At 47.6% G+C, this 60193-nt stretch overlaps 14 protein-coding genes across 14 annotated transcripts; 7 read left to right on the forward strand and 7 right to left on the reverse strand.

The window, feature by feature from the left end:
- Window positions 1–8495: 8495 nt before the first annotated feature.
- FUS6_5 (Efflux pump) lies at window positions 8496–10538 on the reverse strand (the record flags this gene model as incomplete). Its single annotated transcript, XM_031149638.1, has 3 exons — window positions 8496–9151; window positions 9210–10118; window positions 10199–10538. 3 exons carry the CDS (start codon window positions 10536–10538, stop codon window positions 8496–8498), a joined length of 1905 nt encoding a protein of 634 aa, XP_031005974.1.
- Window positions 10539–11372: 834 nt separating this feature from the next.
- LHYA1_G004682 (uncharacterized protein) lies at window positions 11373–13660 on the forward strand (the record flags this gene model as incomplete). Its single annotated transcript, XM_031149639.1, has 5 exons — window positions 11373–11432; window positions 11576–12017; window positions 12130–12406; window positions 12529–13064; window positions 13488–13660. 5 exons carry the CDS (start codon window positions 11373–11375, stop codon window positions 13658–13660), a joined length of 1488 nt encoding a protein of 495 aa, XP_031005971.1.
- A 632-nt stretch (window positions 13661–14292) lies between these two features.
- Window positions 14293–18232, reverse strand: lgrD (Linear gramicidin synthase subunit D; the record flags this gene model as incomplete). Its single annotated transcript, XM_031149640.1, has 2 exons — window positions 14293–15260; window positions 15334–18232. 2 exons carry the CDS (start codon window positions 18230–18232, stop codon window positions 14293–14295), a joined length of 3867 nt encoding a protein of 1288 aa, XP_031005972.1.
- A 616-nt stretch (window positions 18233–18848) lies between these two features.
- On the reverse strand, window positions 18849–20729 carry CAT1 (Peroxisomal catalase; the record flags this gene model as incomplete). The annotated part of the gene is made up of 2 exons (XM_031149641.1): window positions 18849–20156; window positions 20328–20729. 2 exons carry the CDS (start codon window positions 20727–20729, stop codon window positions 18849–18851), a joined length of 1710 nt encoding a protein of 569 aa, XP_031005977.1.
- Window positions 20730–22173: 1444 nt separating this feature from the next.
- Window positions 22174–25485, forward strand: SUC1_1 (putative sucrose utilization protein; the record flags this gene model as incomplete). The annotated part of the gene is made up of 5 exons (XM_031149642.1): window positions 22174–22240; window positions 22304–22405; window positions 22460–23072; window positions 23119–24008; window positions 24458–25485. The coding sequence occupies 5 exons, from the start codon at window positions 22174–22176 to the stop codon at window positions 25483–25485; spliced, it is 2700 nt and encodes an 899-aa protein (XP_031005978.1).
- A 2452-nt stretch (window positions 25486–27937) lies between these two features.
- Window positions 27938–30789, forward strand: vph-1 (V-type proton ATPase subunit a; the record flags this gene model as incomplete). The annotated part of the gene is made up of 4 exons (XM_031149643.1): window positions 27938–28186; window positions 28240–28318; window positions 28366–30390; window positions 30440–30789. Coding segments are annotated over 4 exons (2703 nt in total), but the record flags the coding sequence as incomplete, so codon positions are not given.
- A 1012-nt stretch (window positions 30790–31801) lies between these two features.
- Window positions 31802–33547, forward strand: aspC (Aspartate aminotransferase; the record flags this gene model as incomplete). Its single annotated transcript, XM_031149644.1, has 4 exons — window positions 31802–31913; window positions 32092–32567; window positions 32635–32997; window positions 33053–33547. The coding sequence occupies 4 exons, from the start codon at window positions 31802–31804 to the stop codon at window positions 33545–33547; spliced, it is 1446 nt and encodes a 481-aa protein (XP_031005976.1).
- Window positions 33548–34225: 678 nt separating this feature from the next.
- On the reverse strand, window positions 34226–35379 carry CHA1 (Catabolic L-serine/threonine dehydratase; the record flags this gene model as incomplete). The annotated part of the gene is made up of 2 exons (XM_031149645.1): window positions 34226–35219; window positions 35294–35379. 2 exons carry the CDS (start codon window positions 35377–35379, stop codon window positions 34226–34228), a joined length of 1080 nt encoding a protein of 359 aa, XP_031005979.1.
- A 1004-nt stretch (window positions 35380–36383) lies between these two features.
- On the reverse strand, window positions 36384–38356 carry 93G11.130 (putative methionine--tRNA ligase, mitochondrial; the record flags this gene model as incomplete). The annotated part of the gene is made up of 3 exons (XM_031149646.1): window positions 36384–36782; window positions 36830–38082; window positions 38140–38356. Coding segments are annotated over 3 exons (1869 nt in total), but the record flags the coding sequence as incomplete, so codon positions are not given.
- A 212-nt stretch (window positions 38357–38568) lies between these two features.
- On the forward strand, window positions 38569–39705 carry NXT1 (NTF2-related export protein; the record flags this gene model as incomplete). The annotated part of the gene is made up of 6 exons (XM_031149647.1): window positions 38569–38614; window positions 38665–38801; window positions 38881–38921; window positions 39064–39216; window positions 39322–39439; window positions 39511–39705. The coding sequence occupies 6 exons, from the start codon at window positions 38569–38571 to the stop codon at window positions 39703–39705; spliced, it is 690 nt and encodes a 229-aa protein (XP_031005967.1).
- Window positions 39706–42732: 3027 nt separating this feature from the next.
- On the reverse strand, window positions 42733–43209 carry LHYA1_G004691 (uncharacterized protein; the record flags this gene model as incomplete). The annotated part of the gene is made up of 2 exons (XM_031149648.1): window positions 42733–42908; window positions 42972–43209. 2 exons carry the CDS (start codon window positions 43207–43209, stop codon window positions 42733–42735), a joined length of 414 nt encoding a protein of 137 aa, XP_031005954.1.
- Window positions 43210–44375: 1166 nt separating this feature from the next.
- LHYA1_G004692 (Uncharacterized protein) lies at window positions 44376–46139 on the reverse strand (the record flags this gene model as incomplete). The annotated part of the gene is made up of 3 exons (XM_031149649.1): window positions 44376–45044; window positions 45119–45253; window positions 45309–46139. The coding sequence occupies 3 exons, from the start codon at window positions 46137–46139 to the stop codon at window positions 44376–44378; spliced, it is 1635 nt and encodes a 544-aa protein (XP_031005969.1).
- Window positions 46140–49333: 3194 nt separating this feature from the next.
- On the forward strand, window positions 49334–51357 carry mirB (Siderophore iron transporter mirB; the record flags this gene model as incomplete). The annotated part of the gene is made up of 5 exons (XM_031149650.1): window positions 49334–49599; window positions 49662–49879; window positions 49932–49984; window positions 50033–50375; window positions 50429–51357. Coding segments are annotated over 5 exons (1809 nt in total), but the record flags the coding sequence as incomplete, so codon positions are not given.
- A 534-nt stretch (window positions 51358–51891) lies between these two features.
- On the forward strand, window positions 51892–54661 carry sec59 (Dolichol kinase; the record flags this gene model as incomplete). Its single annotated transcript, XM_031149651.1, has 3 exons — window positions 51892–52495; window positions 52542–52674; window positions 52999–54661. The coding sequence occupies 3 exons, from the start codon at window positions 51892–51894 to the stop codon at window positions 54659–54661; spliced, it is 2400 nt and encodes a 799-aa protein (XP_031005970.1).
- Between the last annotated feature and the right edge of the window lie 5532 nt (window positions 54662–60193).

Consider the following 60193-nt stretch of genomic DNA (forward strand, 5'->3'; position numbering starts at 1 on the left):
AGATCATAAAAAAGGAGTACACTACTGTACTGTCTCAAAACTTTTCGAACGCGGAACTAGGGAGACGAGAAGGATGCTAGGGCTTGTCTCGTCTGACGGATGCTTTCCGAGGGTAGGGAGGGCCCGCGCCTCAGCCTCACGTCTAAGTGCACTTGCCTGGGTTCTGCGGCGGGACGAAAATTGACAACAACCTCCAAGTTCTACTGCACTTCCAGCGTACTACTCCTCTCTAGGGTCTCAACTTCTTCCCCCCACTATCGAGCCATGTGGTCGGAGTTGCGCCTCAAATATCTATGCCTAATTCGCTCGAATACGCCATAGGTACGCAGGAGCCCACGACCGGAAAAGAAACTTGGGGGTAGAATTGCGCGATTTACTAGACTGGTACATACTTTGGTAGTTTATATCTGCAAAAGCAAATTCAAAGCCCAGTGAGACGACTACAGTCTTTCACTGTTATATGTCACATTACTACCACGTTGCAGATGAACTAACTGCTCTTGTAGTCACACTCTCTGAGAACACCAAATCGAGATCGCAGCGTCTTTCGGAAGCTTCTGCAAGGTGACAGGCACAATCTGCAAATTCTTATTTTACGATGCACGATGTAGAAATACTCCGCACGAGTAGTTCTAAGCGAGCTGCAATGCTACATTCTGTTGTGCGTCGCGCTCAAGAGTGGACGAGCATGAGTTTCTGCAGCCAACTGCCACCTGCATCCCCAATTCCAGTCTCCACAAGAACGAATCAGGCCATGATTTTGCAATACAGGATCTCCAAGTGCGAGTCCAGGATGCTAATCACGCTAGGTGTTGGTCGATGCTCGTATTTTGTATTTGAAACTTTACTCCGTATATCATCGTTCTCGTGTTGTCTGTTGTCTGTTGTCTGGGGACAAACTCTCTCTATCCTTGTTACGCTAGGCAATTTGAGGTTTGAAACATGATTGAAACCGCGAGATGCTTTTGGTACTGCACCCGGTTCGGACGAGTAACCTGATGTGGCAACGCCACATATTGTTTGGCGTCATCACCGGTCCACGGACCTACCGGCCAGGAGCAAATGGCATCATGTTTTTCCGCACTTCAAAATGGCGCCCTTCAAAATCGTACCTGAGTATGGCGAGCTTTTGAGTTTCTTATGTTTGAGCTCTAGAGAAGTGTCCCGGGGCCGCGAAGCACTACTCTTGCGAACACCGTAGATTGAGCGAAGCTGTATTTAGGGATTTACATCACTTTCGCCTTATTTGTCGAGAGAAAGCTGCGTTGCCTATCACAGGTTTTGCTTGCAGTAGTAGCAGTCCTTTGCAGTTTGCTTCACTTTGATATTTCCCCTATTCGGTCGAGTCAGCCGATCACTCGGAATTTCACGTCGACCTCCTCAACGCGACTCGTATCTTCACACCTTCTCCATTTGATGTTTCCTGCCGACTCGATATGCATCTTCCAAAAAAATGTTGCGACTGATGATCGCCCACCAGCTTACGTTTCTCTCACACACAGACCAAGGGTTCATGATTCGAATTGGTTGCAGCCAGCCTATCCCCAAACAAAGGTCAAACTCCTTGTCGTATTAAACGGTCCCCCTTTCCTTGAATACACAAATTGATTATCCCGTCATATGCAAGTCACCAGTACGGTCGGACTTAGTTGAGCTGCATAGGCTGAATGAGAACCACAGAAGAGTTCAGAAGAAGATGTGAACCGTGCCAACAGCTAGCGAGTGAGATTCAACCTTGCTCAAGGTCTTGAACATAGTGAGGCTCTTTGAATGGCTTTCCGACGCAATTATAGTCTACACCGTAACCTGCTGAGCGAAGACTGGGTCCACAGTGGTCCTATAGAGTAGTGCAAGCTAGAAGTGTACACTTGCTAGAGATGGGCGTCAGACTTGAAGATGGAGCAATCTCATAGTAGTCCGGTAGGATTTCAAGCGAGTAAATAGCAAGAATTTGGACTCCTGGTGGTCTAAGCTATTACCGAAGTGAAGACGACCTGCTGCCGAGATACTCATGTTAGGCTCCCTCCGCAGCCATATCGTATTCGGACAAGATCTCATCTCTGGTTCCGGCATCAGCAGCACTATTACTTCAAGAGGCAAGGCCAAGTGTCCGTTCAAGTCTGCAATCTGATAATAAGCAGTTCATGATAATGAACTTTCAGATCGACACCAAGTCATTATGACATGCCGTTTAGATTTCTGTTCGTTGCGCAAACATCCGAGCGTGCGTAAGGCTCGGCCGGCTAAGAACACCACTACCGGCGCGGGGCATTTGAGCGAATCCAACCCCTCTATTTTCTATTTGTGCCGATAGTTTGATTGAATCCTACGCTTCAATGACACCCTCAAATTGCTTTTAAGTGTTGGGCTTTCTAGACTGTTGAAAATGGAAAAGACCGACTCTACAAACGGCATAGCATCCAACTTGAGTCCAAATGTGGCACTTCCACTAATGCAAACCCCACATACCATGAATCGAAAGGCCAGGAGCAGTCCACTTCTGCAACAGTCCATGCAGTGCACAAAGCTAGAGCAAGGATTGTATGCACAGTCGCTGCATAAATCCTGGCTCTACGGAGTAGAATCCGATGTACAGTACTCGTGCAGTAGATTAGCTATTTGCCTACTTACTGTATTGGCCTGCTCCCCGGGGACTACTTATTGGCTGCTGCAATTCAACCTGCAAGTATGTACCTTGGTGATGCAAACAGATCCAAGATGCCAAGGCTTCCATCGTTCATGTCCACGGTAGCCTTGAAGAGAGGGGTTGATATGTTGGAGATAAGGAGATGGCGTCGATGAAGCAAACTCGCCTAAGGACTAGGAGGGTGTGACCAGCTTTAGGGGGCTCTTTGCTCTGTGACGCAAGCATTCCACGAGGCCTGGTCTAGGTCTTTGGAAATTTCAAAATACCTTGCGAACTACATACAATTAGATACCCGAGGTACCTCTCATCGAAACCCGGAAGTCTTGTGTTAGTCGAACCCTGACGTTAATTGTAGTGTATGATTAACTCAGGGTCCCGAGTCATGGAGCATTGCTCCAGAGTCCAGACTAAGATGTAAAAATTCGGTGAGGGGCAGATGCGAGGCCCAAAACCCCGCTACTCGTTCCGCCAAACCCTAAACCCTGAACATCACTAAGAGTGCCGGAAGTTTCTCTTTAGGGCTGCCGCTGCCGGTTCTTGCAGGGTTGTTGTCACTAAACCTGGTGAACCTGCATTTTACATTGATAAGGACTCTGATATAGCTAAAGCAAGGTATCTATTGGCTTAATATCTCCTTAATTGCGATTCTCTATGTCTTAGCTAAAGATCAAAATCGCCAAGATACACTTTATATACTAGAATAGGCCTGTTTCTGATAACCTTGGTCCATACAAGCCTTGTAAAGGCGTATATAATATGGGAATATGCAAGTTGGATGACAATACACTATACCCGAAACTGCTGAATCTGGTAACGCAACGCTAGTCTGTATTTCACACCGCCATATGTGCTTTCTTATCGCTCCCCGCATTTCGCTCCTTTTGAATTTCCATGCGTTTATAACTCTATCAAAACGGCCTTTTATCCGTTTCCACGCAGCACCGTACCAGATTTCCACACAACCTTTACGGAGGTATCTCATGAACTCACCTATAGTAGATCGGCCGGCTATATGTGACACAACCAACGCCTGAAGGTACATGTTTGTGACGTGCCCCTTACCTCGGACGCGGCACGGCTGATATCAGAATACTCACTTGCCTTTTCTGTAATTGTTTTCTATATTCTGTCCACGTTCTGTCCACGTTGTCGCAATGCAAGCATCGCAGGGTTGGGACACTGTGCTTTGGCAGGGCTGAAGTTGGTAATTTTCGCAACATTACGTTCCGTTGCCTTTTTGGGGATTGGGCTTCACTTATCCCCAAATTTTGGAGCCCCCATATCTTGTTTAAAATCAACTATTTCGATGACAATGTCCATGAGGCCAGCAATATGGGTTCGCAGCTCAAGTGGTCGAAAATATAGGATGTATTCTTTCAAGTCATTAGCTGTTTTGATTACAAGGTCTACCTGCTTTCAAGTGGAAGTGCAAAGTCGATCACGGACGCTCTAAAGGATACATATGGTGAAGTCTTATTATACCTTAGTCATTTGCTTGTCTAACAAGCTGCTCATTTTAAGTTAGCCATACGTCCTGTCTCTTCTATCTCTACTAGTATAAACCGAATGAGGAAGTGAAGCATTGGTCTTTCATCATGAATGCGCTCCTGCATCGTTTTACGTTTGTCTTCTATTCATGGTGCGCCATCCTATGCATGGTTTCCTATGAGGGCAATACCAAGAATTGTAGCGATACTTTTCTTGCTCAATTAAAACACGAAAATAGCAATGGATCTACCCAAGTTCAAGTGCTTGTTATAAAACTAAGATATATTCCATAGCTACATAGTCCAATCGATTCCGTTGAATCCTAAGTTCAAACATTGAAAAGGTGTAAGTATAACTCGCAATTGCCATGATATTGAACCTCGGACTATAATTACGTTGTGTCTATATCCGCGGCTTTTTCCAAGCTCTTTGGTCTCTTGGAAGCGAGATCAAATCCGTATCCAAAGTAATCACAAACCCTGCCACACCACGTGTCCCACGTGTAAGCCAAGCCCTCCGGCTTTTTAACGCGAAGACGAACCGCACCGAGCCGATCCCCGCGCTCGCTTCGCTATTGATCATCGTTTGAACATTCAAGTCCAGTGTAGGTACGGTATTCAACATTTCTCAACGGTTCACTTCACCTATATTACTATCTATTAGAGTTAAACCCTATATACGAGTGTCATGATAGGCAGTGCCAATATATCTCGTAAGTAGTATATGTTTTAAAGTAGTAACTTTAACGATAAATTATAAGTCCAGTTTCGAGGGAGAAATTATAACTAGCCTAGCTTAGAAACATACGAGTACCTAAAAGTACTAATTAACGAATGCGGTGTTTAGCTAGATGCATATGCTGATAACATACGCGCACGTAGGGCATAGTCGATTATGTTCGTTCTACTGGTTCGCAGATCTTGACGATAATCCCATTAGTCTTAGTCTTACAACGGAACGGCATCAAAAGGGCTTTCTGATATCAAACGGGATCGGATGGGATAAGACAGCTCTGGTATGGACTCAGCTTCCTAAGCCTTTCTTGCTGCATATTCTAATTTCTCTGCTTCCTATTTCAGCTGACACGTCGTACAACCCCGCAGCCACCGTCTGAAAAAATACAGGTTACACCAGCGGGGATAACATCCAACTACGACAATCAATACGAGAATGATATATGATATAACGAGGGGGCCTGCACAAAGTCATTGCTCTCTGGCTCTTGCTGCAATACGAGAGTTGCCCCTCTATAATCGATAGTATCTTATAGATTCTTCGATATCGAGCCGAAGAAATCGTGGGGAGGGCTACCAGCCTGAGACAACAGCTAAACACAACGAGGTTCCCACGAGCTGTCAGTTTAAGCGTGTATTCAGCTACTGCGAAGATAAACATGTGGCCAAGTTGTGTGACCAACCACTAGTAACACCACATCAGATACTTGTTTCTCTACTAAGATAGCAATCTACCTTCTTATTATAGGGATGCAAGGCTTATTCAGTACGGTCATTCTCGGCATTATTAGCACTTTCATATACCTCTTATCAACGGCTCCCTCTGCAGGAGCTGATATGCTTACATTCATAAGCATCATAAGTCAATATAAGCTAAGACATACCCCATGTTCTCCCTTATTATCAGGGAAAGAACAACATATACAGTAAACATCCAAACCCATGACGCTTGTCTGAAACATGCAGCTGGAGTTAAACGGTGCTGCAGTGGCGGAGTCAAACTTTGGCAGCGCGGCCTTATTCTCCCACACGCGCCGTAACCGTATTCGTTAACATCTAAAGTCTGATACTACATAGATGACGAGAGTCGAATTCAAGCCGGCACTCGCGGTCTTGGAGTCGATCTATAGCCGCATGAAATGTCTAGCAATTTGTTGTCCCATGTGGCCTGTCTCACCAGAACCCCGCGTGGTTGCATTGCTAAAAGCGTGGGACAGAGACATTTCATCATCAAAACGTCAATCGCTAAATAGAAGAGATGTTAACCTTTCCCCCAGTTTTAGTCGTCTAAGTGTAGAAGGAGGATCGAAAGCATTCCCGCATCCTCCTGGAGTTGAAAAAATTGAAGTTCAGCTGAGCTGAGCTAAAACCTTAGGGACTCCATTCGCTAAGCCACTTGCCTAAACCTGAATCTTAATCAAAGCGTAGATAGCGTCATGAATTGTATTATCCGGCAACCTCAGAGTAACTCCTACCAATTCCATTTCGGTAAACATTGGAAAGTCTGGAATACGGTATACGGAGTATCGCTCGATACGGCCACTTGGAGCAAAAGGAATCCGTTCAGCACAGGCCAAGTCGGTCAAATATCAGATTCGAGAAAGCAGCAAATGGCCGGATAACCGGTATACAATAATGCCTGTTCCTCTATAAGATCAGCCGTTATGATACAACACCACGAACGTTGTAATTAATAAAAGCAAGATAAAGTAAGGTATGATGCGGACGGAGTACGGAGGTACTTTCCCTCCGTACGAAATTTGCTTAAACCTTGCACCGGGAGCCTGCCGCCGCTACGCTTACCAGCGCCAGCACCCTGGGTCATCCCATTGCAGGGTTCTGGCAAGCGTAAGTCAGCGACCCGAGGCATGGGATTGGGGCATATTACGAAGTAACCGTACTTGAAAAGGAACGAACGAATATCATGACTATTATACCTCCATTTTAGGTTTGCATTACCGCAGGCTCGGCGAGCCGGCAGCGATCTTATACGCGCAAGAGAATGTATAATACGCCCCAGATAAGTGTTTCATCGGGGAACCAGAGTTAGCCGACGACAGCTAGTTACTTCGTACAGGTCTACAACTTGTAGGCTACTACTTTTCCGCCGCTACGTACGGGGCGGCCCCTTTTGAAAAGGGTACTCCGTAGTTTGTAGTTTGCTGAGTAGGAATAGAATTAATCATAGGTATGAACAAAATGAGTTGCGGGTTCGTCGGAACTTCATTCTGTTGCATCGCCGTTGTTTGTCTGCCTATATTGATACGAGTAGTCATATTATTGCTGCTATCACTCGGCGCTTCCAGCGCTTTCAGCGCGAGCTGAGAAGCCTTTCAAAACGGCGAATTAACGACGAGGATTCGTTCTGCATTTTCATGATACAGGACTTTGTACTTCGTTCAGTAGTTTGGTGACATTGTGGGGGTTTTAAAAAAAGGCGATATAGCTTGGACCTGGGGATTGCTTCTTTAGCTTCTTTGAATTATTGCAAAATGCCACATGGCCCCACGAGGCATGGGGATTGATCCATGTGGGTGCGGGAAGAGAGGTGGCACGCACGGCAACCACCCGAGAATAAATTGCTTTTGCATCCTGTTGTTTGGTGCTCCTGGCCTACTCCGTCTCCGTATTTAAATTTACGAAGTGTGAAACTTACCTTATGAAGATCGTCATAAGAACAAGCTTACGACGGAGCACGTTGCGATGACAGGTAGTCATCCACCGTGAAACTGACCTGTCATGTGTTGTGTTTTAAAGACATGTTTTGACTGTGGCCGTTATTGCGTAGCTACGGTGATAAGATAAGTTACATCGAGAAGAATTGAAATACCTAGGTATCTTATTTATGCAAGTTGAAAGCGAAAGAAAGGGAGGGGGCAAATGTCATGCCTCGTCAGGAACGAACCTTCTGCTTGTTACTAGGTAGTCATTCTATCGATCCATGTAAATCAGTTACTTGTATTTCTCCTAAAATCCGTATTCGTGTGAATATAGATAGACCCGAGGTCATGTGTCTATGAACCCTCGTGTCGAGAAAAAATCTGTTATCGTTGCCTGATTTTTGGATCCGTCTACTTGAGCAGTTCTAGCTGTATCTTGCTTACATGATGTGTGTTGGAATTTGATTGATTCCACATATAAAGGAGTCTCGGGATGAATGGCTTGCTTGCTTGTTGATTATTGATTATTGGAAAAGCGAGGATATGAGGGGGGATAACAGGCATTCGGATGTTGACAGCAACGAAAGAAAGTATAGCTAGGTAATTGGCTTTTTGACTTTAATTTCTGCTCAAGAGTTTTCTTTTTGATTGATAGGAATGGGGCGTGTAAGGAGTAGCGACGACGTGTCGATGAGGGCTTGAGGATGGAGAAACAGCGCCGCTGTATATTGTGGTAGGGCTTGTGGAACTGTTGTGATGATGTGTTGGCCAAGTCTGAGCAAAATGCAGAATATAGGGAAGTGAGGGAATTCTATAGATCTTGTCTAGGTAAGTTTGGAAAGAGCTTAGAGGGTAATTTCAAGTGATGTTTCTAGCTCCGCATCTATACAACCTCAACATGGAAGAGGAACCAGATCCGAAACAAACACTGAAGACCAACTATCGACCGCATCCCATCCTAAGACTCTACATCTCAAGACTCCGTGTTCCATGCTCTACGCTTTCGCTCTGACCCTCTTCAATAGTCTCCAGGGCCACATCACGCCTCCACAACACACTCCCAATATAACTCCCCTTACAAACTTTATCTTCCTTTCCACTCTTCCCAATCTGCACATTCCCAAGCGCCAAACAAGCCAGCACACCCAGCCAGCAAAAAGCGCTCAGCGCGTAAAAAGCAAGCACGATTCCCCTCTTAGCCTTCTCCCTCAAGAAAGCCTGCTGCTGCGGATTCATGCCCGCAATGGCGTCGAAACTCGAGGCCGAGTCTGCACTACCGCTGAACGAGATTCCGGAAGCCCGGAGCGTATTGTTGAAAATGTTGAGCATGAGCGTAGTAGCGATGATGCCGCCTAGGCTGGTTGAGAGGCATGTCATGGAGATGATGCTTGCGATTTGTGCTGGAAAGTAGGCGATACTGTGGAGGGTTCCGGGCATGAACCGTAGGCCGGTGCCAATGCCGGTCAGGGCGAGCATACCGTAGATGGTGCTTTGGTTGTTACTGTTGAGGGCTAAGGCTAGGAGGGTGATGCCAAGGGGTTCGATGAATGTGCCAAGAATGAGGGGGAAGAATGTTTGGAGGGGAAATTTGTTGCACGCGAACATTGCGATGTAGGCGCCACCTGTTTGGAATTAGTAATTAGTACGAGGAGAGGTAGAAGAGAGACATGCCTGCTAGACCGGGCATGTAGTAGATCAAGTTCAAACCTGACTTTCCAGATGCGAATTGCTTGACCAGCGCGAAGTACAAGCCGACGAAATAAAATACGGCGTACATAGCCATGCCAGTGACAAAATTGATGTACATTAACACTCCCGCATTCCGTGAACAAACGAGGTTGAACGGAATCATGGCTTTTTGAGTTGGAAAACTTAGAGAAAGTGTACTGCCAGGAAGCATTAGATATTCCCATGCGATGAAAGCAACTGTCAGGATACATCCAACAATAAGAGGAGTGAGGACCTTGACGTCTGACCAAGGATAGTAAGATCCTGCCCAGGTCAAGCCGAGCACTAAAAGACCGATTCCAAAGAGGAAAAGGAATTGCCCAACGAAGTCGATGGTGGCCACTTTTGCCCTGAAGGTCTGAGAGACTTCGACATCCGTGGGACTGTTTGTTCTTGTGACCTTCTGTGGTCCTAGCAGCTCTGGTCGCAGAACGAAATGCGCGAGAGCGAGACCGAGAATACCTAGGGGAACGTTGATGATGAAGCACCATCTCCAGCTAGCCTGGGTCAAGTACCCACCAATGACAGGACCCACACCGTAGCCAATACCTGCAACGATGGTGAACGTTGTGTTATTCCTCGCATTTTCCTTCAGAGAAACTTTGTCGGCGAGGACGATTTTCGTAATAATCAGCAGGCCAGAACAACCGAGTCCTTGAAATGCTCTACCCACGAGAAGCATCGCGAATGAAGTGACCGGAGCTGCCGAACAGAGGATACTCCCAAGTAACATGACAAGAAGGGCTGTCTGAATCGCAGTATAGCGACCAAAGACATCGGCATATTGGGCCCAGAGGGGAATAAAAGTGGCCGAAGTAAGTTTAAACGCTGAGATGATCCAGTTTAGTTGCGAAAGCTGGTCTGTTTGAAGTCAGCTAAGGAGTAAGCAACTTTGCTGAAAAGTACTACATGCACCGCTTGATGGAGGCAGGCTTACTTACGGAAATCAGACGCAATATAAGGCAAAGCACCTGCGATTATGGTTGAGTCTAGTGCTTGCACCAAGAATGGGCAAGATAAACCAACGATGACTTTCCAGCGATACTTTCTCAATGCCTGCTTCTGATATCGGCAAACCTCACAAGCATCGTCTCCATCGGAAACAAAACTTTTATCGATGGTTCGGGGGATATCCTTCTCGCGTCTCGTATGGGGTTCCACGAGAGGGATATCAGAAGCGTTGCTTATGTCTCTTTGGTGAATGCAAGAGGGTGTCTGACTCGGAGATGTCTGTTGACTCGAGTACTTTTTCAGGAACTTTTTGTATAACATGGTGGCCATTCCTTGAAGAGTATGCCTTAAAATGAGGGCAGTTGAAGGAATTTCAACTCCTTTCCGAATATGGTACTGAGAAAATGAGTCGAATGGTACATAGCGAGCGTTAACTACTTATATCTTTGAAATCGCAAACAAAAACGAGAGGAGATGTAGCATACGAATCATTATACAGTAGTCTGAGCTTCACTTGAGGCTAAGCAGCACGCGATAAGGTACGGATATATATGCGGCTATAAAGACTTTGCCCCGAAACAGATATACTTGCTGTTGGATACCCGCAGTACTTGGCCGAGAGCTCATTTTGCAGCGGCGGGCGCTCGTGCTGCAGCCTCAAAGGTAAAATATCCGCTCAGCTCAGCCTTGGTCAGCCTATGGCTGCCTATGGCTGCCTAGTCTGGAGTCCATCCGCCCGGTCATCGCCTCAATTACTATGCCTTGATGATGCTGGATTGAAGACTGTGTTGTGGTGTTGTCGCGAGTGATTCGCCAACTTCCTGCTACCCCAAATGCGGTTAGCTTCTGCATGCTTGGTCCAAGCTGTGATTGGCGGTGCAATGTGTACGTCAGCATGTACTTCGTCAATGGGAAGCATCTCATCTCAAGTCCATTCCAAACCAACGTCTTCAACTTCACGTATTTCCCTTTTGGGCAGTCTTATTCATGTACATTGCATAGTTCTTTCTGTCTTATGCCCTCATTTTTCCTGCTAGCTACTTGCCCCCCTAAACGGTCGATATGCACTAGTTTGCATCATATTCCTCGTGATCTAGAACAGTCTCCCGTTTTCCTTCTCATTTTGGCCATTCCGAGTACTGTGCTATACTGTGCGTGTAAGCGATGGTCTTCTGTGGGAAGCCATCTGGCGGATGTCATGCCTGTAGAGCAAGAAAGACAAGAGTAAGTATGAGTACCTACTGTAGGTAATGAGTGGTTTCGTGACAGTGTCCCCCTAATTCAGTCACGGGAAGCAAAGTGCACTCACTCACTACATGCTTTTAACAACAACCCCTTCGGCCTGGGATATTGTTGACATCCCATAGTGTGATAAAGTACCCGAAGGCTGCGGCCAATGCAAGAATGCCAAGCGTATCTGTCCTGGCTACCGAAAACTAGGCGACCTGATCTTCCGCGACGAATCAAGCAATGTGGTGCATAAGTTTAAGGCTAGAGAGGCTCGAGAGGCTAAGACGATGGCCTCTGTACCTGCTATCGACATTATTAGGTCCCAAGAAAATGCAGCTCAGGGTTCTCGGGAAACGTCACTTGAAATTGTTCAACAACAAGACTCCTTGATGTCTATCAGATATGCCGTAGCTCCCACTATCGAGGATCAAGCTACCGGCTTCTTTATTTTTAACTATGTATTAGACATCCATGGGCCCAGCAAAGGCCATTTTTACAACCTGGTCGATATTGCTCGAGACCAAAAGATAGAAGATAGTCTCATGACGAGCATGAAAGCTGTTGGACTCGCTGCCTACGGTAGATAATCATTCTACTTTGTTTCGCCCCCTTTGTAGCGCTGTGTTGAGAGTCACGGACAGCATTTCGTCCTTATGATTGTTGATCTTTGCTAATGCTGATTTTTCCATAGCACACACAACACGTACCCCCTCACTTCTCCAAAATGCCCGCTACCAATACATGAAAGCTATCCAGCTTACGAACGCTGCCCTTACCTCACCCAAAGATGTAATCAAAGATAGCACGTTGATGGCCATTCATGTTCTTGGCCTCTTCGAAACAGTCACAGGATGTAGACAGCGCTCAATCAAAGACTGGTCTGAGCATCTGCACGGTGCAGCAGCTGTCATTAAATTGCGTGGTCCTGACCAAATTAAAACCCGCCCTGGTCGTCACATGCTCATACAGTAAGTACAACATTCTTTGCTATAACATCCGTCGTATTTTCATGTTTCCTCCTATCCTTTATGCGGTCTGAACTTTCTCTTTAGACTACATGAACCAGCAGAATCTGACTCTCTCTACCTAGTCTTGCATCCCAATTGATGATATCATGCATGCAAGACAATAGAAGGCTGCCTGCATATATCCGCGAATACATGGATGCAGCTTTTATGAAAGTCGGCACCCCAGAGCCTTCATTCGTAATACTACACTGCACGATGCAGTACACCGATTTGAACTCTGACATTCAGAACAAAGTCATCACCGACCCTGAAACCATCATCTCCAAATGTCTAGAAATAGATGGATTCCTCCTTGCAATAGTTACAAACATCCCTGATGGATGGGATTTCGAGACAGTCCTTACAGACGTAGAGTCGGACTTTGTCTATAATGGGTCTTATGATGTCTATTACGATTACTGGATAGCCCAGATGTGGAACGCTCTTCGCACGTTGAGGGCAATGCTCAATGAGCAAGTACGGAATACGCTTCTCGCAGGCTTCTCATCCAAGCCTCCATGTTTCACAGAACCGCAATACACAGCCCAGTTTCAGATATCGACAGAACTTTTGTACCAAGTTCAAGACGATATTCTCCGGACTGTTGTCCAGCATATGGGTGGGCCACTTGGCAGAGATCATAATCCACAACACCGAGATACAACCATAGACACCTCACCACCTACACCAATGTCTGCAGGAACATTCCTAATGGTAAGTCAAATTTTGCCCCTATCACACGAGTTCTTGACATGTCTCAAGAGCTTGCTTCTCTACTCTTGGGGGAAAATCAAGCAAAGGCTATTCTAATTCGTTGGACAGTGGCCGCTTTGGTTTGCCGGCATAATGCACACATCCAACGAGCAAAAACGCGCGTTCGTTGCTAAGAATCTGCATGCCATCGCCGATAATCTGGGAATCCAACAAGCACACGTCCTAGCGAGGAGCGTCGAGCAACAAACAGACCTGGGAGTTTTGCGAGATAGGAACGAGACATGAACAGGTGTTCCGATACATGATTAATACAGTACTGCGATAATAGCAGTCATCAAAGTCTACTCGCCGATGAGCGCCCCCACATGCACGGTTCAGAGCGTCGTCGGAAAAAGGGAACGAGGCAGCTTTATTTTTCAACCACGGGCTATCTCTGAACAGTTCATCACACCTGACGCAATCCAGGCTGCAGAGGGTTTTCAAATCCGGCGCCCCCACTGAATCTACCTCCCCGCCATCACGCAATAAGCCACCACCTCCACATCCCGCTCCAGCTTCGACACGAAACTCCACCGTGGGGGACACAATTTATATTTCTCATTCCATTTACGAGGAGGCTCTGAATCGGAATATACGGATGGATTCATCCGTAAAGCCAATCCTTTCTCGAAGGTGGAGTTTTGGAGTGAGCAGGGAATTTTCAATATACCCAAGTACTTTCTATGTTTTCAGCAAGGCGTTGATATACATAGATCCAGAATAGCAAAGAATAAGATAGAACCATATACTCAGACACGCGACCCGCGATCCGCGATCCTTTGTCTACAAAGACAGGGCAGGGCGTGTGCAGTTAGTTGTAGGTGAGGTGAGCAACCAATGCCTTGATAGTTAGTTTTTGCACAATAAATAATACACTTACACTGCTGATTTTTGAAGTCCGCGCTGCAAATTGCATCTTAAATCGCTAGACAACCAGAAGCGCTGAATAGCAATGTATTCTATCGCTGTTACTACGTTTGGAAGTGGTTCATTCAGCGAAGCCCTCCATCTATCGACCCCGCAAACACCGACTCCTCTACATCTAATCCAAAGCCACTAAATCCTCACCCTCACCGTAACACCGCCGTCACCATCTAAATCGGCTCGTCCCTCGGCTCAATCAACACCTCATTAACAGCCACATGCTCCGGCTGCATCAACGCATAAACAACGGCCCTCGCCACATCATCCGCATCCAGAACCCTCGCCCCACTCGGCTCCCCAAACTTCTTCAGCGCCTCGGCATCCGTACTCATGCCCAACAATTCCGTCGCCGTATTCCCCGGCTGCATGCTCGTGACCCTTAGCCCGGACCCGGCCGTCTCGAGCCGCAGTGCCTGCAGCGTCGCTTCCACGAAAAACTTGCTGGCCGAATAGACGCCCAGCCCGGGGAACACCTTGCGGCCTGCGTCCGAAGAGATGGCGACGATGTGGCCTTTTCCGCGTGCGAGCATGGGCGGGACCGTGGCGGAGAGCATGTGGAGTAGGCCTTTGCAGTTTACGTCGACGGTGCGGTCCCACTCCTCTGTCTGCACATTCGCCATCATGGTGAAGTACATGACGCCCGCACATGACACGACGATGTCGATGGGCCCAAGCTGCTGCGTGGTGGCGTGGAAAAGGGAGTCGACGTCGGACTTTGAGGTTACGTCTGTTTTGTGGATGAGCACTTTGCTGCCGTGCGTGTGGGTGTGGAGTGCGAGTTTCGCCTTGAGCGTTTCGAGCGCGTCGGTGCGTCGTGCTGCGAGGGCGATGTGTGCTCCTTCTCTTGCTAGTTGCGTTGCTACTGCGGCGCCGATGCCGGATGACGCGCCTGTTACTACTGCGACGAGTCCGCTCAAGGGACCCTTTTTGATGGGCTGTGCCGACGACGTGGTGGATTGGTTTCGTCGTGGAGGTTGTGTGAGCCAGCCTCGACCGCACCAGTGGCGAGCATAGGTCTCGAGAAGGTTGCGGTCGATTTTGGGGCGTTCGATGCCGGAGAGTGCCGGTTTGGTCGCCGTGTCGTTGAGTACGGTGATGCGCTTTAGGAAATCGACTTCGGGCATGCCGCCGCGAAGGACTGCGGGGGATAAGGAGTTAACATGTACGAATTCAGGCATATCTTGCGGAGAGGTTCATTGTGGAAGACTTACTATCAGCAGTGAAAGCCCCAGCGCCCCTCTTAGCCGAGCCCCTTTTCTCAGACCAAAGCGCCACCCACTCATCCCATCCAAGTCGTTCCGTTGGATATCCAAGCTCTTTCAAATCGTCGAAAAGTCCATTAGTGTTTACAGGGTTGGAATCGCCAACATGAAACACTCGTTGTTTGGTGTGGATATTGTTAGAAAGGGTAGTGATGGCCCTGCTGACGAAATCGACTGGTGTCATCTCAGCTCGCCATCCTTCAATATCCGGTGCATATCCAATATGTAACGACTCCACGATGATAGCCATGAATAAATCCCAAGCGTTGGCTGCGCCTGTAGTACTGTGACCACTGATGGTGCCGAGTCGTATTATCCTCACTGGCATGCCGCGAGCACTTGCTTCGTAGGCGAGCTTTTCCGCCACCCACTTCGTTTGACCGTAGCCATCTACCAGTTTCCCTGGCACGTCTTCGACGTCAATCATTGCGTCTTCAGACCAGGCTTCGTCAGATGGCGGCAATACACCGTTGGTAGAAACATATTGAACCGTCGCCCCACTGTGGCTTGCCAGACGCAGAATCTCTCTCGTGCCGCCCACATTAGCATCTCGCAGCGCCGCATAAGGATATACAAGATTCACAGTAGCTCCAGCGTGGATAATAACTTGGACACGGCTCACAAGATGTTCATAAGCATCTGGCGAAAGGCCGAGCCGTTTCCGACTAAGAGTCCCAGGAATGACTTCTATGCGATCTAGAATCCTATCATTCCAGAGGCCATGGTCAAGAAGATTTTTACGTATCCTCGCTACTGCAGCAGCTCGATCTTCTTCCGTTGGGTCGTCAAAACGCACGAGACAGATAATGCGGGCCGCCGTGGTCTCCAGAAGGTCGCTGAGCAAAAATGCACCCAGGAAGCCGGTTGTACCTGTCACCAAGACGGTATCAGCATCATTAAGTGCACGCCACGAGGCACCAGTTTTAGAAGGCTGTATATCTTCGGGGAGAATAGAATCGGCGCGTAAGATAGAGGGCAATTCTGCTTGTACGGCGGCAGTACGTCCATCACGAGCAGAGCGTAACACTTCTAAATGTCCCTCAAGAGTCGGATTTACAGCAAGCTGGCCTAGGGGGACGGGAAAGCCGTAGTTCCTTGACATCCTCGTAGCAAGATCTGCAAGTGTCAAGGAGTGACCACCTAGGTCGAAGAAGCTATGTTGCTGCGTTACGGTACTGACCGGCGTGTTGAGAGACGCGGCCCAAAGTTCGGCAATGCCCTTTGTAGTAATTTCTGTGTCGGACTCTTTCTTGGTCACGCGACTCGCGGCAATTCGTTGCTTGGCGTTTACAGGTGAAGGAAGGCGTTTGAGATCAACCTTTCCTGAGACTTCGTGGGTAGGTAGCTCTTCAAGCTCGACCCAAAGAGCAGGAATCATGTACTGTGCCAGGCCTGCAGAAAGTGTTTGCCGTGCGACTGGACTATATCCGTGCCCGTCAATAACCAGATCCGTTCGATCTCCGGGATCCTCTTTGTCGCGGACCACATATGCAACAACCTGTCGCTCCAGACCATCACCATAGACAGTTACAGCGCATTGGCTGACAGCTAATTGCTTGACGATTGCATTCTCAATCTTACCAGGAACGATGGAATAGCCGCGAACTTTGATCATAGCTCCAACGCGTCCCGTGATCTCCAGGAGGCCTCCTGGGAGCATTCTTGCCAGATCTCCCGTTCTATACATTTTGGCTCCGGGAGTTTTGTCAAAGGGGTCCGGTGAGAAGGCTTTGGCAGTGCTTTCCGGAAGATTGAGATATCCGCGAGCGAGAAGAGAGCCACCGACAAACAGCTCTCCACTAATACCGGGTTCAAGTTTCTCGCCGCTCTCGTTGAGAATATACATGTGCTCAGGATCAACCGACGGCCCGACGGGACAGTAAATAGAATCTTTGTCCAAGATTTCCCGGATATCTCCACAGGCAACTTCATGTGTCTCGCTCGCGCTGTAGACGTTCAGTAAGCGGGTATTAGGAAGGGCTTTCATAGCTCTCTGAGCTAAATCTGTGGTGACAACTTCACCATTAAGCCACAAGGTGCGAAGATCTGGGAGGTATTTGCCGATGCGCTGATTCCGGGACAGTGCTGCGGCTAGGAGCGTAGGAGTCATGAGAGTCTCGGTTATGCGTTTGGAGGAAAGCAGGTCTACAAGCGCAACAGGATCGTAGCTTGCCTCATCCGGGACAGCGTAAACGGTCGCGCCCCTCAGAAGCGGGCGTAATATTTCCCAGATGAAGAAAACATTGCAAGCAACACGGTCCCCAGGGCCAATATCACTGACTCGGAATCTCAAGTCATATGATAGTACCGGTGCTCTCTGCGGGTTTGCAATCCCTTTGGGTTTGCCCGTAGTTCCAGAAGAGTATGACACAAAGGCAAGTTTTTCCAGATCATTCTCGTCCGGCAACGAATAGGCCTCCTCTGCGTGACCATTAGACCCATTGACGCCTGTCCGAGGTTCGTCGAGAACGATCAATGGGACGTCCGCCTTGATTTTTCCAGCTTGGGCAGTACTTGTTATTACAACCGCTGGCCTGGCATCATCGAGGACATCGGCTAGGAGTCCTGGAGGATACGCCAGTTCAAGGACCAGAAAAGCCCCCCCTGCACGCAGGGCTGCGAGACAAGCAATCACATAGTCAGCGCTGCGTCCCAAGAGCACGCCGACGAGAACATCTCGACTGACTTTGTGGGCACGCAAGCGACGGGCGAGGGCATCGACCTCTTTGTCCAGCTCGGCGTAAGTCAGTGTCGTTGTCTCATCTTCTAAAGCAATGGCATCTGGGGTAGCCCGAATTTGTTGAGACACGAGCGCGGTCAAGTCCTTGTTGATATCAAGAATGGGCATTTTTCGAGCCTGATCAAACATTAATTTGGATGATTGAGTATTCTTGCGAGATGCTTCTTCGTTGCCATTCACAGAATTCCCTCTTTCTAATGTTTGGCCGTTGTGCTGATTGTTGACTTGGACTGAAGGTTCCTCCGCTACGACACTATTTTCTATAGCTTCACCGCCAGTTGCCGGGTGATTATCGGACTTGGATAAGATATGGAGATGCGAGAGCAGAGAATGCAATGCGATATTATTTATATAAAAAATGGACAAAGTGCGAAGTTCTAAACGCAGCTTCTGAACCCAGTAAGGTAATTATGAATAGGTCATTCGTGGGGGTGGTACAACCCAAACATTGCGTGCGCTGCAGGCTGCAGCTAGTCTGAAAAGCTGTTTTGGTGGCGGTGGAGTCTAGCCCTATCTGCAGCGTACTCCTGATTTTAAGTGGGTCTCGAATAAGAAATCATACAATTACAGTATGGAGACGGGACAGGTAAGTTGGACGGGAGAAAAGTGGGGGAGTTACCCCAACATATATATCACGGTATTATGCAAGATGGGGATTGGAATTTGACTTTGATTTTGGCTATGGGATTCTATAACAACCTTTTACGATTACAACGCCGATAACCTAATGAGCAGCAATATCATTCGTGCCATTGGCACGATTTATCTGGTGATCTCCCTTTGTGGGGGCACCATTGTTACCACTGGCTCTAATCGAAGCACGGCTCATCCCGTTCGCAGCCCTATTGCCACTATCCTTCGCCATGCCGTTGTGCGTGCCATTGAAGGTCAAGCCAGAAATACCATCATATCCCTTCACACCAGTGGCCTTCTCTAGACGTGACGCAAGATCTTCAGACACTTCGCGGAAGATGGCGATCTGGCGCTTGATGATCTCCTCCTTCTTGCAGTTGGCCATGTGGCCGGAGATGTTGTGGATGAAGCGTTCCTTGGCTTTGTCATCGAAGACCTTCTCCCACAGCGCACGGGGGGCATTGAAATCCTCCGGGCGGATCTCGGATAGGAAGGTAATGGCGTCGCTGGTGAACTGGCCGTGGACCTTGTCGAGATTAGTCTTCCGCTCGTGGAAATGGATGGGCTCGATCGAGGAAATGTAGTTTGGTCTTGCTCCTTGGTTGTTGAAGGCCATGGCGCCGTCGCGCTGGAAGTTCGCCATGCGGTAGTTGGGACGGGGTGCGTTGATAGGCAATTGCTGGTAGTTTACGCCGATGCGATGACGGTGGGTATCAGCGTAAGAAAAAAGCCTGGACTGAAGTACTGGATCGGCGGAGGGCTCGATACCTGGTACATAATGTGACGGATTGAATGCAGCCTGTTCGATTTCTGCAAAGTAGTTGACTGCATTCTCGTTAAGAGTGTACTCTCCGATCTCTCGGAGAGGGAATTGCTTGTGTGGCCAGACGTGAGTAAGATCAAATATGTTGATTCTCTGCTTTTCCCATAACTCTTCAGCTTCTTTTGCAGTCATGGTCTGCACTTCAAGAGTCCATGATGGGAAGTCGCCACTTTCAATCGCGCCGTACAAGTCTTTTTGCGAGTAGTCCGGACCCTTCTCAGCAGCCTGTTCTTGAGTCAAGAACTTGGTTCCCTGCTTGCTTTTCATGTGAAATTGAGCGTAAACCCACTCGCTGGTCTTGTTGACAAGCTTCGTCGTGTGGCCATAGTAGCCGTGCATATGGCGATAGCCATCTGGAATACCTCTGTCGCCCATGAGAATCATGACCTGGTGAACCGACTCGGGATTCTGAGAAAGATAATCCCAAAACATTGTCGAGTCGTCGGCGTGGGTCAGATGTGTCGAAGGGTCCCGCTTCTGTGTATGGATGAAGTAGGGAAACTTGGCTGGATCTCTTAAAAAGAAGACTGGAGTGTTATTGGCGACCAAGTCCCAGTTCCCTTCATCGGTTCTGAACTATCGACGAATTAGCAGGAGTAAAGGTGGAGTTGATTAGTAGCTAATAACTCGAGAGTTATTTCAATAGTCAAATCCCACATGCTATGGAACACTTTGGCTGATGAGACAGATCTCAGCTCTGAAAGTGCTCACACAGAAAAGTAGGTTTTTATATTGGATTTTGCTGACCTTTACTGAGAAACCTCTTGGATCCCGAGCACAGTCGTGGGAACCGGCCTCGCCACCAACTGTCGAGAACCGGACAGTAACTGGGCATTCCTTCCCTTTCGTGAACATATCCGCAATAGAAAGGTCCTCGAGACCCTTCGTGGCTTTGAAAACACCATGGGCACCGCTGCCCTTGGCATGCACAACTCGCTCGGGGATGCGCTCACGGTCGAAGTGGGAAATCAGATCAATCAAATGGAAATCTTGCAGAAGCAATGGGCCATTTTCACCTCCACGCTGCGACTCGTATGGATGAGGCATGGGAGCACCATTACTTGTTGTGTAGACAGTGTCTTGGGATTTTGCTGATCGATCATCTTGGTAGCTGCGATATTGATCGCCGCTTGTTTTGGCAGATGTCATATTGGAATAAGATGTGTGAGTAGATCAGTATACAAAGTCAATACAGGGAAAATAATTGAGGAAAAAACAGCTTTCTTTACTTATCATGGGCCGGCCCCGCGTCTCACCTTTATTTTAATAGAATCTAAACATCATGATCTCATTGATGAGCTAACAAACAATTGCCCAATGGTGATTTGTCAACTGCAAATATGAATGCGACTGACAGCAGCGGGACGTCGAGAATATCGAGATGTCGACAAATGCATTTCTCGGTGGTTGCCACCGAGTCATTTTGATTGGAGGGAATGCGTTTGAGCCTCTTGGATTCGCAGACAAGCGCAATGGCGTCGTCATACCCGTAGATGCTACCAAATAGCTTGTGGCGACAAAGAAGTCGATGACGAGCGGTGTTTGAAATGGATTACAAAGTGTTGCGGAATCAAACAACTTTATCAAACTCGGAATTTCGAGGGATCAGTAGGTACTTTTCCCCTCTTCTCCCGCCCAGAAATGGTGGCGGGCTAGCCCAGCTTCTGGATCTTTATATCTTCACTTGAAGAACAAAGGCTTTTACTAATAATGATTTGACACAATCACATGTCAGGTCAGGTTATCAGACTTTCTTGTCGAGCATTTCCGGATTTGATCTTGGGGCATGGTAGCATCACGCCGCTGATGTCGTGGCGGAGACATATTCCGCACAGCTTGACTCCAACCAAGAGGCATGAAGCAAGGTATTTTCAACAATCTGGCGCGGTTGAGGTAGACAAAACAGAGTTTGCGGACAAATGAGTGTGAGAAGGGCCTAAGACCCCTGAAAATTGGCATAAACCTCCGCTCCATATGGGCACAATACAGGGGCTCTAGCGCTATAACGCTACTTACTATACCCATCCGCTCTGAATCCACCCCCGCATTCTACGGCAGACGCGTTTCGCCCCTCGCTTCGCCTCTCCCCTCCCCTCCTCCTCAACATTAACAAACATGCTGCTGCCATCGCCTCGCTATATCTTTCGCTCAACTCACCCTCTGCATGTGTCCAGTCCTGCTACTTCTCCATGATACCCAGATAACATTGCGCTGCGGAGGTGGGATGACTCCAGAACCCAGAAAACCTATTCCTGGCCGACGAGCAGTTTGTGATCACTGTCGAAGACGCAGTAAGTCTGTCTACCTTACCTAATACCCACCCACCGTTCCTGCCCTAGTCCCTTCAGCTAGGCCATTACTAAGGCCATACCCAATTGCCCTCAAATCGTCGTCTCCTTCTCTCTTGTTACTGTCAGGTGTTCGGCTGTTTAGAATAGTGAGCTGACCTCAATTTTAGGAATCCGATGCGATGGCGAGTTTCCTTGCCAGCAATGTCAGTATGTTGCCTTGAGCTGCAAAAGGGACCATATCCCCAAAAGGAGGGGTCCGAAAAGGGGAAGTGGCAGAGTGATAAATGAGCTTCGCACTCAAGATGGCGACGGGAAACGGCAGGGGCAGTCCACTAGTTCGAGTGGAAGCCACAGCAGTGGTCCTCCATAGTGAGTTTTCGTTCTTTCAAATTCCTTTCTTCTTGTATACACTTCACTTGCTGCCAAAAATAGCCCACCTGCCGTACTTCTACGGCGTCAGTCTCGGTGATGGCGATGTGGGTCGATATATCTCGAGAACAAAATTGGCATCACCACTTCCCAGTGCTAGTGACCGTATCGGTGGAATACTTCTAATAGCATAATACAGTATTGAACAGTGTATTCCAGACAGTGCCAATGGAAGCCTTTCGCCGACCCCTGGCAAACCGCAGTGGCATCCCATCATGTCAGACGTGGCACATCTGTCGGATGAACCTATTAGCTATCTCAGCGATCAGTATCGGCCCAACTCACCAAATTACCTTCACCTAATCCCAGTGTGTCTTGAGCTATTTACAAAACACATATATCCGATAATGCCGCTAATCCATATGCCCACGCTGAGAGCTTCTATCAATCGTCCACTGGAAATGTTTGAGAAGAACCTCGTCTACTCTCTGTGTGCTCTCACATCGACACATATGTCTGGTAAAAGCATTTCAGCCCCTGGACCTCCGTCCTGGGAAGCTACTGGGCGCTTCTTCTTGGACGAATGCATCTCAGTACGGCAGTCTTACGACTTTGTTGAGGATAAGACATTAGGTGCTGTCATTTCTTCATACTTCCTCTCGACGGCGTCCTTCGAACTCAATCAATCCCGAAAATCTTGGTACTATTTGAGAGAAGCTTTAACTATGGGCCAAGACCTTGGTCTGCACGACGAAAAATTGTATGTTGGATTACCTGATGCTGAAGCGCTTTGCCGGAGAAGAACATTTTGGATTCTATACGTTACCGAAAGGTTTGCTTGCTCTTGCAATATCCAGACACAATCTAATTGGTCATAGGTCTTTTGCTATTTTACGACACAAACCTCTCACTCTGACGAAAACTCCTGGATTTCCAAGCACACTACATGAGTACGAAGCACCTGAAATTCACTCCGGTTTCATGCATTTAGTACATTCGTACCATCTTCTCGACTCTTCCTTCGTCGACTCGTGGAATGAATCCTCAGACGCTCCTGCCTCAACATTGACATATACAGCTCTCCAACAAAAGCTCAATTTACCACACCCCTCCGATGTGTCTCTCACCGACATCCAGAAAGCCGACATTCTCGTTACCCAGCAATGGCTTCGACTCGTTGTTTGGCAGTCATCCATGCGGCAAGGGTTGCTTTCATGGCATGCCGAACACGAAAGCATGACCTTTTGCTATCCTCTCAAGATCGCATATTCCCTCCTAAGTATCATTTCCTCGCTGCCCACGACGAGCATAGAAGTACATGGCATGGGAATATTTGAGAAGATATTCGAAATTGGGAATACGATGTTAGATATCACACAAACCTGCGGATCGACAATACCAAGCGGGAGCTACGGGGTGGTCCAAGATCCCCTTGAGATGTTTGTCAAGACCCTGAGCCAGACTCCAAACTCTCAACGGCAATATGCCAATATCCTGCTAGCGAAAGCAGCCGAGAAACCGCAAATCCAGAGGTTTTCACAGATGTCGCACCCGGTGTTGACAGACCAACCCATGATCTCTATAACTACGCCATATGCTGTGAACCCTCAAACTGAATTGAGTCGCGATGGTCTACTGGTGCCGCCGGTCTCACCACGACCGTGGAGAGGTAGCATTGTAGGTGAGATTGGCGATGATGGTGTTTATAAAGCTGTTGAAACTGTTGAAGACGATGGAAATCAATGGGGGAACTTTGTTTGGGTTCCTGGTACAAGTGACGGGGCTGATTCATTAGACACGATGTATACGTACAAATTAGAGTCATGAGTATTTTCTATTCTTTTGAACTTTGCAGGATCGATTACCTGATGAGTGTTTTCTCTTGGAAGTTCAATTTAGTTTTGTTTAGTTTTGTTTAACGCCGAGGGGGAGAGACCGAAGGTCTCCTCCAAGCCTCCCAGGGGGCATTGGGGCGTGACTGGCTAGGTATTTACAAGTGTATACACCAAACCCGGGAGCCAAAATTCAGCCATATAGGCGCCGGGCAAGTGCCCTTCCAGCCAATTTTCTCCCTCCACCAATTTGAAGGAGATATTTGTACAGTAATTTTCTCGCAAAGAAATAGTCAGGTGATAGGTAGGTCTTGGAAGTTTAAAGAGCGACGAATGGTCGGTTTTTGTTGCTCCATGATCAGTCATTTCACAAAATTGTATCTAGATATCTTGATACATGAAATGCATCGTGCGGTCTTTGTGCTGTACGAATGCGTCCGACAGCAAGAATATCGAAAGGAGTGTAAAACTCTATGGGGCCATGACGTCTACTGGCAAGCCGCCGCCCAGGCGATTGAGAAGAGCGTGGTACTGGGTTGGCACCCGAAGCTTTATAGATGCGCAAGCTTGGTTGGCGATTTGTGCAGCCGGGGTAGCAATCTACCAAACGTGGCTGTACTTCGTTCATTGGATCTTGATGTCGCCGAGATTAAAAGTGAGCAGACAAGGGTAAGGCGAACCGAAGCCTTTGAACGAATTGAGTACCAAGGAACTTATAACATCATAAATCCAGAAACGTACGAGGATATCAAGAAGTGGTTTGACTTCTTCAACGATGTGTATTTTGCCGGTCTGCTCACCGGCCTATGCCGAATCGCGTTCGTCAAGGAAAAGGACGAAGACACGAAGCTACCTTGGTTTCGTCGCCGTGTCGGGCTATGTACACACGTCTATCCGCGGGAAAAGTGGGACCTTGAGTTCAGAGACCAAACGCCCTTCTGTCAAATCGATCTAACAATATGCCATACCATCCATCCTCTTGAGCGGATCCGGTTATACCTGCAGACACTCCTCCACGAGATGCTGCACGCGATGTTCCGTCTCTATCAATGCAGGTGCGACAGCGGCTGCAAGAGGAATCATGAAGCACAGAGAGCCCTCGGGAGTAGAGGGCACCATGAGTCCTGGCACAGGGCTGCAATGTGCATTGAGAAAAGTAGCTATCTGGTACTCGGATGGCGAGGTATGGATCTCAACCGGCATGGGGCAATGGCTGCCGAGATATACAATGGGCGCTTGTTTCCAAGTGATGAGGTTCTTTCATCTCTGCAATTGGATAAGACAAAGGTTCAACGGCAATACGAGCAACAAGGGAAAAAAGCGGCACAGGCTTCTAGTGCGGACAAATCCGACGACAAAAGCGTCAAATGGCTGAAGTCAAACAGATCCATCCTCAAATACGGAATCAAGTAGTTCTGACAGTTGAGCAAGATGGTGTTTTTATTGATTTTAGAGACAAGCAACAAGAACCCGCGAGTTTGCTAAGCAGATTTTGAACGGTTATGCCATTTAGAATTTAGATCAAATCAAATGCATTGTTATCTCTTCAAACGAATAGACCAGATATCACTTCAGCTTCAAGGCTTTTGATAAGGGTACCAGTGTCTGGACTTGCTCTCGAGGGGCACTTTCCTCATGAATTGCTCGTAGAATAAGAAGCATTCTGGCACACCTTCCTGGGTTTCCTTGCCCTACTTGAGAAAGTGATATGCTGAATCATGTCTTCTTCGTCTGACCCGCAGGTATTTCCGGAATGGGAGTCTTGCTCGTGATTGTATAGGACGATTTTGTGAATCAGCCGGATCCCTACTTCTGTCTATGTGGCTTGGTTGGTTATTGGATGAAGCATTCACACGCGAGTTTGGTATGATTAACTAGTACCTGGTGAATAGCATCAGGTTTGTAACTTTGCTTCTATAAAGGCTCTTCCTTTGCTGGCTTTGAGTTCCGTAGCCAGACTTCAAGTTTGGTAGCCATGGTCAATTTCGAGGACCTCCATATCACAAAGCCTATTGCACGTAAAGAATTTGAGCTTGGTCGTCTGGGGTTATCAGATCACAACGAAGATGAGATCTCAAAAGCTATCGTTGAAAATGTGCGTCGGCTCTCCAGTCAGCATGAAATGACGGCAAGACAGAAACGTGCACTGTCGCGGTTCAAGTATGATGGGTCCTGTAAGTATATTAAAGAGACAGCCCCTCTGGTTTGGAATACATTACCTGAACTTCCCAGGAACTCTAGCACCAAAGCTCAGAAGCTGACATGATCTTTCAGTCAATATCGGCCAACCCTGGAACTATGAAGACACGAAGAAGTTCTTCGAGATCTTCAACGATATGTTCTTCGGTGGCCTCCTAAGCCTCTGCAGACTCCAACTCGGCAAAGCCGAGAGCTATGAATACAGTTGCGATCAAATTATCCTAAAAGAAGAAATAGGCCCGAGGTCCAAGCGCGCATATCTCACGGCCACCATTCATATCATCACTGATCAGAACGCGAAGAAGGATGTTTTTACCACCATCCAAAACTCTTTAGACACACTACTCCACAAACAATTGCACGCGGTTATCCATCTTCAAACGTGCCTATGTGAAAAAGGCTGTTGGGATAAGATAGACTATGAAAAAAAGAGCCATGGGGTTGAGTGGCTTGCTGCTGCGCTGGCTATTGAGCGTGCAGCGACTCCTTTACTCGGCTGGCCTGTGAAGCTGTATAGGAATCAACGCTTGGCGAGTGATATACATTTTTTGGGCTACAGGATGCCGAATGACGCTCTTCTGAGGGCATTGGATCTAGATGCCAAATACATTCTGAGCACCGTGGACTGGTACAGAGTGCACTCTGATGAAGAGGCCAACGAGCATAGGGTGCACCTTCCGTTGAAGAAGAATAGATGTCTGAGGGACACGTGGACGGTGGATGGTTGGGGCGAGAAGGGGTTTCAGAACAATGAGTGGTTGCTGTGGTGAGCCTTTTTCTGATGTGGTTTCGGTGGAGGACTTTTTTATTGTGTGAAAGTCCGCACTCGACAGGCTTTCAGCGCGACAAATCATGGCATATACTGATGCACAGAGGAGTCGCGGGTTTGAGTACGAGGGGTTGAGATAAACGTTGAATTACGATCTGAGATACTCATATGAAACTACTTGGATTCATAGACTTGCAAAAGAGTGGCGTGAATTTTAATTTTTCAGTGATATAATAACTTATTGAAATAGTATGACTGAAGCTCTCCAACAGAAACTGCGGTGGTTGGTTGGGACATCCGCAAGATTCAGCTTTTCTGCCACACTCACTTTAACTTGAAGTGAAGGCTGTGAGCGGGCGGCGAAGTGCAACAAATGTGAAATTTCTCTTTTAGGCACTGAAGAGTGGCAGAAACAAGTATTTAGTGAACTCGAAGCGCGGTGAAAGTGGCAGAATAAGGTGGTAAACAGTGGCAGAAAAGTGGGCGGTATAGAATAGCAGTATCATTCCACTTTTGAAGACATCCCATTAAGCATTCAAAGAGGCTTTAAATACTTCAAACCCACTTAGTATTGAGATGCTAGAACAGAACTAACCTGTGAGAGAAGACATGAGACTAAAATATAAATATGGTTGTTAGAACACAATTACAAAAGCCTCACTCCCGCAGAGAGATCTTGATACATTTGCGGCGCGCACTGGGAAAATCAAAGCCAAATATAGGCAAAAGTTGCTATTAGGAAACACAATATATTCTGTTGTAGGTAACCTTTCCAACTCATGGGCAACATTAGAGCTTCAAGAGTGAGACGTGAAGATATACGGAGGAAATGTAAAAACGGAAAGGGACCACCAATTTCTATTTTGGGATAGCCTTTCACGTGATCTACTGCTAGATGACGACCCGATTGAAGCTTCCTTCCTTAAACATCTCGACCTTCAAGCTCCTACCCCTCCACCAATACCTCGACAGGCTTCGAAAATCCATCGTGGAAGAGCCAACACACTCTTTGTAGCCATGGCGCCAGCACAGGACACCATGTTCCGGTCTGCGGACATGAGCATGGTCCAACTTTACGTCGCCAGAGAAATAGGCCGCGAGATTGTAAATGCATTAGGAGAGCTTGGACAGATTCAGTTTCGAGATGTATGTCCCTCCTCGAGGGAACCAAGGGGAATTGTTACTGATGCTCTTGATAGCTTAATTCGGACACAACTGCTTTTCAGCGAACGTTTACTCAGGAGATACGAAGACTTGATAATGTTGAGAGGCAACTGCGTATGTGCTGTGAAGATATTTGAGGCTTATGTACTGATACAATATAGGATACTTTCATGGACAGATGGAAAAGGCCGGTATTCCTCTACGCAAGATCGATTTCGACGTCGACACCTTAGCAGCACCCTCTACCTCCGAGATTGACGAACTCTCCGATCGAAGCCAGAGCCTCGAAGAGCGCATAGCACGCTTGAACGACAGCTATGAGACGTTGAAGAAGAGAGAGGTTGAATTGACTGAATGGAGATGGGTTTTGAGGGAAGCGGGAGGATTCTTCGACAGAGCTTATGGAAACGTGGAGGATATCCGCGCCTCAAGCGATAACGATGATGCACCATTGCTCCAGGATGTCGAACAACATGCCCAAGGCCAGAATGGAGATGCAGAGCGTTCACTGACCGGCATGAATATCGAATTTGTGGCAGGGGTCATTCCTAGGGACCGTACCGCAGCTTTCGAGCGTATCTTGTGGCGTACTCTGCGAGGAAATCTCTACATGAACCAGTCCGAGATCCCCGAAGCACTCGTCGACCCCACAAATAACGAGTCTATCAACAAGAACGTCTTTGTTATTTTCGCGCATGGAAAGGAGCTTATTGCAAAGATTCGCAAGATCTCCGAGTCTCTTGGTGCAGACTTGTACGGCGTGGATGAGAACCTTAATCTCCGTCGTGAACAGATCCTGGAGGTCAACAATCGTCTCGGTGATCTCGGCAGCGTCCTTCAAAACACCAAGACTACTCTCGATGCAGAGCTCACCCAGATCGCACAAAGCTTGGCTGCTTGGATGGTCATTGTTAAGAAGGAGAAGGCTGTTTACCAGACCCTGAACCTCTTTTCATATGATCAAGCTCGGAAGACCTTGATCGCCGAGGCCTGGTGTCCATCAAATTCCCTTCCTTTGATCAAGTCGACTCTCCACGATGTGAACAACAGGGCTGGACTATCTGTGCCCTCGATCATCAACGAAATTCGCACGAACAAGACCCCGCCAACATACCAGAAGACGAACAGATTTACCGAAGGTTTCCAGACCATTATTAATGCCTATGGAACTGCGAAATACCAGGAAGTCAACCCTGGGCTGCCTACTATCGTTACCTTCCCATTTTTATTCGCTGTTATGTTTGGTGATTTAGGACATGGCTTCCTAATGGTCTGTGCTGCCGCCGCCATGATTTACTGGGAGAAACCACTTAAGAAGGTCCGCGACGAACTGTTCACAATGGCCTTTTATGGACGATACATCATGCTTATGATGGGTATTTTCTCCATGTACACTGGCTTCATCTACAACGACGTGTTTTCAAAATCTCTGTCCATCTTCCCCAGTGCGTGGGAGTGGGATATTCCCGATGGTTGGAAAGAAGGCGACGTGCTATTGGGAAAGCTGAAGGGCGATTACCGATATCCGATTGGATTGGACTGGATGTGGCACGACACTGAGAACGATCTCTTGTTCTCCAACAGTTTCAAGATGAAGCTTAGTATCTTGATGGGATGGGTTCACATGACCTACTCATTGTGCTTATCTTACATCAACGCGCGCCACTTCAAGACGCCAATTGATATTTGGGGTGTTTTCATCCCTGGAATGATTTTCTTCCAGTCTATCTTCGGCTACCTTGTCTTCGCCATCGTCTACAAATGGTGTGTTGACTGGTATGCTATTGGTGAATCACCACCTGGGCTTTTGAACATGCTGATTTACATGTTCCTGTCGCCTGGTACTGTTGAAGAACCTCTATACCGTGGCCAGGGTCCTATCCAGGTATTCCTTGTTCTGCTTGCTGTTATTCAGGTGCCCATATTGCTTTTCTTGAAGCCATTTTATCTCAGATGGGAACACAACCGAGCTCGTGCGCAAGGGTACAGGGGCATTGGTGAAACCTCGCGAGTCAGCGCTCTTGATGCCGATGATGACGATAGCAATACTCTGGATGGTAGAGCAAGTCTCAACAGTGATAGCGAAGGCGTTGCTATGATCACACAAGATATTGGTGGTGATGACGAGGAACATGAGGAATTCGAGTTCTCTGAGGTTATGATTCACCAAGTCATCCACACTATTGGTTTGTATTCTCCCTATCATCCCTGACAATTCACGCTGACCTGGTTTAGAATTCTGTCTGAATTGTGTATCCCACACAGCTTCTTATCTTCGTCTCTGGGCCTTGTCACTAGCACATCAACAACTCTCAGTCGTTCTGTGGTCCATGACCATGGCCATCGGTCTCGGCACTACCGGTCCTCTGGGAGTATTTATGCTCGTTGTTGTATTCTTCGCCTGGTTCTTCCTGACCATTGCAGTATTGGTGGTGATGGAGGGAACCAGTGCCATGTTGCACAGTCTACGCCTGCACTGGGTGGAGGCAATGAGCAAGCATTTCATGGGTGATGGAATACCTTTCGAGCCATTTTCATTCAAGACGATGTTGGAGGAGGACGAGTCAGCTGCTGATATTAGCTAGACTTATGTTACGGTCCCTGAATTGACTTCCTTTGTACCCCCACTCCAATAGCATAGAGCAATCAAGCAACCTGTAGATTAGTATGACCAACGTATTGTGGTAAAAGATCGGAGCAGCCGTGCTGTAACGCGTAACAAGGAAGCTGAGGCCGTTTAATATAGGACTTTATGTTCGATGTGTTTCAATCTCCTGATACATGGCTATAATCACCCTGTCTGAGGCGGGCGGGTACTGCGGCAACATGATAGCGGGAATTAAAAATACCTACCCAGTCAATAGCTCTCTTTATCGAAAGGCATAGGTAAGGTGAGGGACTGTAGATTATAAAAGTGACACTATTATAAGATATAACAACATCTATTCAACGTCAAAACGTCTAGAACAGAGGACCAATCTATATATATCATCTGGATTCATCGATCTCGTACAGTACGTAACTCTCCTGGTGCCGATCTTGATGCATTCATTCATGCAGGAGCGACATGCGCAATCAAATGCCGCGAATGGATTGTTGAATCAAATCAGTATCGTCAGTTGGTATGATTCGCCGGGCGTGGGCGTCTAGAACTTCGGGATTTCCGTGCATATTGCCCGGGATGTACATGCATGAGCCCTGCAGGAAGCCAGCAACCAAGCTTTCTGCCCTTCCCCTCTCTGTCGCAACCTGTCACGGGCGGATGTTCCCGCGCGTTGCCTCTTCGGGACGCTGCGTTGGTTATCGACAGCGATAAAACTTGTATCGTATTCCTCACCGCTGTGGGGGTCTCGAAGGGGGGGTTCAGCACTACAAAACTCTTCTCGGCTGTCCCGTCGGTTCGTTCGTTCGTTCGTTCCTTCGTAAGTAAGTAGATTTACGTGGGATCCTTCCTTCCGTATTCCTTCTATTTCCCTCATTTCAACAGTCTACCTGTCATCATCTACATTTCCCTCCGCCTTCATAAATGCGCTGAGGACCTACTTCTTCCTGCAAGCAAAAACCACACAGTAGACGAGATACAATACATCAGCAACCATGGCTTTCAATAACCGCAAGTTCTCCATGAACCGCTCCTCGGGCGTTCCTAGAGAGTCGACGACGACCAAGATTACCAGGAGATTCAGTACCAATGAAATGAGCAACAATGGTATGTGGATTACCCCTCCATTCCCGCCTGCTTCAATGTCATTTCTTTATTCTAGCTCTAGCCCTAGATGCGTTTCAAGCGCACCTTGAGAAGTAAAGAAAGGAATCTTCTATACTGGAGATAGCCTCTTTTCCGACAATAATCAGTACAGAGACAACACTAACAATGCCCATCTTAGAAAACGACTCCAAGATCCATCGTCAATTCCGTAATGCCCACGAAGGCCACAAATCCCACGCCGGCCTTGACCCAACCCGTGCCTCTACCGGTGTAATCTGGTGTACGGAGCGCGCCTACGAGCACGGCTTCCAAGAAGAGCCAGAGAAATGGGCCAACCTAGGTCAAGGTGCCCCAGAGGTCGATGACGATATTGAGGGCTCCTTCGACCGCCCAACCACCGTCGATATCTCCATGACCGGACGAGAATATGGTCCTACGGCTGGTATTAAGAGCCTCAGAGCGGCGGTGGCAAATCTGTATAATGCGCATCATAGGGAGGGCAAGGAGAGCAAGTATAGTTGGGAGAATGTGTGTATTGTGCCGGGTGGACGTGCGGGGCTCATTCGTATTGCGGCGGTGTTGAATAATGCGTATCTGGGGTTTTTTATTCCGGATTATACGGCGTATAATGAGATGTTGTCTCTGTTCAAGAATGTGAGTCTCCTGCACCTTTCTACCTATATGGACAAGGGATAAAGGGAGCTGTGGTTGATTTGTATAGTTTGCAGCAATTCCCTCACCCCTCGCCGAATCTGATCACTACCACATCCACCCCAACAAGATCGCCGAGGAGATCGCCCGCGGAACATCCGTCATCCTGACTTCCAACCCGCGTAACCCTACTGGCAAGGTTGTCAAGAACCCCGAGCTGGCAGAGATCCAAGACATTTGCCGTGACAGAGCGACGTTGGTCATGGATGAGTTCTACGGTGGATACAACTACACCAGTGACTGCGACGGCACGACTATTTCCTCTGCTGAGAACATCGACGATGTTGATGAGGACGATGTGTTGATCATTGATGGCTTGACTAAGCGCTTCAGACTTCCCGGATGGAGAATTGCGTGGATCGTTGGTCCAAAAGTAACCTCCCCCTCCTCCCAAAATCTCACCAGACAAACCCACTAACTGACAACAGGAATTCATCAAAGCCATCGGCTCCTGTGGTTCCTACCTAGACGGTGGCGCCAACGTGCCCTTCCAAGAAGCCGCAATCCCCATGCTCGAGCCCAACAAAGTGCGCGCCGAGATGAAGGCTTTGCAAACACATTTCCGCGACAAGCGCGACTATGTCGTCAAGCGCCTCACCGAGATGGGTTTCAACATCAAGACCGTCCCGGACTCCACCTTCTACCTCTGGCTCGATCTCGAGGGACTTCCCGAGGCCATTAGCGACGGACTGAACTTCTTCCAGGCGTGTCTCGAGGAGAGGGTTATCGTTGTACCGGGTATCTTCTTTGATCTGAACCCGAGTAAGAGGAGAGATCTGTTTGATAGCCCTTGTCATCATTTTGTGCGCTTTTCGTATGGGCCGAAGATGGATACGCTGAAGATGGGCCTGGATGGTATTCAGAGAGTTGTTAATAAGTACGTTTCCCTTATCCCTTCTTCCCTTCCTTTTGCTTTCGTATAAGATGTAATGTGGGATGTGAGGCTAACACAAGTGTCATTTTAGGTTCAAGATGACTTAATTAATCAAGGCGGCACTGCATTTTATAGCATATGAGTAGATAGATGCACATATAAATACTCCGTCTCGACGCATAAGACAAACAAACTTATTTTCGGGTATGTACCTAGGAATAGAGCTCCCTCTACTTCTAGCTTGATACACATAAACACGAAGCTGTGTGCTATGCGAAGAGTCTATTCTCATAGCCTGCAATTTTTATTCTTTATAACGTGATATACCTTGAGAACTATCTTCTTTCATTTCCTTTTCTTTCCTTTACCTCTCGTCTCGTTTAGCGCTATCCGGGAAAGGAAGTGGGAGTGCTTGCAAGTTGAGTAGAGGTCTCACGCCATGTGTAGCAACCGCTTCCGAGTCTAATTCGAATGAGAAAACTTTCCTAATTCTAGAATTTGGAGAAGGTATGCATTTATTGTTCACTTGAGTTGAAATGCGGAATGCCAATTGATACATTATATAACATTTATTTAGCAGCTTGGAAAACTCCCATTCGTAGTTGGATGTCTTTTTAAAGCCTAGTGAAACTTTTCAACGCCTATAAATGACAAGCTCAAAACCTGATCTAGATCTTCTATTTCTTGACTTGCCCTTTTTTTATTATCTTTAACTTTGGCTCACCTTCTACAAGGTCTCCGAAGCCAGCCTTCTGGAATGGAACTTCTGTACCACTCTTTCATCCTTGGCATACTCCTGCTTATACTTCTCCAGCATATCTAGAGTAATATTCGAGCCACCACAGACCACAATAACAACATTTAGCTTCGAGAACTCCTCGTCGCTGACGTCCGGGAAGAGGACAGTACGCAGCGTATCGTTGTAAGCAGAAGCAAGACTTACACCGCAAGCAGCCTCAACCACAATCCGCTCATCATCCGCAAAGTAAACAGCACCCATGGCTGCCTCCGCATCACTAAATATGCAACTCGTGACCTCTTTCCTCTTTGCCCACTCAAAAGCCTGGTTTGCGACCTGCGTCGCCCCCAAACTCGTCGCAATACTCGTAATAGCACCCAGGCGACTCAACTCCCCCTTCTCTAAACTCAACGCTAGACTATGCGCCCCCTCCGTCTCAACAGCCATAACCTTGACGCCCTTCAACCCTCCCCCTTCCAAGCGTCCATGTTTCGACAACCCAGCCATAATACCAGCAAAAAGCCCGCCCCCGCCCACACTCGCAACAATAGCATCATAACCGCCGTACCCACACATCTGCCTCTCAACCTCATCAACCAACGTCCCATTCCCCTCCCAAACATCCACATGATCAAACGGCGGCACGTAAACCCCATCCTTATCCCCACCAATCAACTCTTCTCTCATATACGTATCCGCTTCGCTCCAGTGGTTGCCCACTTGCTTCACATCCGCACCTAGCGTTCGCAGCTTCGAGATCATTAGCGGAGAGGTGCTGAGCGGCACGACGATCGTGGCTGGGCGCTGCAGCGAGATGGCTGCTGTTGCGCATGCGAGTCCGGCGTTGCCGCCGGATGAACAGTAGAAGTGGATGGGGTGTGAGGGGCCATGGCGGGCTATGGCTTTGCTCATTAGGTTACCGACAGCGCGGGATTTGAAGGAGCCTGATGGTTGTAGGTTTTCAAGTTTAAGGAAGATGTTGCTGGTGGTGGGGTTAGCGGGGGTACTGGGGAAGGGGAATGGGGGGAGGGGAAGAGAACGAGGAAGAGCACTTACCATCCTGCTTCTCGGGAGAGGGCAGTTGAGCGGATGAGAGGGGTTTCGATCCAGGGTTTTGGGGGGAGGTTCGTGTTGGATCCCATGGTCACTGCTTGATATTGATCTTTTCTAGGGTTTTCAAGTGAAGAAGAGATGAACCGAGACTAATATATATGTATTAAAGAAAGAAAGAGATAGGAAAACTTTAAGATAATGGAGATATACCAAACTGTTATAGCAAACGGCACTTTTGTCAGATTATGTCAAATATGTGGCTGACAGGGCGCAAAGCGGGTAATGATGAAAAGTTCGACCAGGCGGTCGTCCTGATAAGAGGATAAGGGGCCACCAGGGCCATCTACGTGATCTTCAGGGGTAGAAAGCCGACGCCAACCGTAAAGTAACCCCTCCTTAACCCCCCCTTTTACAAAGTTATAGGGTAATCTATAGGGTAATAGTACCACTGATGCTAACTATACTCAGTATTATATTCAGAGATCTACTCAAGTAGAACCTACTGGACAATCAATGATTGGCTTTACTGACTAAGTTGGAGACTTCACCAGTCTGAAGAGGAAGTGCAACAGAGCTGTAAGTCTCTAAATCAGGGGAGACGTAAAGGATTCCCATTTTACAGCCAACGGATCCAGCATGCTCCTATCTCGTAGTCGTCATTAGTGGGGAAACGGTCACATCATGGAGTCATATGGAACCCGCAGGAGCTTTCCTGTTCTTCTCATTCGCGTGCAAGGAGTTCTGAATCGTATCTTTGGTCTCTTAGGCGCATAGTATCCATACCGCCAAGTGACTTTACCATCACGAGTGCAGTTCAATCGGGTGATGAGTTACCACTTGGTGTTGAACGCGTTTTGTATGAGATCCCAGGATGTTTGGAGGCGAGGAGATAAAGAGGGTGTAATAGAAATATGACGAAATCGTGATTTCTAAATCCTTTTGAAGTTGTGTCACAACCACAGCCAGGATCTTGACAACCCGCGGAAGCGAGATAACCTAGAGACGAGTCTGAAACGGAAGAAAGGACTTTCCAATAATAATATACAGTATTTATTACAGAGTGGTATTTGCAAAGCATGAACATCGACTTCCATCAGGTCTCAACACTTAGCGGAGGAAACAACGAGTCAAAATCATGTTTGCCGGGGGATAACTTCGGCGTCCCGTATGTATAATCGGCGTCCAATCGAGCATACTCGAAAGTCCGTCGCGACTCGTCTACGCCCATCATATCAAGAAGTTGTGCGGCTTTCGTCGGCATGTATGGCTGGAGAAGGATGCCGACGATGCGGATAGCTTCTGCGCAGTGGAAGATGGTGCGTTCTATTTTGCGCGCGTTCTTGTCTGCTTCTTGCAGCTCTTGATATTTGTCGACTAACATTGGAGAACCTCTGACGGCCCTACTTTCATTCTCGGCAACGAAATTTTGTGGTTTTATATCCTGACTCTTCGCAAGTGCCCAAGGTGCACAGTTTTGAAGGTATTTGTTCGTCTATTGCAAGATCAGTAGAGTAAGAATCAGAGCTGAATTATACGTACGAAGTAAACAGCATCCATAATAAGCTGCAATGCTGCTCCAGGATCCAGCTGCTCCATTTTGATATTGACAAGCCTGGCAAGATCACTCAACATGGCAGCCTGCTCCTTGGTGTATTTTGCGCCTCTGCGTAGTGTTCCATCTCTGGCTGCCTCAACCGCTTGCTTTACACTCCAGATCTTGGGCCTTGTGATTCTACTCACAAGATTGCCAATACCTCCCTGCAGCCCCTTCTTGTATCTCTTCACAATCAAATGATTCCCGTAATCCGAGTCATTTTTGATGCCACCGTCGTGCGCAAGATAATACCTCATCACGTCGATTCCGAACCGATCTATAGCGAAGAGTGGATTGACCACGTTGCCAGTAGATTTAGCCATCTTTTGATTCCCCAAAGTCCAGTGAGCATGGGCGAGAATCTTCTTTGGTAGTGGTATGTCCAACGCGAGGAGAAAAGCTGGCCAGTATATGCAATGAAATCGAACGATGTCTTTCCCAATAACGTGCACATCTGCTGGCCATCCTCCCGCTGACCCCTTTCCTGGCGTCCATGGATATCCCGCTTTGGTAATATAGCTGACGAGGGCATCAAGCCAGACGTAAATAGTTTGGCTGGGATCATCAGGTACCCGTATTCCCCAGCTCAGTCTTTCCACGGGACGAGATACAGAAAGATCTTCCAAGCCAGCCGAGACCCATTGGACAACATCATTCATTCGGGTCGCAGGCTCTAAAAATTCCGGATTTTCCTTGTAGAACTCAAGCAGACGGTCCTTAAAGGCAGATAATCGAAAATGGTAATTTGATTCAGAGGTCCATTCCACCTCTTTACCAGTCTCCTGGGACGCCATAAAGGTCTTCCCCGTCTGTGGATCTAGTCGTTTCTCAATCACAGATTCTGGATAATACGTCTCGTCACTGACGCAATACCACCCTTGATGTTTCGACTCATATATGTATCCCCTAGCCTTCAACATGTACCAAAAGTACTGCACCGCTTCCTTGTGATCCTCATCCGAGGTCCTCACAAAATGGTCATAGGACAGATTCGCTCGTTCCGCTAAATCCAAGAACCTCTGTGATGTTAAATCGCAGAACTCTTTCGGTGGAATATTGGCTTTGGCTGCCGCCTGTTGGATTTTCATTCCGTGTTCGTCGGTACCGGTACATAAAATGGCCTTCTTCCCTTGCAAGACCTGCCAACGTTTGAGGATGTCCGAGAGGACCATTGTGTAGAGGTGTCCGACATGAGGGGCTAGGGGCAAGCTTGTCAGTCAGCAGGTTCATGAAGGAGACATGAATGGAGAGCTACCGGCATTAACATAGAAAATCGGGGAGGTGATGTAATATGGCTTTTCCAAAGCGCGCGGAGAACTGGAAAATGATGCTCTTAAAGGGTTTTTTGTGCTGCAGGAATTGCATATCAAAGGTCCTCTCCACCAGTTCGTCACCCTGGGCCGCAATTGGCCTCGAAAGTTTGAGGGTAAACTACGAATACTCATAGTTGATATCAGACGCGTCCTAGTGTGCCTGCATTGACAAAAGGTTCATGCATTTCCTCGAGCGGAATTGCGGCCGCAAATCCCGCACAAGGCTACTATTATTACGAAATGACATCCAAAAAGAATCAATTTTCCAGAAAGTTCAACCTTCCCACATCATCGAGCATTTGCATATAAGCACGCCCCAAAAGTCATAATTCGCCTCAGTACGTCTAACATTCGGCGAATCTACACCCAAAATGACCGACATTTCTGAAAACACCGAGGTCAAAGTAGCTGTTGAAGGTAGGAAACCCCTCCATAATGTTCGTTACCTTGACTAACGCCTCTCATAGCTGCTGAAATATTTGTGAATAGTTACTACAAAACATGGAACAAGGAGAGTGGAGGCAAGGAATTGTCACATTTCTACGTAAAAGTCAATCCCGAATCTCCACTCAAACCAGATATCACCATCAACGGTAACATTGTTGTAAGTCTCACATGGTCAGAAGGATCTGTAGTATTTATTCTATTGTTCTATGCTGACTAGGATCGTTTTTAATTAATAGGAAGACCCTACAGACCTGGAAGGTTTACATCGCAGTCAGCCGTAAGTTGATTGGGAGACCCTTTCCATCCAGGCGTGTTCATGAGACATGTTTTCCTTGAATATTTCTATTCTAGGGATATCTCATCACCTAATATTTTCTCCATCAAATACCTTGAAGAAGAAATACTCATTCAGCTTGTAGGTCCAAAACCCACTACGAGGTCGAGGCATTTGATTGTCAGGTCGTCAATACCAATTTTACAGTCGGCGCTCCGGAAACTCTATTAGAAGGGAATCCAGCTGGAAAGAAGATGAGCATTCTGGTGATGGTCAGTGGGAGTGTGAAGTACGCAGAGTAAGTAATCGGAAACCCAAGCATATCATACCCTGGTCTATTCAAGATCTAGTCTGAGGTTCCCTACCGAAAATTCTGGATCAATACTGACTGCCTTGATTTTAGCGCCGAGGAAACTCGCGGATTCGTTGATAATGTGTTGCTGGTTCCTAACTGGGATATAACAAAGAAAAATGAAAAGGAGAAGAAAAAATGGCTAGTCCAGAGCCAGACCTTCAGATTGGTACTCTGAGCGTAACGTCCCTTCAAATCAAGAAGTATTTACGGATGTCTGAAACACATGTAACTACCCAGAAAAATCAGCGGTCTTTCGACAACACTGATCATATGCTGGAGGACCGAAATTACGCCAGGTCGAGGGAAGGATCGCGAAAGAAGCTTTCGGTCAAGAAATATGGTCCAGGAATACCACCAAACTCTCTACAAGAATCGATTCTTTTGAGCAAACATCACCAACCCATTTGCGAAGTCGCCCGAGCTCCGACGTGAGAGGGCTTTGGGTCTTTATGCTCAACTCTTATTATGAGATACTACTAAGCCAATGAATTGCAAGTCACTCGAGAGTAAAGCAGTATATGGAAGAAACTTACCTCTCACCAGTGTATAATAAGTGAACCTACTGGAGAAAAAACTTACTATTCACCCTTTGTTGCATTCGATTCACCCCCGATCCATGAAGCTCTTTTTACCTTCACACCACTTTTAAAGACTTGTGTTGCATTTATTCACTGGCCGTCTCCGTAAAAAGCATTGCATCTCTTTCTCGTCTTCCACTTCAGCTTCTCCCACCTTTATACTCCACCTTCATCAACACAACAGCGACCAGTCTCATCATCCTAGCCATCGACATTCTCGTTATAATATTACTTTGCCCTCGCATGGCGCCTTGCATCTAGTCCTTCAAATCATAATCTCGCGACCTAGGTTTGTGTGATCTCCACCTCGTCCTCACCTTCATATCCATTCAATTGCAGCCTGGCCTCAACTTGACTCCCAACTTCACGTCTTTACGTTGCGCAAACTTCTCTGCTGGTTGGTCTGGTCGAGCTGTGAGGTAAGCCATCAATAATCGCAACGTACTCCTTGGGTTTCTATTGACCTGTTCTAAAGCATCCCTTCCCAGTCTCATCGAAAAGCCATTGAATTCACCCATCGCCTAAAACTTTCCGTCATCATGAAGTTCAAAGCTTGCACCCTCGCAGGTGGTATCGTCAAAGGCGAGGTTCTGCTTCAGGTTGATGAGGAAGATGCGAAAGAATTCGAGCTTCCCGCTGATGGCAACAAATTCAGCTGCTACGTCTTGACCAAACCAGGCGACGCGCTTATAGCACGTTCCTCTGTAGCCTTGTCGTCTGACGTTGAAGAGTTCGTTGATGTTGTAGTTGATGGCGTTTTGCGGGCTACTTCGGTGATCAAAAAGGGAGCAGAGAAGGGCAAGAAGGCCACTGTTCACAAACCTGTGTTCGAGAAAGTCTTGTTCTATAGGTATGAGAATGGGAAGAAGAAGGGTCTCAAAGGTTTGTGCAATTCCTCTTGTATGTTTTAAGGCACCTGCTAATATCTTCAGTTGGACCGATGGAGGCCACGGCTCGCGAGAATGTCTCAGAGCTTCCTGGTACACCACTATCTACTGTCGGTACTATTCAGCTACAATTCTGGCGCAAGTATCCGGAGGACGATGCAGAATCCACTGCTGACTCTGACTCTGACTCTGCGGCCGAGACTATCAAGAGAGCGCCTAATTTCGAAGAATCCCACCGTTGGTCAGACCTGAAGCTATTAACTGAGGCCTCTGTCTCGGAGTTTGAAGTCGGGTGAGTGCTTATAAAACCCCCCCTTTTCACTATAGCTAATAGGCCTAGACTTTCTAGCGGAACTCAGAACTGGAAGGTTGCTAAGGACCGTCTGTTGGAGGAACGTGATGACTTTAAGTTCTTTGCCTCCTGTACATTCCGTCTCGTTTCATCCGAGACACTCCGCAAAATGGATCTTAGCGCCCCAACTACTACAGATCTACTTGCGGCAGACCATGTCAAATCGAAGCTAAGTCTCGAAGTATTGCAGAACCCTGAGGTTGAGGGCGACGAAATCATGGAGCAGTTCGATACTATTAATTCCAGGATCCTTAGCGGTCTTCTTCCTGAGGCTTCAAATGAATCTTTAGAAAAGAAGAAGCCTATAGTGTTAGGAGGCATGCCAGGCGGCCCTGCTAATAAGGCAGTTAAAGGCAGGGCGTTAACTGAGGAGCGACAATCTGCTCTATCCGAGAGAGAGCTTTCCATTGCTGCAATAGAACCAATTGCTAAGCCAAACAAGGAGTTTGAGGAGTATGATAGTATCTTTCAATCTATGAGAGATGACTCGCCTAAAACATCACATAGTGAGGCTATCAATGCTAATAGAAAGTCCGAATGGCTGACTGCGGGTCAAGAGCCTCTAACACCGCCTCCGTCAGCTAGGAAGCCCTATAAAGCAGCTTCACAAAAAGTCATCCTTGCTGATATCGACACTGATATAGTCAACGAGCTAAAGCGCAAATCCATTGCCATCAGCGGTAGTGACATCAGCACCCCCAACGAAACCCGAAAGCGATCAACCACCGAAGATCTCCAGCGTAGGACCCTAGCCGCCCAAGCTCGTCTCGCGGCTGCGCGCGAGGAAAAGCAGAGGCTTGTGGAGGAGACTATAGGGGCCTTGGCGTACGAGGCGGAGGGGGAGAAGGTTCTGCAGCTTGAGATGGAGGCTCTTGAGATGGAGCGGGGAAATGAAGAGGCGAAGGTAAGCAAGCAAGCAATGTTCCCGATTTTAGTAAGGGGAGGTCAGTACTAACAATCACATGCATATAGTCGAAGATTGCTACTATTTATGCTTGAATGAACCTTTGCCAGTCAGTACTGGAACAGATCAATTCATCTCAAAGTCTTTCTCCATATGAGGCATGACTGATTCATCGACATATATTTTGCTTTTCGGGGCGTTTAGAATTATTGCAAGTCTTTTCCAAGGTTAGTCAAATATGGACGGACGTGAAGGGTGGGGGAGTATGGATGGGGCGTTATCATAAGAGCACACTACGAAACCAAGCCGAAGGGGAGATCCAGCGACGACTCATTATACATAAAGATGGTGTTTAGAGCACAGAAATGATAATATTGGTATGAAAAGCTGCCCTTGAAACATTCAAGAGACGTACTATGTTCAATATGTTGTCACTCTAAACGCTCCTTTATATGCACTTCGACTTTCCCTCAGGATTTTGTTCCTCCAAACACTAAGTACTCCCCCATCATGAAATCGTAATCCCATTATATGCCTGAATTCGCAGCCATGGTAGCAACCTCAGGGGCCTTGCAGTACACCTTATGTCTCGCACTCCAATTCTTCCTCTGGCATTCCTTCCCGCAATAGAAAGCAGACTTGCATCTAGCACAGGCTTTAAGGTCCGCCTGCTTGGAGAATCGACAGGCCATCGATTCCGGGCACTGCTCAACACTAATCAGCAAATGTCTACACCGGCTAGTACACGATACGAGAAATCGAAATAGAAATATTCACATCAAAATGCGAGCAGAACATATAGTTAGGAGCGCCCTTTGTACGCCAATGAATCGCCTTTTCGAAATCCCCCTTCGTCTCAAAAAGTCGACCGAGACTGTCTCGCGTGCAAGCCGTGTCGAAGTTCTCACACTCTACTTTGCAGTCGGTAATTAATAACCAGGAGTATACCCCCCCCTAATATCAAATACATTACATACTTTCTCGTTCAAAAACAGCCTTCTCCAACTGCTCTTGCGCTTCGTCCAGCTTGCCCATCTTGATATACAGCTCCCCTAATCCGTTTCTGGTAATAGCTACAGAGACCAAGTGCTCGACGGGGCCAGCGAGCTTAATTTCGAGGGCCTCGAGGTACTTGGCTTCTGCGCCGACATAGTTGCCGGCTCGCTCGAGCTGGATGGCTTGGTTGTTGAGGGGGGCGGCTAGGATGATGTTCATAATGTCGTGTGGGATGCAGGAAATCGACAGTAGGCTGTGACAGTTTTGGATATTTTTACAAGAGTGCAATGTGCTTATAAAGGGTATGGCTGGCTGTGAGGAAACAATTCGGTCTGTGGAATTATGTTGAAGGATCGACCATGACAGGACAACCGGAAAGAGTAAGATATTCCTGGATAACGCGCACCTCACACGAATTTACGCGTCCACACGTGATATGTTCCGGTTGAACCAGAACTGATTACCCCCTCGTTTTATATCGGTTTTGCGCTTCCCGGCTTTCTCTTCTGCGATCCAACTATCGAGATCTCTATCACTTACTTTACTTTGTTAATTCCAGAATATGGCAGAACACCGAGTTGATTACACAACAAGGTTCTGAAAAGTAACCAAATTGCGAATCCCCCTATACTCTACTCTGAGCGTATATCAGTATTTTACATCACAATTCCACCCTCACAGCTAAAGACATACTCAAATAAAACCCAAGAGTTAGGAACAAACCAGAAGGAGCATCACATCACACTCCGTATCTTCGTTCTAGAACAAAGCGTAAGTCCATCATCCATGCATGGCCCGTTCCGACCCGTGCCCATCCCGTCCCGCAAATTGGTCTCGGATCACCTTGTGGCCTGTTCAGTCGACATGCAACAAAAACCAAAAAAAAACCCCCAAAGGTAAAAGCAGAGGCGATTAGACAACATCACGTGTATTTAAGGGAGTTAATTGGATGGATGGGTGATACTATACGTTATTGATGAGATCTACAGAATGTTTAGTTGCAGCCCCAAAAGTAAAAGGCGTCTTTCGCTGCGTACGAGTAAAGTAAAGTAAAGTAAAGTACGGAGTAAGCTCTTGGTTTGGAGATATAAAGTCGAAAGAAGTGAAGTGTGGAATGAATGAAGCCTTGATTTGTACGAATTACTATAAGTTTGAGTCAGTTGTATAAGAGAAGGAGTGGCTCACTCGAAATGCTCTAGGCTATGGTGATTATTCATATATAGTATAATATAATATGTTTATAGACAGATAGATAGATCAATATTGCTTTCCGAAGGTCATGTCATAATTACCCCGTCACGGATCACGATATATCCTTTTCCACATTTCTAAACGCCGACGGTCATATACTCCCTATTCTCCTGCCTACCCACGTCCAGAAAACATCAAGGCATTTTCCTCCCAAGACTCTTACACCAACGCTCCAATATCCACTTCTCAAGCAAGCCGCTACCAGAAACCCCACAATCATCTTCAACATACTCATCCCGCCAATCCGCAGCTGTCAGCTTAATCGAGCCCGCTACGCCCCTCGTCTGCGCCATGAAAAGACAAGTCTGATCGCTTGAAGACCTGACCCTCTGATCCATCTCAATCATCTCATCTGCGCATCCCTGCGTCGCGGCCTCCAACTCCGCTCTCTCGCACCGGGAAAGCGCGGCTAATAGTCGGCTTGAAATCATGATGCAGGACAGGTATGTAGCGTATACTTTACAATGACTGTCGTATTCTGTGCTCCCCGGCCGCATACCAGGATACAGTTGCAGCACTTTCGCGTATCTTGTATTCCATTTCAAAAGATTGACTCGTTGTTGACGCAGGTTGCTGGTGATGGTGTGCACGAAGCCGGGATCTGCAGACGTGGGGGAGCAGATTATGCTGGTGACGTCGACGAAGAAGCCGGGGATGAAGGCTTTGAGCATTATGAGAGAGACTGTGATTTCGCTCTGGTCAGAGATCTGGAAGCCGTTGTCAACTATTAGGGATCGGAAGAGGTTTTGCCAAGGCTTTTGCTCAAGGAAACAATGCTCGCTATTTACTAGGCATTCTGTCATCTGAAAACGGTATCAGTACTTAATGAATCTCTTACTCAAAGCCACATGATAATTGATGAGGGAGAATCTCTTACAATCGGGCCAGTGTGAGCCATGAAAAGTGCCTTTTCAAACTCCGTGTTATAATTCTTAGGGCCCCGCAGTTGTATCAATTTTGCTGCCCCAGCAGCATGTCGAATCCATGCTATCTCTCCTGAGGGGTCGAGGAGCTATACAAACAAGTCAGTAATATGGAACTTGTGACGACAGTATAAAAGAGCATACCTCGTACAAAGCTAGAATCTCCGTTGCACATAGAACCTCTGGTTTGTAGCGTTGCTTGGGATTGTCCAAGGCCTTCTGAAGACTATCCAAAGCCTTGACATAAAATGTGATAACCGCAGCCTCCCAATTCTCATGTGGAGAGATGATTTGTCGTGCTCGCGCAATGACACAATCCACGGCATCACTTAGGCAAGGGACATGGCCATAAAGACTTGGAAGGTATGACAAGTACGACCATTGCTTGCGGGATCGTAGTTGGTAGATGAGGTGGAACGGGTTTTGTGACAGAGCTGCTCTAGCGGCTCGTCCTACATGCAGTGTCGCCAAGGCTGAGAGATCGAGGATATCGAAATTGGACTTCATGCTGGTCAATTCGTAGCCTTTTGCCGACAGACTGCCAGGGAGTTTGTTGGTCAAAGTTTGCGCTAGCCAACGCTGCCGGTCGACCCCATTTCCGTTACCGTTCTTATCAGCCTTGTTTCCACTTGAACGCACAGCCTTGTGTCTCTCCTCGATATGCTTCCCTTCAGTACATGGGCCAATCGATTTCTTGCTGGCAGAGCTAGAGCTGGCAGGCTCATCGGGGCTACTGCTCTGTTGTTTGACCTCCACAGGAGTTTGCCCATTATTATTCTCTTGGTCGACAACGAAGACTGGAAGTTGTCGAAGATTGTGTTTTCCGTAGTTTCCATCTCGCCGCCGTGCTGCGGACGCCTTCTTCATAGCCTGCTTTCGGATTAAGGCACGAATTGCCAGGTCGCGGGGTACGGTGGGGGTGTGGATCGTGGAATTGACGAATTGGAATTCCATTTTCGGTTGGTTCTCTGCCATGGCTCATGGATATTGCTGGATTAGTACGTCGTATCGGAGTGAAAGGAGCAAATGCGGCTCCTGGATGCTGGCTGGGGAGCTGTTCTCGCCGCGAGTGGATGAATTAGGACGTCGGTACCCCGGCAAGGCTGCGACAAGAAGTTGAGTGATGAAAGCAATAGGATATTGGAGGACAAGACCAAAAGAACTGACAAGTAAGATAAACGGCGCAAACCTTTCAGAATGAACGATCATGATCTTCTGAACATCAGAATCAGAATCAGAACACATCATAGTATATGGCAGATGTGTGGCAAAGATAGACGACATCTCCGGCTTGCCGTTCCTGCATCAGGTCGCAGGGAATCCAAGGAACGATACGTCCGAGCGGCGAGGATATATGGAGGTAGAAAGCGCTTCTTGCCAACTTTAGTTTTAGGACAGATCAGAAGAATCTGGGGAACTGGCGGAGTCAGCCTTGAAAGTGGAATGATAACTCGAGGAAAGCTGTGGCGCAGTTTTGGGCTTCACCAATTACACCATGCAAATTGGCCTGTGGTGAGCCACGACCAGGGTACTACTCTCTTAAATAGGCATAGCGCGAATTTGACAAACCCAGCCAGGGAACAGTGATGCACGGAGATCATCTCATCTCTGTGACTTCAGCTCCTACAGTACTACAAGTAATAGGGGCACTTGTCTGTTTACTCGCAGACCTAGTCGACGTCGATATTAACTAACTCAGGGGAATAGGGATGATCATGTCCCCCTGTCCTATGGGAGTGGTGGTCCAAGTATTCCCCCCACGGAGGGTAGGTTTGGGCAGGGAAGGGCAAACGGGCATGGGAAACGGAAACGGAGAAGCTACTTGTGCGGAGAAGCTGTGGCTTTACTTACTGGCCCAATTGTCATGGACACGATTAGAAGAGGCTGCTGTATAGGTATTTCAGGTTGCGAGGCTGTACTGTACCGCTATTGGTTTACTCCGTACGGACTGCTCACTCTTGTGAGGCGCAATGTCTGTGGACATGTCGAGCCCGCTTTGAACGATACTCCCCCCCCCCCTTACTGTAATAAATGTTAAATCATGTAAAATCTCCATAAAACGTAGAATCCCATAGAACTAAATGGCTAGATATCCTAGCAAGTAGCCCACTATTCACGGCGCAAGGTACTTGTAAAGTCCTTGTAAGGTCCCACTAGGGCCTAGACATAGTGATATCATTTGCTGAATTCCCCCAGGTTTTACACGATAGGGCGAAGGATTATTAACCTTTATTAAGGGGGTGGGGAGAGTATTCTTGCCCTGTATTCATTATTCCCTTTCGCTTAAGGAAATCATGATTGTCCACCACACTGGTTCCGCCTCGCTTCTCTCTCTAAGCATCAGCCAACAGTTACTTACGCGGATTAGAGGCTTCGGTGCTTCTTATTCATTTCATAGACTCTTTGATCAATCAAAGACGTTTTGGAGAAACGCTTGTTAGGTCGGTCATGCTAGGGGTACTGACCATATGGGGTTTGGAGCATTTGGCGAGTGCGCTTGAAATCTTTGCTCTGATTTGATTATATTGCAGGGTAATCAATCTGAACGTATGGTTTTGAGCAGAGCGTAAGAGATGACATTGCCATTCTCGATGCCTCTCTTCTTGTCCGGGAGGAACTTGTAACGCAGACTTCTGGGCTGTTTCTGACTTGAAGACTGGAGGTTTAGCTCTTGTAACCCTCTGAGTAAGCTTGGCAAGAAGTGGATGAACGGCTAAGGATCGTGTGGCAGTAGCTTGTTACTCAAACTTCGGAGCGACCCTCGACTCGATTTCTCGGTAACTAGCTAGGCGTTGCCATACGAGGAGAGGTGCCGAGAGTAGCTTTTTGGGGGGTCGAGTCCAGTATAGAATGGCTGGATTCTCAATAAACAACACATTTGTCTTTACCATTCTTTCATGCATAGTACAACTTCTTACCAAAGTCGCAAACTCATCTGACCTTATAATATTGATTTTAAAACATCTAGACCTACTGTACGTACATGACCTCTCACGCCATTCTCGTTTTGTTAGAAGCGCCAGAAGCGTTCCACGAATTCGGTACCTGTTCCAAGACCGGAGATGATATAACACGGGAACACAAAGCATACGTAGAAAAGTACCCAACTGACGGCGGCTACGCAAAATCCCTCACCACATCTACTCGCTAAGCTCATAAGTATGTGTAAAACCAGGCGCAAATTCGCTGGTTGACCAATGATAGAAAACCTTGGCAAATATACCCTCGGAGTGGCTCCCACACAATTTCCATATGGCGTTCAACGGCCACGGCCATCCCCCAAACAATTGGCTCCCACTGTTTCTCCCCGACGCCTCTCCCACGCCTAGTCCCGTGCCTCGCTTGCCCATCTAATCAGATTAATCTTATCAGATCCGCGCAACCAATCGATCACGTAATAAGTGCCTCCGATCATCTCCGAGCAGCCAGTGGCATGCAGCCGTTCTCGTCCTCGGTCTACACTATAGCTGCAACTGGAAGCGCACCGGAAGGATTGCGCGTGGGTTTGTGAAGAATCGATGGTTGTAGGGCGGCAAGTGGAGAAGACTGCGTTATCTGATCATGTCTATGCGTGTGCCAAGGCGCTAAAGGTGCCAAGCCGGTGCTGGTTTTTCTCCAGAACGTGAACGTGGGCGTGGGTAGAGCTGAACAGAGCTCACTCTTGACAAACAGCTTCACACATTCCAAGCTTTAGAAGGTGCTTTGTTTAAGATGTAGCCATGTGAAGTTAATGTGCAATCGACCATGAGGAAGGTCCCTCCAGCAGCTAGCAATCTTTTCTCAACGCAACATCGACAGCCTCATGATCTGATCTAATCTAATCTAATCAGATGCTGTTTCACCCTATCAGTTAGTTCATCAGATGGTGACGAAGGCCTCCAATTCTCCCCCAAAAGGTGTTTTAGGTCCATGTCTTCTTTTGATTTGCCAGTCGGCCCCGCCAGATTCTAAGTTGCCTAATTGGGGAAAGAACTACAATAGCCATCCTATGCAGCAAAGTGGATTCAGTAGAAGAAACACCCCACTTCACATCTCATAAACTCTTGCGCATCCGCCGCCCTACTGCGGCCAACGGCCCGATCTTGGGTTACATCGATAATAAAGACTTCGCACTCCCATCCCATACATATCGTTCATCTTCATCCAGTCGTCGACGTTGATCGATTCAGCTTACTTGCAACGAACGAGCAAGAGTGACACTCAAGATGAAGTTCTTCGACAGACATAGCAAAGCACCGGGAACCGAGGCTGCTCTCAGCACCAGCCATGCAGCTCCCGAGAGTGATCTTGAAGAGAAACATGGTTCAACCACAGATAGTCCTGAGAATCCCTCGCTCGAGGTCTTGCCAGACCAGGATGTTCAGGGGGGTGTTAAGAAAGCTCAAGCTATCACACTCAGCTGGACAAAGAAAGAGTTACTCATTGCTTATGCTTGGTGAGCGGGACCTCTTTTGCATTCGAAAATCATTGAACTAAAGCTGACGTGTCACCAACCAGCGTGTTTCTTGTATTCTTTGTCAATTCTATGCAACAGCAGATCCAAAATAACCTGGGTGTCTATGTCACCTCAGCCTTCCTCTCGCTTCCTTTGTATGGAACAACCTCAATCGTTTCCGGGATCGTGGGAGGTGTAATCAAGCTTCCAGCCGCCAAGTTCATTGATTTAATTGGACGTGCTGAGGGTTTCGCAATCTTTACCTTCCTTGCTACTATGGGTATTACCTACCGAGTCTCCAATAATAGGAGCAATTGCTAATCTTGGTTCAGGTCTTGTCATGATGGCTGCTTGCCGCAACGTCGAGACATACGCTGCAGCCCAGGTAAGGAACTATGAGAAGTCTTTATGCGTTACATTCTGATGGTTTTAGGTCTTCTATTGGGTTGGATTTAATGGGATGGCATACGTGCTAGACGTCTTCCTTGCGGACACTTCGAGCTTGAAGAATCGGGCATTGTGGTTCTCATTCTCAACGGCGCCATACATCGCCACCACTTTCATTGGTCCACCGGCCGCATCTTCCATCTATAAGACTAGTGGCTGGCCATGGGGGTTCGGCATGTTTGCTATCATTACACCATTCATGACACTCCCAATTTTCTTCGTCCTGTACCACAACCAGCGCAAGGCAGTCAAACAAGGGGTTCTTGTCAGGGAGAAGAGTGGGCGAAGCTTGGTTCAAAGCATCGTTTACTACTTCTGGGAGTTCGACAGTGAGTGTACTCGCCAACATCCAATCGAAGTTTCACTGACCAAAGGGACGTAGTCATTGGCCTGCTCCTTATCATTGCAGGTTTCTCGCTTTTCCTCCTCCCCTTCTCCCTCGCCTCCTACCAATACAACTCATGGGGCTCTGCAACGATCATCGCCATGCTTGTCGTTGGACTCCTATGCCTATTCGCCTTCCCTTTCTATGAGAGGTATTTGTCCGTTAAATCGTTCATCCCGTTCCACCTCCTCACGGATCGCTCTGTGCTAGGCGCCTGCCTACTTTCAGGTTGCCTCTTCATCTCTTTCTACCTCTGGGATTCCACCTTTAATAGTTACCTGCAAGCTGTTCATGGTCTTTCCATCACCAATGCCGGTTACGTCTACAACATCTACAGCATCGGCTCTTGCTTCTGGGGCATAATCGTTGGTATCGCTATTCGCGTCTCCGGTCGTTTCAAATGGATTGCCCTCGCTTCACTGTGTCTTCAAATTCTTGGTGTCGGCCTCATGATTCACTTCCGTCAACCAAGTCAAGGCATCGGCTATGTGATCATGTGTCAGATCTTCATCGCTTTTGGAGGTGGCGCGCTTGTTATTTGCGAGGACATGGCTGTCATGGCCGCTGCTCCTCAGGAGAATGTCGCTTCCATGCTTGCACTTATCGGGCTCTTCACCTCTGTTGGTGGCTCGATCGGTCAAGCTATCTCGGGTGCCATTTACACGAACAAATTCCCTGCTGCGTTAGACAGAGCACTTCCCGGCAACGCGACGTTGAACGCGCTGTTGTATGGCAGTTTGACTGAACAGTTGTTGTATCCGATTGGCAGCCCCGAAAGAACGGCGGTCATCTATGCGTACGCCGATGCACAGTGGTACTTGACGATTGTAGGGACCGTGTTCCTGGTTCCGTGCTTTGTATTCATTATTATCTGGAAGGACTTCAAGGTTAAGGATCTTCGGAAGGTGAAGGGTCTAGCTGCTTAGATGGTGGGGAGAGGGGTTGTATATACGATATATGGATAGAGATGACTAGAAGATGTTATCATAGTGTATTAGATGATACTTAATAAGAGGTTCATTAGAACGAGAAACGATACACTAAGCCCTGGATTATACTTAAACTCCACCACCTTTGCGTGCGATTCAGCTGCTATCAATATATGGTTACCAAAAAACCAGCATTACCGAGAAGAAATATTTCAACGTAACGTATATTATTTTTATATGAAGAAAGCTGTTGGAAACCCCTTGTGAGGTATTTATAGAAATCGGCCGATGAAACGTGCACGTGCCACCAGATTTACATGTAATACAGTACATTTTGTCATAGGAAGCCGCGTATTTACATGTGAATGATCTCATGGCCATTCCACTCACCACGTTTGATATTTTCTCTCGAACTGCTCGGCCTGTCTATTGCTTCACTTAATGCCGCTGCCAAATCCTCAACCTTACATCAGCGCAGAGCAATGACTGAACCAGCGCCCAGGAGCTTCAAAACACCCCCAGAAGCCCGAGATGCCTGAGCATCTCAAGCCTTCACAACCACAATCGCACACCCAAAAGCTCCGCGGCGATGCCCTCCGCCGTCTCTCGCGATCGCCTCATCCCTACCACAGACAGAAAGTCGACAGTCCGCAAGCCTTGGAAAGATTCAGCTCCTATGCACCGCCCACGCAATCGCCCCTGCGCTCGAGACACAATACAGACGATGAAGACCAATACATCAGAGCCTACTCACCGGGCTATAATGCGTCTACGAATAGCGATAGTGGGACGGAGGCGGACGATGAGCATTTCTTGAAGGGACTTCCTGCGCCGAAGATCAGGCCTCATAAGGGCCTCAGAGCATTAGATGGAAGTTTGTCTGGCTCGCCGAGTCCGCTCTTGTCGCCCGCTCTACTGGATGGTGATACGCAGAAAGAGGGTTACTTGAATCGGGCAACACTGCCGAGTACCAGTCTGAAAGAGTTTGATGCGCAGAAAATTGCAGAGAAGTTGAGGCATAAGCGGAGGGTGGAGGTTATAAGGAGGGTTACGGAGGCTGGGATTCTGGCTGCTGTTGCTGGGCTACTGTGTCTGAATCCCGAAGTGCGGCAGCTCATCTGGCTATGGAGAAGGGGTATGTTCCTAGCTTTGTTGCCCTCGAATGTAGCTAATAAATGTAGAATTGGCTTGCCAGTCTGTCATTGTGGTTTCTCTCATATCCATATACCCATTCCGATTACTACGGCATATAAACCCTGCACAACCATGGAAGAGGCCATTTCCAATAACAATACCCGCGGCTTTCGATCCAGCGTCTCTGCTCTACCCACCTATCATTGCAATGCTCGTTTCCCTGATACTATCTACAAGCAACCCCATTGGCGTTTTACCAAGCATTACTCTGGCTATATCTTCGCTTCCACGTCAATTGCTACCTTCCTTAGGTAGCTTAGAAAGTTCCAATGTGCTCCATTGGTTTCTTTCATGTCTCCCTATCCTTGTACCGAAGCTTAAGGCTGTGTCGAAAATACTGGAGGCCTCACTAAAAGACTTCAGAGTGGACAGTGAAGTTTTAGTGGTGTTACAGCCTTTACACCTTGCCTTGTGTGATACATTGCAGTATCTAACTACAACAAGCCTACTTCCCGCAGAGCTCCAATTATTATCAGTAGCGTTAATACAATTATTGCTATTGGGATCATCGCCCCAAGCTGTTATCCTGAAAGCTGTTATTTGGGGGGCCGGAATTGGAATACTGGTCACTTGCACACGCGTGCTTAGATGGGGTTTAGCACTTGCTCGAGTTCCAAAATGGCGTTTCAGACGAGCTGGCAATACAGCCAAGCCGAAGCAAACCTGGACAAAGCACACTCATAAATCATCTTTATTTGGGGCACTAGGATCTTCTCTCTTCACAAAAGACTCAGCAGTCAGTGACTCGAGCGACGAAGATGACCCAAAACGATGGACTAGACAGCAATCACGCTCTTCTACGCTTCGAATGAAAACTCAAGCCACCATCTCGGAGCATAATGGGGCGGCCGAGAATGGCTCAGTCTCCGCTATTGATCCAAAGTCGAAAGATCAGTTCATGGACGGCGAATTATCCTTCGCAGCACACAGGCAGAGGAGGCATTCTCTACCTACTGCAGTCAATCTGCCTTCGAGATCGAGCAAAAGAACACCGTCAGGTCGTAGGAAACGATCTGCTTCTTCGAGCGTTCAGTCCTTCTTTTCCCTTACACAGGCTCAAGCTAGTCTACGAAAGTGGCTCTATGCAGGCTACGTCTATGTCTGTGTACTGGCTATTATTCTCGTTGGAGTAAGAGAATACGTCCAGCGGTATGCACTGCATGGACATGAACCGCTAGGTTGGGCATTGGGCTACCTCTTTGGAGACCTTCCCTGGTTCAGAATGGAAGTCGTCAAGGCAAATCTCCAAAGATGGATTCCCCTCCCTACCCGGAGTGAGAATGATAAAGCATCCTGCCATCTGGGTTGGGTCGAGCACTTACGGCACTCCTCTTTTGGGGAAGCCAATACCCGTTTGATACTCTGCGGCTACTGGCTAGGAATAATCATCGTCGGCCTCCTAGTAGTTTTTCGCCTATCAGCCGTCTACGAAGTCGACACTCGACGAAAAGTGTTCCATTTTATGATGGTCGCCATGCTCCTGCCCGCCACCTTTGTGGACCCCGCCTTCGCCGCCCTAGCACTGAGTCTCATGCTCGCCATCTTCCTCCTCCTCGACCTCTTCCGCGCCACCCAGCTCCCGCCATTATCGAAACACTTGGCGTACTTCCTAACGCCCTATGTAGATGGAAGGGACCTTAAAGGTCCCGTGGTTATATCACACATCTTCCTCCTCATCGGCTGTGCCATCCCGCTCTGGCTATCTCTCGGCTCCCTCCCGCGGACCCCCGACAGTGCTGGCTGGGAAGTGCCCACGCGCGAGGTCAGCATGGTCAGCGGGGTCATCTGCGTTGGCATGGGGGACGCAGCTGCTTCTTTAATCGGCCGGCGCTACGGCCGGCGCAAATGGGTCTGGGGTGGGGGCAAAAGTATCGAAGGCAGTATCGCGTTTGCTACCGCTGTTACCATCACTCTGGTCCTGGCCAAAGCCTGGATTAAGATTGGTGGCTGGCAGGCTAATAACAACGATAGCTGGATCGTGACGGTGGGTAAGGCGGGCGTCGCGGCTTGGGTTGCTAGTCTGACGGAGGCGGTGCTGACGGGTGGGAATGACAATGTTGTTGTTCCTGTTGTGCTTTGGCTGAGTGTCAAGGGCTTAGATATTTAGACATGATATATAGAAGGATGGGCTTTTCGCTCCGTGGCAGGCTTGATGTGTATATGACCGTTATGCGGTCTGGTCCGGGTTAGGTACATGCATATCGGCGTTGGAATTGGCATTGGCATTCGCATTAGCACTAGCATTAGCGTGCTCTTAATAGATTACGAGTTCTCAAACCTCAATTTTAACACCAAACTTCCCCGGCTCTTTTAAAGCGACTCTCTACTAAATCGAAGCTTTGAAGTAAGTAGATCTTGTGAGAATACAGAGTAACGTTGCTGACCGTCCTAGGTATAGTATGTGAATCCTTCGATCGCTTGACCGGCCTACAAGTAGGGCTCGGTAGCACCGAAGGTTGTAATGTAGGTTTAAGGCGGAGTGCGAGGTGCACGGTGCATGACTACTGTGTGCTAGTCCATCCTGTTAGAATTGTATGGATCGGAGTGGTGGGATAATCTGTAACTTGGAGAATGTACGGATCGGAATGTGCTTCTGTGCATAATTATGCGGGTCGGAGGACGTGTGTCTGGTACGGCTGAGAGGCGGACGGGATGTTCTAAGTTTGGAAGAAAGAATGGATTCGCTGAGATGGAAGGGGGGGTTAATCTTGTGTATGGATTTGTTCCTGTTGTGTATCTAATTCTGTTTTGTTTGGGTATATTAAGAAATGTAGGGGGTAAGTATTCGTTTACAGTCGGAATTTAAAATATGATGAAATAACGTTTTCCTAAGTGAACTAGAAAGGCATAATCTGGACTTTTAGTTTGTAATATTGAAACGCAGACTATATTGTTCCCGGCGTCTTTTTAGCACAGTGACAAACGGAGTTATTAGTTGCAGGTCTTATATGAAGACTGAGAAGCTTGGTTATAACTTATACTAAGTAAGGCTTTCTTTCGCATGCTATAGTATAGTACGGAGATAAAAGATATCATCTCCATTTCATGAGGCTATGCTTATCATTCTACGTAGTACTCTGAAGGAAGTATGCTCTTTTCTACATATTTTTAATTCGTTCTCAGTCGTTCGAGTTCGGCGGATGAATATGCTTATCTATAGGATTCTTAGCCCAGGATCAGACTAACTAGGGTTATGAGGGAGGGTATACTTCGTAGAGTGGTAACTTAACTGCCTATCAGTAATAAATTGTGCGAAAAAAAACTTACATGGAAGCAATGGAAACTTCTTTCGACCTTCTATATGTTTTGTTCGAATTATTAATCTACATAACTATTTCTTCTCTGGAAAAGTTGATCAGGACGAAAATCGCTGTTGTTCTGAAAAGTACTCGCTAGGTGCACAGACAAATTCAGATGGCCGCCGGCCGCCCCCGCCTCCCTTTCTCTACGTATTCCCCACGCTCCCCAACTTACGCGTAGGAGCTTATTTTTGCAGCGCCGCATCCTGTCAATCTACCTTTCCCGATATGACAGGGCTAGAAGAACGCTAGCCTCTTAAACCCCTCGATGGTAGAGGATCCAAGCTTACATAAGTCGAAAGCGCCTCTTGGGGCAAACCGTCTTCCCCGTCTTTGACGATTTGCCTCTTCTGATCAAGGGAGCTTGTACCTTGATGATCCTGAGACCGTTACATTGTGAATCTATTCTTTATCTGTACTGCGTTTCATGTCTTTTGACCTTGCATCCCATATGATTTGGTAGGGAATAGTATGAGGGACTAAACCTTTCGAGATGATTGCCTTCCTCCCAATGATTGTCAAAGTTGTTGAATCCTAAATCTACAGTATGTCAGGCGTGAAGCCATTGCCTGCTAGACGACTTCTATCAGGAGCGGATGGGGCTATATATATGAGTATACATTACGTCCCCCCGCGAGTTATTTGCATGCTCTTTCCCTTTCCTCAACTGTACGCACTTTGTCCAGCCACTCGCGTTCCCCGTTCAATTCTATCGCTGTCAATATGGTAGCTACTAAGAGCCTCAGTCACTCTTCTGCGGTGGTCTTACTTTTTCTCTCAAGCTTGACTAACGCTGATCTAACAAAGCCCAAGCCCCTGCCCTATAGAGCTCTCGATGTTCGAATAGCAACAGGATCAGCAAGTGTAGCAGCCAACAGCAGCTCCTCCCACCCCGCTTCAAAACCAACCTCCGTCACAGAATCATCCAATTCCACCATCACAGGATCTCCCAAAATCATCGCAACCGAGACAAACGAAGTCGGGGCTATTAATGGCTGTACAAGTGTATCGCTGCTACAATATACAGATGGCTCTTCTAAGATCCAAACCATGACCAACTGTGTGGGTTCCAGGTTCCCTGTGAGCACCATTCTCGCGATGGCAAGCTCAGAAGCCGCAATGGCATCGTCCCTTCAGCCAGTTTCCGTGCCTGCGACAGGCTGCGCTATGGACACGAAGCATGATGGGTCAAACGACAAATTCTGTACTTGCGCTGGGTCAGGGACCGCGTCTGCAAGTAGTGTTAGCACTATGTTAGGCTACTATAGAATGAACACCACAACAGTCTGCAATACAGGCAAAGGCTCGCTGCCAACTGGCTACGTCGAAGTTCCCGAAATCAAGAGTGAAAATATCAACAACTGGGGGGTTTGGGCAACACCACCCTCGGATGCTGTAGCGGGCAACTGCACGGACGTCGAGGTTCTCGATCCGAGGTGTTGGGAGTCTCTCTTTATGGACGAATATGTGAACTGGTGGGTAAGTAATTAAGATTTCATTGGTTGTATTTCGAGGCGTGAAGTACTGTTTTGAAGAACTGGATCGAGAAACCCACACAACATCTCGTCGCTCTTGGAAACTGGATCCGCACTCTTGATATCTCTTAAAGAAGCAAGGCTAACTCAACGTTCTTGATAGTGGGGCGCATTCAACAATACTTGCCACGACACAGCTTTTGCTGAATGTTTTTTTATTGCCATGACACCATATGCTCCAACGGATTGTAGCATATTTGGAATTGATCCTACATGTACCAAACCTGATTGGAGTGACTTCAAAGGCACATGGAATGACGTGAGGAACGCCTATGTCGCGGTAAGTTAATCTATATACCTTGTTCCTTTAATTAATGTTAATATGTAACTTGTAGTGGAATCTTTATAATGTTAGTAAGTATAGAGGACTGCTCATATTGCCTGCGCACGAAAACATCTTCAAAGGGCAATTTGTTAACCACCAAAACAGATAAATTTTTCGGTGACTATTGGATCTCAATTGGCAACGCCGCAGGTTTAGTGGAAGGCAATGTCGGCGAGATTGTTAAAGTTATTGATACGGCTGTCCAGAAGAAAAAGTAGCTCACCACTTTTTTATTTCCCTTCTTTCACTTTGCTAAACTCCCGAAGAGAGGCTTATTCTTTCCGCACTTTATTTTTATGACAAACGATATACTAACTCGCTATAGTGTTATGTTGGATATTATGATGCAAGTACTAACAAGTGGTCTGGCATTTATCCCATCACCTGCAGGTGCGATCGCTTCGACGATTGCCAAGAATCTGCTCATTACTGCAGCACAGTCTGGCTTCATCACTAAGCTTATAATGCCCATGAGCTCATCGAACTCGCAGCTCGTGCAAATGCAAGACATTGCTGCAAACGCAAGCAACCTCATGTCCCAACTGCAAGTTCAAGTCAGCAAAACGCTTGCGCCGATACAAAACAACGGTACGTGAAGTTTTGCATTGCAGGCAGTTTGCGAGTTCTCAGCATGTCTGAAGAGCTCTGTCCTTCACTCTGAAAAACATCCAGTAAGAGCAAGATCTTATACTAATTCGTTGGATAGTTACTCTTTTTGCTACTACTGCCTCTAACGGTGCTTTTAGCTCATTCCTGCCCAATCTCCAAGATTTTGCTTCCAATGCTCTGAAAGGCTTCAATGCATATATCATATCTCAAGCCTACCAATCGAACGATGTGATGATCGTCCGCCAACTCAACACTTCAGTCCGAGCCCTCATGACAAACGGCACAAAACTCAGCTACCCCTTAGACTGCTCCGACGATTACGACTCGAATGGAATTTGCGGTACATTCTGGTACGACTCTGCCGAGGACACAACTTACTCCTTCATGAGCAAAAAATCAAACGATAGGTGGAAGGGTTACAACGACCAGATGCTGACCTGGTTTCCCGGGTACACCGACCCGTCAATCATCTTCCGCGGCGCCTCACGCTGCGCCGCATCCGCCAACTCGACCCAAGGCTCCGCAAACCCCGTCACCGTGTCCAACATCACAGGTGCGTACATCAATAACGACTGTCTGTCCAACATGCGCGTCTGCACATGGTCTCTGAACCCCGGAGCCCCCTCGGGCAGCGGGTTATCCTGGGACCCGTTATTCACAGATTGCTCGGACCTAGACGCCTTCAGCGATATCGCCGATACGCAAGGACCGGCTGCGAAGGCGCCTGGGTCCGATTCTAGTCAATATCTACAGAGGCCGTGTAAAGGTGTCGGTGGCTCTGATGATGCCGGTGATCACACACCGTATCTGGCTGCTTGGAGGCAGTATCTTGGATGGGGCATTTATGATGATCGGGCGAAAGCGGCCGGTACGGTTATTTGTAGGGGTGATGGCAGTCAAATAACATGAGGTGATGTTTGGAGGAAAATCGCATTGTTGGAGTTGGTTTTGGCGTTGGCTGCTATTTCTGCTTTATATACATTAGGTAATGTACCGCTAAGCGGTATAGGTCCTTTAAACTATATATTCCATATAGTCACAAAAACTACTGTATCCGACCTCATTTTAGCTAGAAATGAACCCTTTCCAACGCCAAAACCAGTGACCAAGTCCGACCTGGGTAACTTTATTAAATCACCGTCGAACGCCTCAGTCATAAATGCATAAATCTATCAAATCAACGTCAAGGCTCTGAACAAATAGCAAACTACTTCATCATCACGTGAATTGGATTCTACAGTCTCGCTTAGCCCCTTTCCCAATACGCGAGGTCACTCTTATACAATCACTTCATAATACCAAATTACCATAATTTCATCACCCAACCATTCCTTTTCCTATACTCTGCGGTACCCAGCATTGCTAATCCTACTACTTAACACTCAAGCAGCGCTAAATAATAACCAGCAATAATATATCTTCCTCTTTCTCGATACTATCCCAGGTCATTTGACCATACTTGAAACTGGAGTAAGAGGGCGAGGATATAACGAAGCGTGAAGAGGAAGTGTATAGTAGTAAGACTGGTTCCTTGTGTATGGACTAGAAGTTCAGACAAATATATCCCTTTGACGCCAGGTATCATGCAATGCTCCCCCACTATCCTTCATCGATCCCAAACGCCTCGTCCCGCTGTGGCACATATCCGCATCCAATTCAAATTCCTGTATTCGTCAGCCCCTCCTTCATGTTATATCATATCATATCACATCCAACCTCCTCCCTAGCACATCCCCAAACCCAACACCCCGCAAGCACAAGCACAAGCACATCTCAACTCTTCTTCCTCTCCCCCATCCAAACCCGCATCGCCTTCGACGCCTCATGCTGCGCCCTAAACAAGCCCCTCTCCCCCTCATCCAACCCCCTCA

The sequence above is a fragment of the Lachnellula hyalina genome, assembly GCF_007821495.1.
Source record: "Lachnellula hyalina strain CBS 185.66 chromosome Unknown contig00053, whole genome shotgun sequence".
Lineage (NCBI taxonomy): Eukaryota > Fungi > Ascomycota > Leotiomycetes > Helotiales > Lachnaceae > Lachnellula > Lachnellula hyalina.